The sequence below is a fragment of the Chiloscyllium plagiosum genome, chromosome 1 (genome assembly GCF_004010195.1).
Source record: "Chiloscyllium plagiosum isolate BGI_BamShark_2017 chromosome 1, ASM401019v2, whole genome shotgun sequence".
NCBI classification, from domain to species: Eukaryota; Metazoa; Chordata; class Chondrichthyes; order Orectolobiformes; family Hemiscylliidae; genus Chiloscyllium; species Chiloscyllium plagiosum.
Window position 1 is genome coordinate 57183908 of NC_057710.1, and position 72089 is coordinate 57255996.

The 72089-nt window shown below is 40.8% G+C and overlaps 2 protein-coding genes across 3 annotated transcripts in view; both read left to right on the forward strand.

Moving 5' to 3' along the window:
- The window catches only part of LOC122555438 (cryptic protein-like), a 29935-nt gene extending 13107 nt beyond the window's left edge, over positions 1–16828 (forward strand). Inside the window, exons 4-7 of the mRNA XM_043701439.1 lie at positions 8591–8705; positions 10615–10721; positions 14420–14529; positions 16626–16828. Of these exons, the coding sequence (XP_043557374.1) occupies positions 8591–8705; positions 10615–10721; positions 14420–14529; positions 16626–16736 (443 nt within the window). The 3' untranslated portion in view covers positions 16737–16828. The remainder of the gene's footprint in view (positions 1–8590; positions 8706–10614; positions 10722–14419; positions 14530–16625) is intronic.
- Positions 16829–28909: 12081 nt separating this feature from the next.
- On the forward strand, positions 28910–57196 carry rgp1 (GP1 homolog, RAB6A GEF complex partner 1). Of its 2 annotated transcripts, XM_043687137.1 has the most exons (8): positions 28910–29160; positions 37959–38095; positions 39232–39315; positions 48380–48529; positions 49329–49475; positions 53425–53552; positions 54641–54818; positions 55347–57196. In XM_043687137.1, exons 1-8 carry the CDS (start codon positions 29045–29047, stop codon positions 55568–55570), a joined length of 1164 nt encoding a protein of 387 aa, XP_043543072.1. In that variant the 5' UTR covers positions 28910–29044; the 3' UTR covers positions 55571–57196. The 2 variants fall into 2 exon arrangements, with proteins under 2 accessions (XP_043543072.1, XP_043543080.1); XM_043687145.1 differs by lacking the exon at positions 48380–48529 and having other exon boundaries at positions 55347–56471.
- The last annotated feature ends 14893 nt before the right edge of the window (positions 57197–72089 follow it).

Genomic DNA, 72089 nt, shown 5'->3' on the forward strand with positions numbered 1-72089 from the left:
TTCAGCATCACAGACTGAGAGGATTCTGTGTCCCTTCATATTGTAACCTCTTTACCTGCTACTGCTGGCTTTTGTGAATAAACTTTACCTTTGCAGGTATATTTTTTAAGCAGCTCCGACATTTCCTCTTCAACCAACCTCCGATCAGCTTGTACATGCTGATGCAGCTTTCTAGCTTCCACTGTGCTTTCTTTCACTATTCCAACAAAACTCCCAGACTTGTCCTATTTTCCTATATCTGGCTTTTTCCTAGCGCACCAACACTGTGATTTCATGTGGCCTACTTTATTGTAATGAAAACACTGGAGCTTTTTACCTTCTCTATCCCTTTCAAGGGTTTCCTTTTTACCCTGTGGTAAGTTATCCTTCTGATCTTCACTGAGCTCTTCCTCTCCCTTTCCATGTGACAATTTCTCTTTGCCCCAATTTCAATCCCTCATGGACTGAAATTGATTCTGGAAGCCAAACCATGCTTTATGGACCAGCTCATAATCATCAGCCATTTCAGCTGCTAACCTCGCTGTTTCAACTCTCTGCTCTTCCTCACTAAGCTTTACTTCAGCTTTCATCTCCATCCTTTTAAGCTGACTTTCCTTTCTAAGTGTCATTTTCTGAAGTTCAAACTCTTTTTTTTCCCTTCTGCTAAAGCCCTTTGCTCATTTTCTTTCTCTTCCAATTTTAATTGTAACTCAAAGAATTTCATTTCTGATTCTAACTGAAGCTTCTTCATTTGCAATTGAAGTTTAGCTATTTCCACAGATCCTGATGGGGTTTCCAGCAAATTTAAATGCTGAGCTACTGCTGCAATAAACACATCTTTCTTCACATTAGGAGGTAACTTCAACTCCAGCTTGTCTACTAATTCCCACAGGAGAAAGTGAGGACTGCAGATGCTGGAGATCAGAGCTGAAAATGTGTTGCTGGAAAAGCGCTTTAGCTGAAAATGTGTTGCTGGAAAAGCGCTTTTAGCGCATTCCTGAAGAAGGGCTTATGCCCAAAACGTCGATTCTCCTTGGATGCTGCCTGACCTGCTGCGCTTTTCCAGCAACACATTTTCAGCTACTAATTCCCACAGCTTGGTCTTATCCTTTTGTAAAACCCACAAGGTCACTTCTTCCACCTCCAGAACCGCCTTGTTGACTAAAAGAGCCATTGGTAACCAAGTGCTGTTTAAACCAACCAAACCAACACCCGAAATAAAAGACTCTAATATCTACCACTCGCTGTTTAAATCCCACAAAGAGCCCCCAATCTGTTATGGACCAAGCCCAACCTCTCAAAACATTTGTAAGCAGGTAACCCAGACCGTAACTTTACTATTGTTTTAGGTAAGTGTATAGTGGATATTCCCGGAGTGAATTAGCTGGTTTGACTGCCAAGTTTTAAACAACCAATTTATTTACAAAATTATGGAATGAAACACAAGGAACAGAAAATGGAATACCGGATAACTTATCCTATCCAAAGCCCTGACAGACTATCCCAACTTAATTATGCTGTTCCAAAAATACTTGCAACAGTCCCAGTAAACACATCCCTTAGCGCAAAGAGCAAAAATGAAACAAACTAGGGCTTACAGGCTTGAAGTTCGAGAGAGAGAGAGAGTACCCGGCTGGACTTGCCCTAGCTGCTTTTCTTCTCACGCACTGCTACTGAACTCTCATCTAAACAAAGGCGAGCTCCACAGCTAGATGGCCACTATCCTTTGATTATACCAGTTTTTTTAAGACATACAAGCTTCAGGCCGGATGCATTGTCTGTTGGGGTAAACAAAAAGGGCCCCAACAAACCTTTCAAACTCAACCGAGTTGGAGCCTGGCCAATTACCCCCTCTCTGGGGGAAAAGAACTCAAAGGCATGATAACCTTGACACGTACCCTTCCAAGTGCTGCTTCACAGTGATGCTGATTGTGAGAACACTCTTCCCAGATATTTTTATTTCAAAAATATACCTTTATATATAAATATGGATATTTTTTATGAATATATAGTCACAAACGCAGTTCAGTTCTGTACAGCGCATATCAAGGAAACAAATAAACATTGGAGTTTGACTCTCTCCAGACAAACCAAAGGGATCTCTTTCACATACAAGGCTGCATTTCCATCCTCCCTCTGTCATCCAGACAGCCCTCCTCCACATGACCTCCATTCCCCGTTCCACTGCTCTAAAACCTCCCTGCAACACAATAATGACAGAGTTCCCCTTGTCCTCACTTACCATCCCATCAGTCTCCGCATCCAACGCATCATCCTTAAACACTTCCGCCAACTCCAACTAGACCCCAGCACCAAGAACCTCTTCCCTTCCCCACCACTCTGCCTTCTACAAGGACCACTGTCTTCGACAATCCTTGGTTTGTGCCACACTCCCCATCAAACATGCCCTCCCATCCAAAACCCCCAGGTACCCTCCCCTGCAAAAGATGCAAAACCTGCCAGCATGCCACTCCCCTCAACTCCAACCAGGGCCCCAAACAGTCCTTCCAGATGAGACAGGGGTTCACTTGCCTCTCTTCCAAAGTAGTTTACTGCATCAGGTGCTCCCAATGTGGTTTTCTCTACATCAGGTACACTGAATGCAAGCTTATGGAACAGTTCACTGAGCATCGCAGCTGGGCCTGCAGTGGCCGACCGGACCTCCCAGTCAACGCACATTTCAATTTCCCTAACCACTCCCTTTCCAACATGACCATCCTTGGCCTCCTCCATTGCCACTACAAACCACACCAGAAATTGGAGGAACAATGCCTTATCTTCTGTCTGGGCAGTCTACAGCCTGGAGGGCTCCACACTGAGTTCTCCAATTTCCCTTCCCATCCCCCAACTCCATTCCCAGCCCTTCCCCATTCCTTCTGCTGCTCCCTGCTACCAACCAGATGCATTCCTCCCATTGACCAACCAAGTCATACTCTCTACTTGTTGTCACAAAGCTGGTCCTTTTTATTAGATTAGGTTAGATTAGATTCCTTACAGTATGCAAACAGGCTCTTCAGCCCAACAAGTCCACATCGGTCCTCCGAAGAGTAACCCACTCAGACCCATTCTCCTGCCTAATATTTACCCCTGAATAATACACCTAACACTATGGGCAATTTAGAATGGCCAATTCACCTGATCTGCACATCTTTGGATTGTGGGAGGAAACCGGAGCACCTGGAGGAAACCCATGCAGACACGGGGAGAATGTGCAAACTCCACATAGACAGTTGCCGAGGTCGGAATCGAACTCGGGTCCCTCGCACTGTGAGGCAGCAGTGCTAACGACTGAGCCACTGTGCCGCCCAAAAATCAAAGATTCTGTGTCCTTGATTTTTTCAGAGGGGTTGTAAAACAGTCTGGACTCCGAATCAGCTGGGTTGGTACAGAGATGAAAAGGGTATTGGGAGACCTTTATGGTTATACATAAACTTTAAGTCACAGCTTTCATGTAGATGTAACCTATATAATGAAAGGGGAATGGTCAGTCCTGGAAGCTGAATTCTTGTTGTTAGTTAGTTCAGTGCAGCAGTGGACTGTGTGGAAACAGGCCACTAGACTCCTTCTCTTTCTAACTTCAACCTGTAAATCTCTATTTCAGTTTTACTCTGTGTTTAAGGGGTTTCTTTATTAGGACTGTCGTGTATTTTCAGAACAGCATAATGAAGTCTAGTTTGAATAGACTGAGTTCTCAGGGTATCCTATATTCTGTTCTTTGTGTTTCATTCAATAATTTTGTGAATAAATTTTTGTCTGTTTTAAAACCTGGTAGTCAACCTAGCTAACTTACTCTGGGTAATTTTCACTGTACATTTATCAAAACAAATAGCAAAGTTACATTCTGGGCTGCCTGCTTATGAATGTTTTGAGTGATTTGGCCTAGTCCGTAACACTGTCTTCACCTATCCCCACTTCATCCCCCTGGCCCTGCCACCCCCTTTATCTGCAGCTTCCTGCACACCTGCTTCCGGTTCTAAAGAAGGGTTACACCGGAAACGACGACTTCTCCACCTCCTGATGTTGCCTGGCTTGCTGTGTTCTTCCAGCATCCTACTTTACATGGATTTGAGGCACCGGGAGGTTGCAATAACTGAACGGACCCCCATTTAAGTTCAGAAGAAGACTTCAGTCAGTGGTCTTTCCCTGCTGTGTGTGCCTTTGCATCAGCTGCCCAAGCTTTCGTGCATTCTTCAGGACCTTGGGAATGTGCCAGTCTGCAACAATGGTTAAGGTCAACTCCTTGTTCTGGAAGACCAATAAGTTTTGGGCAGACCAAAGAGCATTTTTCATTCCTACACCCACTTATGTAGAGTTTTGTACATGGAGTCCCTGCAAACATGGTCCATCTTAGGCCTCCAGACAAACTGGAAGATGACTCAGGTGACTGTGACAGCGCAATTCGCAGGGAATGGGCCAGACATGTGCAACAACAGAGTGCCTCACACCTGATGACCAGGTTTTTATCCACAATGGAGAGGGAGTGCTGTTCCCAAAAGACCAGTTCCTGCTTCACCTTGGCAATGTGCTCCTCCAAAATTTTGCACATGTTCCTGACCCCTGTGAATCAAATGCTCATCACAGATAATCTGTCCTGATGGTGAAGGGGATAAAAGATCGATCGGCCCAGTTCCTATAGAACATGGCCTCGCTCTTGCCTTGATTTACCTTGGCTCCCGGGACCAGTTCAACCTGGTAATAGATATTCATGAGTCTGTGCACTGACATCAGATCTGAGCAGAAAACGATGACATTGTTCATGTACAGGGAGGCTCCAACCTGCAGGTCTCCACTGCCTTGAATAACCATCCCTCTTGGACTCGTATCCTTCCATTGGACTCAGCAAAAGGCTCTATACAACTCACACCCACTGCAAGGACACCCATCCCAGACTGCTTCACAGTGACACTGACTGCAAGGAATCCAGATATATGTGAAGGGCTGCTTTTTGGAAAGGCAAATCAGGGCATGAATTATACACTTAATGGTAAGGTCTTGGGAGTGTTGCCAAATAAAGAGACCTTGGGATGCAGGTTCACAGTTCATTGAAAGTGGAGTCGCAGGTAGACAGGGTAGTGAAGAAGGCATTTGATTTGCTTGCCTTTGTTGGTCAATGCATTGAATACAGGAGTTGGGAGGTCATGTCGCAGCGGTAAAGGACATTGATGAGGCCACTTTTGGAATACTGCGTTCATTTCTGGTCCCCTTGCTATAGGCAAGATGTTGTTAAGCTTGTAAGGGTTCAGAAAAAATTTACAAGTGTGTTGCCAGTTTTGAAGGGCTTTAGCTATAGGGGGAGGCTGAATATGCTGGGGCTATTTTCCCTAGAGTCTCAGAGAATGAGGGGTGACCTTTTAGAAGTTTATAAAATCATGAGGGGCATGGATAGGGTGAATAGTCGAGGTCTTTTCCCAGGGTAGTGGAGTCCAAAACTAGAGGGCATAGGTTTAAGATGAGAGGAGAAAGATTTAAAAATGACTTAAGGGGCAACTTTTTCAAGCAGAGAGTAGTGAGTGTATTGAATGAATTACCAGTGGAAGTGGTGGAGGCTGGTATAATTACAATGTTGAAAACGCATCTGAATGAGTGTATGAGTAGGAAGGGTTTGGATGGATATGGACCAAATGCTTGCAATAGGACTAGATTAATTTAGGATATCTGGCATGGACGAGTTGGACTGAAGTGTCTTTTTCTGTGCTGCACACCTTTATGACTCTGATACTCTTCCCAGACTGCTTCACAATGACACTGACTGCATGGACATTCTCCCCAATCTGCTTCAATTTCATCTACTTTTTGAAAATTTGCTGCATCTGGTGTATCCATGCTTTTAGTTTGCATGCCTCACCTGGCTGTAGAACTTTGTTGACCACTTATAAAGATTAATTTTAACATTCATATCTCAGGATGAATCCAGTTGCAGACCTGATTCAGAAATTTTTCACCAATGGTGGAAGAAACATTTTTCATTTGTGTGGCACCATTCATGGACGAAAGACATTCCAAAACATTGTCCAGCCAATGAAGTAGGTCTGAAGTGTAATGATTGTTGTAATGTAGGGGAATGCAGGCCATTTTAGCATATAGCAAGCTGCAACAAACATGAATGGTCAGATTGTGGCCTGGAGCTTTGTCTTCATTTGCATCTAAAATATATGTGTAATCTAGATATAACTGAATTATTGCCTGAATAGACCATTTTGATAGTTTTAGCTGTAAGTGAGTTATACTTAACTACAGTACTCCTGATGACATCTTAACCATCAAACTATTAGTTCAAAGGAATCACTGACCAAATTGATCATGATTCCAATTTTTCAATCCAACTGTAGTAAAATCAGAAAGTGCTGAACCATCTCTTTATCCTGTGTGCAGACAGAAATGTGTTAATGTTCAGATTAATGATGTGTTATAAACTCTTAAGATAAAGAGAAGAAATGTATTTGTGTGGGTTGGCATTTTACTATGCTATGATTGTTTATAAAGATTAATGATAATTTTAAGGTCAGGTATATATTAACAAGATTGCAAGATGATTCCTTGGTTGAACTTGACATTGAACCCAAAAAGCTCTGTCTATTTTACCAATGTCCAAGGGGGGACTCCAAAATACTTCGTGATGTTGTTCAAGAATGGATTTCAACCAGTGTAGCAGGAGAATTTTCTTGCTTTTCTTCAAATAATGCCTTTGGGGTCTTTTATATCCACCAGAAAGTGTGGATAGAACTTCAACTTAACATTTCACATGAAAGGTGACATTTTTTGTCATCTCCTTCAGTAGTGCACTGAGGTATTTGGATTAAGCTTTCAGGCATCTGCTTGGGCCTTAGTTCCACAACAGTTTAACTGAGAGGCAAGTGTGCTACCACTGACCCAGGGATAGCACAAAAACGTTTTTATAAAATTTTCAGGCCCACAATATTAGAACAGCAACTAAGAAGAAATTAGTATATATAGGACTAAGTTACTTATGCTTTGTGGAGTAAATCACTAGGGCTGTAGACTGCATGTTCCTTAGGCCACAGTTTGGATTTGCTTGAACTAAATTGTTGTCTAGTTCATCAACAGTAAATATTCAAAACACACTTACTTTAATTTTAAAAAGATATTCATTTACCCAATTTCAATTTTACATTTTGGTCCACATGCCAGGAGTCCAGGACCAGAGGGCATACTCTCAGAGTAACATAGAAATGAAGGAATTTCTCTCTCAGAAGGTGGATTCTGTGGATTTGTGGATTTCTTTACCGCAGTGGGCTGTCAATGCTGTTATTCAAGAATATTCAAGGCTGAGATAGATGGTATATACATCAGTGGTGAAGGGACTGATGTAAAAGATATTGGAAAGGATGTCAATCAAGAGAGCTGTTTTGTTCTGAGTGTTGTCAACCTTCTTGCATGTTGTTGGAACTGTACTCGTCGCGGTATGGTTGACAAACACTCAGGAGACAGGAGGTAAGTTACCTGTCACAGAATTCCCAGCCTCTGTCCTATTTGTGTAGCCATAGTATTTATATGGCTGTTCGGGTCAGTTTCTAGTCAATAGAAATCCTTACGATTTATATAATGGGGGCTTCGGTGATGGTAATGCCATTGAATGTCAAGAGATGATGATTAGGTTCTCTCCTGTTAAAGATAATCATTTCCTGGAATTTACGGGGCATAAACATTCCTTGTCACATCTCAGCCCAGGCTTAGATGTTGTACAGGTTTAGCTGTATATGGACACAGTCTGCTTCAGTTTTGAGGATTTGTGAATGGTACTGAACATTGTACAATTTCAGCAAACATTCTTACTTCTGATTCTATGATGGAATGAAAGTCATTGATGAAGCAGCTGAAAATGGTTGCATCTAGGACATTATCCTGAGGAACTTCTGCAGAGATGTTCTGAAGCTGACACAACTTTCTCCCAACAACCACAACCATCTTCTTTTATGTCAGGCATGTTTCCAGCTAGTGGAGACCTTTCACCTGATTACCATTGACACCAGTTTAATGGGCTCCTTGATGCTGCATTTAATCAAATGCTGCCCTGCCAAGGGCAGTCACCCCCCACCTCATCTCTTTTTGCCATCTCCCTAATCCAAATTGTAGCCATGTCAGGTAAGGTCAATTGTTGGGGTTTATAACAGCAGACATGTAGACTCATATTTTCAAGAGGCTTGACCGTAGATAGCTTCGGTTTGCCTAAAATAAATTGTCTAATTCACCAATACTAATCATGGCACAGTTTTTATGCTGATTTATTTTGCTTCTAAAAGTAGTCACTTGACTGAACTGAAAGCACTGACAGTCCGATGGATTCATGATAACATCCTGTCATCTGAAGAAAGCAAATGGTCAATGTGATAACATCTATAACCTGTATGACCCAGTTCTATATTGCATGTAGCAATACAGCCATTGGGTTCAAACTTAGCTCTATAAGTGTTTGCAGAAATATGTATAGATTAGAATGCACATAAATACACAACTGTCACTAAAATTTCTAATAGAAATCTTATGTCTGTTGTGATTTTTATCAAACACTTAGTTATCAGTTTCAAATGTTGAGATATAGGACTCAACATTTCATAAAATTTTATTTTATGATTTATTTTTCTTTCCCCAGGTAGCAAATTGAGCAGGAATTGTTGTCAGAATGGAGGTACATGTGTACTGGGGAGTTTCTGCGTTTGCCCAAAACACTTCCTGGGGAGAAACTGTGAATATGATGAACGTATTAGGTAAGATTCAGATTTAAGAACCGCATTCATCCCAATTGCTCATAGATGAAGTTTGAGTGAATTACACGGACCAGGAACGTGGCAGATCCCAGACTGTACTGATTTAGACAATAGACAATAGGTGCAGGAGTAGGCCATTCTACCCTTCGAGCCTGCACCACCATTCAATATGATCATGGCTGATCATCCTTAGTCAGTATCCTGTTCCTGCCTTATCTCCATAACCCTTGATTCCACTATCCTTGAGAGCTCTATCCAACTCTTTCTTAAATGAATCCAGAGACTGGGCCTCCACTGCCATCTGGGGCAGAGCATTCCACACAGCCACCACTCTCTGGGTGAAGAGGTTTCTCCTCATCTCTGTCTTAAATGGTCTACCCCGTATTTTTAAGCTGTGTCCTCTGGTTCGGCACTCACCCATCAGCAGAAACATGTTTCCTGCCTCCAAAGTGTCCAATCCTTTAATAATCTTATATGTCTCAATTAGAACCTCTCTCAGTCTACTAAACTCAAGGGTATACAAGCCCAGTCGCTCCAGTCTTTCAGCGTAAGGTAGTCCTGTCTTTCCAGGAATTGACCTCGTGAACCTACGCTACACTCCCTCAATAGCCAGAATACGCTGCACTCCCTCAATAGCCAGACTTAGCTGATTTCTGCTGGTGTAATGATTAAGACGCATTACAATTGGTTGCAGAGCTCCAGTTTATGAAATAAAATATTTCAATAAATTTTAAAAAGTTAAATGATTGGCAAAAATATAGTTCTGATCCATGCTGCTTATTCAGTGACTACTCCCTTCCACCCCCTCAGGTTTGTATGATAAGTGAGTAACATTGGAATGTGTCTATTTGGATGACCCCGTAAGTTCAGGAGCAAAACACACACTGGTACCTCACACAGAGTATCAGACATAGTTAGAGTTTCTTCCACAATGGACCAACTTGTCAATATTTATTGTCAATGTAAAGTCTGAAGTTTGGTCAGTTCGGTAAATCTTAAATGATTAACAACCACATACGTTACATATTCCAGGAGAAAGCATTTCAAAATTATACTCAACCATTCAAATGTGAAGGATGCCTGGTTTTATACTAAGTTCTATTGAGTTAGGGACCCTTAGTCCTGGGATCCTCGCTATCTGATGTTATTCCATTTATTCTCCATGTAAATGCAACATAACATTTGCTATTATTAATATGTTTATTTTTTTGAAAAATCTCTTGTAAAACATATTGATTATACCATTAAAGGTTAATCTCAGTAAATTTAATGAGATCATATGTGATTCTATCAATAGCCTGGTTGGTTTTGGCCCAGTGAATAAAGGGAACAGACTTCAAAGTCCAGGTTTGAGCTGAATTATCTGATCAACATTTAATTTGCTACTATTTGTCTTTACCTAAGGAAAACCTTGGACTATATTTGTTGCCCATCTCTAATTGCTGATGAAATGCCCAAAACATTGACTTTTCTGCTCCTTGGATGCTGCCTGAGCTTTTCCAATGCCACACTTTTTGACTCTGATTTCCAGCATCTGCAGTCCTCACTTTCTCCGTCTCTAATTGCTGTTGAGAGATTGGTGGTGCGCTACCTTCATGAACCACTAAATCCTTGTGTGTACAAACACTTATAGTGCTGTTAGAATGGGAGTTCCAGGATTAGATTTTCTAGGATTTTTGCTGACTAGATTCATGTATTAATAATGCAATATGGGTGAGGACTATCCAAGTTCATACCAAGTGTGAATCACTTCACAGTTCAGGATGTATCAGGCTTCTGGGAGTTGGGGGTGGTGATGTGGTAGCAAGTTAAAGTCTTATTTCTTGAGAAGTAGCCTTTATCTTGTATCTAATAATTATGTGTATGTGGTTATAGTTTCCTGAATGGTTTCCATTTTTATCTCTGACAGGAATTGTGGCAGTATTCCTGAAGGAGCATGGGTACCCAAAAATTGTACTTGGTGTAGATGTAGCTTTGGAATCTTGCACTGCATTCAAGGATCACAAGATAACTGTGGTAAGAAATATGCAATGTCTTGTAACAGGGGCCTTGTAGAAATTGCAGTATAAAATCCTGTTGTAATGGCAATAATAAACAAGCATCATTTCCCTGATTTTTTTTTATTAGTCATTTATGAGATGTGGGCATTGCTTCGCAAACCAATATTTGTTACCCATCTTTAGTCGTTCTTGAGAAGATGGTGAGGTCAAAACATGCAGCGCTGGAAAAGCACAGCAGGTCAGGCAGCATCCGAGGAGTAGGAGAATCGATGTTTCGAGCATAGGCTCTTCAAAAGGAGAAGATGGTAGTGAACCATCTTCATATTGTCCTTGGGGTGTAGGAACACCTACAGTGCTATTAGAAAGGATCTTCCTGGATCAGCAATTTTGAGCCTTTTCTCATATGCATAAAAATAAATGCCATATATACTTGAGTAATAGTGAAATTTTTTGACTACTTTTTAAATTTATGGCATCCACTATTACATGAATACTACTTTTGAGGGGCTGAAATTCATGCCTGTCAAAATTCATATCATATCATTAGCAGAAGCCCAATTCTCTAAATGAATAAAGAGAAAAAAAGATGAATTTTGGTAATTTTGAAAACCCGGGGTGGAACAAAAACAGCTAGCAGACTAGAAGATTGGGAGCAGAGCACACCAACCGGCAGACTGGAAAGCTGGAGCGGAATGTGACAGCCTGCACACTGACTCATAAGCATTGATCTGTTATCTGTGAAGAACTGGGGTTGACCTTTACACGAGATATATGGAAAATTCCAGGTTATTTGGCCAAACATAGGGAGTCAACGTTTACATGAGATCGACTATTACTTGAGTATATATGGTGGTTAATGTAATTACAAAGTTGCTTGGCACTAGTGAACAAGTGAAAGAGCTGTTAATAATAGAAAGCGTAGCTTCCAGCTTGATTCTAGAGGAGTTATTACCTTTAAGCACCCTCCCAGTGGGAGAAATTATTGATCTTGGAGGAAGTTCATTGAATTTTCATCAGGGAGATGCCTTAGATGATGGAAATTTCCCATAACAAGTAATCATGTAAACAGGTTTTATGCACAAGAGTTGAAAGGAGGATTAAAATGTTAACTGATTGAACTGTATAACATAATGAAAGGGCTTCACATGATGGAGACCGAATGATTCTTCCACTAGTAAGGATTTAGAACCAAGAGCAAAGGCTGAAACTTTCAAATAAGTATCAATGGTGTGGAATCTCACCAAGTATCAGCTCAGAAAATCACTGCTGGAAAACATAAAGACATGGAATATTAAAGTAGATCTAAGGTGGAAAGATCGAATGCATCCAAAAGGTAGATAATACAGAATACACTGCTCACTGCTATCACTTACTTGATCAGACAAAAGTTAATGTCATTGCTGATATATAATCCTTGACTTACCTTATGGATCCTGTGTACCCGTGTCCCATAGAAGCACAGAATGTGCTGGAAACCAATTTCAAGCTGTGACCCCCATAATCTAAACCCAGTGCTGTTTTTGTGTTTGACAGCTGACATGAAATTTATTTTTGGGGTAGTAACATAAGGACAGGAGTAGACCTGTTCTCTCAGGTTCTCTCAGCTGTTCTTCAATTAGATCATGGCTGATATATGACCTAACCCCATATACTTATCCTTGCCTTTGATTGCTTAATAGTGGAGGAAGTGAAAAGTTATTGAGAGTGTGGAATAATCAGATCAGCATGATCTTACTGAATAGAGGAGGAGACTCGAGGGCCTGAGTGATCTACTCCTGCTCCTAATTCATACATTCATAATAACTTAGGATAATAAGAATCTGTTGAAGACAAATTTACAATTTATGACAATTTGTCGCCATTTGTTGCAGAGTGCTCCAAACTTCTACCACTGCTTGTATGTACGGTCATGTGTCTTCAGAATTCTTTTCCTCACAAAGTGGTCCTTGAATATTTTAAGTCAGAGGCATGTAGATTCTTGTTAAGTAAGGGGTGAAAGTTTATCAAGGCAGATGAGAATGTGTATTTGAGGTTACAATCAGGTCAGTCATGACCTTATTGATGACAGAAAGAGTTTGAGGCACTGAATGGCCTATTCCTGCTGCTTGTTCATATGAAATCTGCCATCCTTACCTGGTCTGACCTACATATGACTCCAGACCCACAACAATATGGTTGGGTCTTAACTGTCCTTTAAAGTACCTTAGCAAGCTACTCAGATCAAAGGCAATTAGAGAGGGGCAGCAAAGATTGGCTTTATTATTGATGCCTACATCTCAAAAGAATAAGGTGAAGTAAACAAGTGTTCTTGTTAGTTCTGTACCTGCAGAATAAGAAAGCAATTTCAAATTCTTATTAAAGACAAAGAATTTAATACTTCATTAATATGAATACTTCATCTTGAGGTTCTTTACATTTTCTATTTTTAACTTTAGATTTCTTACATCTTTTGTTAATATTTTAAGAACATAACTCAATCTGATTTTAAAAGCATGGCCTTTGTTGAAGAGGAAATTATACCTTTTGGTATATGCCACTTCCTGTATAAGTGAATGTTCTACATTGTTTTCAGCATCTCTGAAACTGAGGAGGAAAAATTTGACCAATGTTTTGTTTCTGTCAAGATTACAACTCAGTTAAATTACAATTCACAGTAAAGTTCATGGATGTTGGATAAAGACAGAATGGATCTGAGATAATTTGGAGTAATTGATGTTTGGACAATGGGCAAGTTGTCTAATGAGGACTGCTTGGACAGATTAGGCTTGTATTTATGGGAGCTCAAAAGAGTAAGGTGACTTCATTGAAACATATGAGCTCATGAGGGTTCTTAATAGGATAGGTGTGGAGGGAATATTTCCTTTTGTGGGAGAATTTAGAATCAGGGTCACTGTTTAAAAATAAGAAGTCACAGCAGGTTTTGAGAAGATTTGTAGCTCAGGTTGAGGTTCTGGATGTAGGTTTGCTCGCTGAGCTGGAAGGTTCATTTTCGGACGTTACATCACCATACTAGGTAACACCACAAAAGGTGACGCATTTAAGGCAGGGCACATTCTCTCAGGAGATCATGAGTCTTTGAAGCTCCCATCCTCAAAGTGGTGTAAGCAGAGTCCATCACTGTTTTTAAGGCAGAAGTAGGAAGATCCTTGATAAGCAAGGGGTGAGAGCTTATCAGTGAAAGGCAGGAATGTGGAATAATTAGATCAGCCATGATCTTATTAAAGGTAGAGCAGTCTTGAGAGGCCAGGTGGCCTACTTTTGTAAATGATTCATATGTTGGTCCGAGAAGGTGGTTTAGTTAACGTTCGTCATCTTTGCCTGGAAATTAGGATCAGAAGGTTTTTTTTAAAGAATAATAAGAACCCTAGAAAATCAGCGTACATTTTGTAGGTCGTGTAGGTGGCCTTACACTCCACTAATTACAAATTAATTAAAAATGTAATCCAGACCTTTGATCAAACAACCAAGTCTTTACCCTCTGTTGAACTCTCAGGTGAAGTGTTGACAGAAAGCAAACATAAATTGTCGAGAGTAATGCATAACATTTGCAGATTAGAACTCCTTTCACCTAAGGCTCCAATATGTAAGTGCAAAGGTGCACTGAAGTAAGACAAGCCAGAATGTTACACATCAGGATTTCTTCAATTTGATGTTCAGGCTTGAAGATTGAGTTCTGTGTGCTTAACATTTCATTTCCTTTCCTTTCTACATCAGATATTAGAAGAGACTTAAAGGAAGATCACAAATATTACCAATTACTCTCAGATGGCTCTCAGCTGCTACCATTGGGATACCTGCTGCTGCCAGTGATATTCTTCAACATGGTATTATTTGGACTGTTACCTAACAATGTATATTCATAAACTGGAAACACATGAATGTGTTTGGTACTGTCTTGGGAAATACAGGGATATTATTCTTGCCAATGACTGAGTTAATGTGCAGAATCTATTGTGGTTTATCTTCAGTGGAATGCTACCATTATTTCCAATACACTACAATTCTTTTATTATTAAATAGGAATATATGAGAGGGTAGTGGGTCTGCCTGTGGTAGGTTTTTTTTAGTGCACCTTTTTTGTGAGGCATATAAGTCCGATCATAGTAGGTGGGTTGATTGGTGTGAAATGGTTATCATGTTTTTATTTTATTGCATCAGCTAGAAGGCTGGGCAATAAGGGAGTGTTGCAATGGTATATTCATGCAGTATTGCACATGGGGAATTGTTCAGAGTAGCCATGGTCAACAAAACGGTGCTATGGTATCATTTCTTTCTTGTTTTACTGTTCAAGAAATTATTGTGTTGGAACCTATCTATCAATAATAGGTTTTTTAGGTGTTATTTAAAATGTAAATATTCCTGTTGTAAGTATGATGCTATTCTATAATATATTAATAAATTTATTTATGTCAGTTTATGATTGGTCTTGATGTTTTGTTGCTCTGAGTATAATGCTTCTATTGAGATGGACATTGGATTTTGTAGAAGCAGAAATCAACCACTCATTTCCCATATAAGTCAATGGAATCATTTGTCTAACTGTTATTATAAAAAGCTGGCATTGTTAACACCTATAATTATTTAGATAGTCATTGAGCACGGAAATGGACCCTTTTGTCCAACCAGCCATGCCAACCATAATCTTAAATTAAATTAGTATTACCTACCTGTGGTTTAGATTAGATTAGATTACATTACATTACTGTGTGGAAACAGGCCCTTCGGCCCAACAAGTCCACACCGACCCGCCGAAGCGTAACCCACCCATACCCCTACATTTACCCCTTACCTAACACTACGGGCAATTTAGCATGGCCAATTCACCTAACCTGCACATCTTTGGACTTATTCCACACATGAGCCATTCTCTCTGTAAAAAAAAAGTCCCCATGCCTTTTTATATCTTTCTCCTCTCATCTTAAAAGTATATCCCTTAATCTTGAAATCTTCCACCCTAGGAAAATGACACCTGCCATTCATCGCTATTGGAATACTGTGTTCAATTCTGGTCTCCCTCCTATAGGAAGGATGATGTGAAATTTGAAAGGGTTCAGAAAAGATTTACAAGGATGTTGCCAGAATTAGAGGATTTGAGCTGTAGGGAGAGGCTGAACAGGTTGTGGCTGTTTTCCCTGGAGCATTGGAGGCTGAGGGCTGACCTCAAAGAAGTTTATAAAATCATGAGTGGCATGGATAGAATAAATAGACAAGGTATTTTCCCTAGGATGGGGGAGCCTAGAACTAGAGGGCATAGGTTTAGGGTGAGAGGGGAAAGATATAAAAGAGACTTAAGGGGCAACTTTTTCACACAGAGGGTGGTACATGTATGGAATGAGCTGCCAGAGGACGTGGTGGAGGCTGGTACAATTGCAACATTTAAAAGGCATCTGGATGGATATATGAATAGGAAGGGTTTGGAGGGATATGGGTCGGGTGCTGGCAGGTAGGACTAGATTGGGTTGGGATATCTGGTCGGCATGGACAAGTTGGACCAAAGGGTGTGTTTCCATGCTGTACATCTCTATGACTGTATGAAATGTTAGCAAATGGGACTAGATTAGGTTAGGATATCTGGTTGGCATGGCCGAGTGTGACAGCTGTTTCTGAGCTGTACAGCTCTATGATGCTAATACTTGTAACTTTATAAACCTCTATAATATCACCCCTCAACCTCCTTTGCTCCAGTGAAAATGTCCCAGCATATCCAGCCTCTCCCCATAATTTAAACCCCTCCATTCCTGGCAACAGTCTGGTAAAAGCTGAAAATGTGTTGCTGGAAAAGCGCAGCAGGTCAGGCAGCATCCAAGGAGCAGGAGAATCAACGTTTTGGGCATGAGCCCTTCTTCAGGAAAGAAGAAGGGCTCATGGTAAATCTCTGGTAAATTTCATCTCCAGCTTAATAATATTCTTCCTATAATAGGGTGACCAGAACTGGACACAACACACCAGAAGAGGCCTCACCAATGTCCTGTACAGCTTCAACATAATTCTCCTTGATGAAAAGCAGACCGAATCACATGGAAAAATCTGAGAAAATCAAAGCAGTGAGGTTTACCATTACTTCATTACTCCAAAAGGACTACTCTGCCTTCCCCAGTCGACCAGTGACTATATGCACCTTCCGCACTCATTACCCAATTTCCTAGAATTGTCATGTAGAGATGCTATATGCTCTAGTGAGAGATAATAAAGTCTAACATTAGCAAATCTAGGCCTTGTGCCGTTTTCTCTCCATCCCAATATTTTCAAAATCTTAATCGTAAAACCCTCTGTGTTGGTGAAGACTTTGGTCATCATTTTATCCTTCCATTCTAGAGAATAAAATGATACTTCATTTTTATGTAGGTATGACACCACTCTTGGAATGCCCTCCCACATTTTTCATTGAACTAGGATTGACGCCCTGGCTTGATGATAATGGTAAAGTTGGGGATATGGTGAGCCATGAGGTTACAGATTGTGGTTAAATATTTTGCAGCTCGAGACCAAGACGATGGTAATTGGGAGTCCATCCAGCAGGGTGGATAGGTGCAGCAGTATAGAAATTTTCCAGGAATGTAGTACTTTCAAACTGGTTTCTAGTACCTCAGGTACTGTAGTCTAAATCAAATCCACAGCACTGTGGGAAAATGACAGGACTCCAGGAGCAGCAAAGTGGAAAGTTGCTAGATCTTTTTGAAATCTAATCTGTGCAGCATTGTAATAATAACATATTACATGATGGAGGGTATCCTCAATGTGAAAGAGGACTATGCAAATAACTCATCATCTGACTTCCCAAAGCCTGCTCATCCTCTGCAAGGCACAAGTCAGGGTGCAGCTCTAATAACACTCAAGAAGCTCGACACCAAAACAAAGCAGATGCTTGAAATTGACACCACATCCACAAAACCCCCATCACAACTGATACACAGGAGGAGCAGTGTGTACCATATACAAGGTACCAGGGAAATTCACCAGCATGTTCGAAACTCATGATCATTACCAGCTTGAAGGACATGGGCATCAGCACCTGGGAACCCTACTACTGGCAAGTTCCTGTCCAAGACAATCTTGACTTGAAAATATATCACTGTCCCTGAACTGTCGTCAGGTCAAAATCCTGGAACTCCCTCCCTAGTTGCATCATGAGTGTACCTAAACCAAATGGACTGCAGCAGTTCAAGAAGGCAGCTCACCACCATTTTCTCAAGGGCAACTAGGAATGGGCAATAATGCTGGCCCAGCCAGTGAAGACCACATCCCCTTAAAGAATAAAAAAAAAGCACTTTTCCACTTTGCTGCTTCTGTAGTTCTATCATTTGCCCACAGTACCATGGATTTGATCTGGACTACAGTACCTGTTGTGTTATTACTTGCACTGGAAACCAGCTTGAGAGTACTACATTCCCGGAAGATTCCTATACTGCTGCATTTTCCTATCCTAGTGGATGGACTCCCATATTCCAGCAATTACAAATATTGTTGTATTCTTTCAGGCAGCTTTTCACCTTCTTTTCTTCATCTGCAATTGCTGACATATAAGGGAGTTGATGGGCGGGTACAGTTCATAAATGTTATCAGTCCTCTGCTACCTAGTGCCCACTCTTCCATTGTGAACCAAGGCTTGTCCACACAGGCATCAAACCTAGCAAATATCTAATGTGAATACAGCAACAAGACAAATTACAGGAAAGAGATATACAGCTTAGTTGAATGGTGTAAAGATCATTCTCCCTCAATGTCAGCAAAACGAAAGGGCTGGTCATTGACTTCAGGAAGCAGGAAGAGTGGAGGACACACCCGTGTCTCTATCAATGGTGCTGAGGTGGAGGAGATCGAGAGCTTCACTTTCCTTGAAGTAAATATCACCAGCAATCTATCCTAGTCCATCCACATTGACACCACAGTCAAGAAAGCACACCAATGCCATTACTTCCTCAGAAGGCTAAAGAAATTTGGCATGTCAACAATAAGTTTTATCAATTTAGAAAGCATCCTATCCAGATGCATCACAGCTTAGTATGGCAACTACTGTGCCCAAGGCTGCAAGAAATTACAGCGAGTTGTGAACACAGCCCAGTCCATCATGAAAACCAGCCTTCATCACATTGATTCTGTCTACACTTCTTGCTGCTTTGGGAAAGCAGCCAATATAATCAAAGATATATCCCATCCCAGTTATACGCTCTTCCACCCTCTTCCATCTGGCAGCAGACTCAAAGGTTTGAAAATACTTACCAACAGATTTAAGAACAGCTTCTTCCCCACTGTTATGAACAGATCTCTCATATATTGGAGTTGATCTTTCTCTGCACCTTCTCTGTAGCTGTAACACTATATTCTGCACTTTGTACTATTACCCTGATGTACTCACGTAAGGTATGATTTGTCTGGTTAGTATGCAAAACAATGCTTTTTACTATATCTCAGTACATGATAATAATAAATCAAATCAAAATCAAATGAAATACTTTATTAACAGTTCTCTTCATCTGACCCATTACTTTTAATGGTCTGTGCACATATATACCCAGGTCTGTCAGTTGGCTAGATGGCTGTAGGGTCCCCCAAGTGGAAAATGAGCCGTTGCTCTTCCAGCTTGCACTGAGCTTCACTGGAGCACTGCAGCAAGCCTCAGACAGAGATTTTGGTCAGGGAACAAGCTGAAAGAACAACACCTCATTTTCCACTTGGGGAACTTGCAGTCCTCTGGATTCAATATCGAGTTCAATAATTTTAGGGCCTGAACTCCCCCATGACCTAATCCCCTACCACACACACCAGAACATAGTCTGCTATTACATGCTACCTATTGTTAGCCACTATCTACCTCATTACAACCAGATCATTATTGACTCCTTTGTTTGTCGACTGTTCTTCTCTTGTTTTAGGCTCTAACCCTACTTATCGTTTACTCCTTACCCCCCTCCCTCACCCTATCTTTGCATACACACTAACATTTTCCTAGCGACCATCAGTTCTGATGAAGGGTCACTGGACCCAAATACTAACTTTGATTTCTCTTCACAGATGCTACCAGGCCTGGTGAGCTATTTGGGAAACTTCTATTTTTGTGCCTGATTTACAGCAACTGCAGTTCTTTTAGTTTTTATTGAATGGCAAAAGCAGGTTGATTCATTATTTTTATAAAGGAATTAGATAGGTACTCGAGAAGTACACATTTCTGGGCAATGGGGAAATAGCAGTAAAGCAGTAAATAATCAATTAACTCTTTCAGAGAACTATCACAGACACAATGATTCAAGATTGACTTCCTCCTTTGTTATTTTATTTCAAGATTTTGGTGTATTTGTGAAGATCACAACTGTCCTTTCATTTGCTGAGTAAAGAGTTGGTTGTACACAACAAAATTTGAAATTGTTACTGACTATACGTGTTAATTTTAAATTCCAATCTGCCTTATTGTGGACAGTATCCAGAAATATGTGAAGATATTTTGGTTTGGTCCTCATTAAGCTATTTGCAAACATTTTTATAACAAATAGAAGCATTAAATAATTGAATCACCTAATTTTAACTGAGGTACTATTGCAGTTGGTTAATTTAAATTGCATAATGGATATGTGCCTATCCTACTTATAGTTTGTTACAAATAATTGACAATGCTTAATATCTGACTGTATCTGTTAACAGCAGGTGATAGTCTGTCTGACCTATAATCTACTCAAATGTATCTTCAAAATAAATAAAATGACCACCAGTGAACTGGTGTGTGTCACAGACCTTATTGTCCTTAAACAAATAAATGGTGAACATTATTACTACCATTTGTCTTTTGATGTTGAGCTGATGTTTGCAGATCCTATTCTCAATGGTTGGATAAAATGTCCTTGAGAACAGCAGATGACTGTCAAATGAAATTAGCACAGAATTAGCTAATTTAATCAACACGTTGAGATAATCCAGTAAATATTATGCATAAATTCTTGAAAACTGACGAATTATTTCTAAATTCCCTAGTGTTGAACAATTGATCCACTATTATATATCCACCAATGCAGCAGTTCATTGTAGGTCACTTTCAATTTAAACAGGGGGCATCATGAGCTTGCTACTGTTAAATTCATAAAACTTTCAGTAATAGATTTATTGATTAAATGTTAGCAAATTGACGGTGAAATTGATTACCTAGCAATAACCTCATAGAAGTTCAGATGGAATAAATCATGAAAGTACTTTATAATTCTATTTAGAGATTGAATCAATGCTTAGATATAATAGTCATGATTTGGAGATGCCGGTGTTGGACTGGGGTGTACAAAGTTAAAAATCACACAAAACCAGGTTATAGTCCAACAGGTTTAATTGGAAGCACACTAGCTTTCAGAGCGTCGCTCCTTCATCAGGTGGTAGTGGAGGGCTCAATCCTAACACACAGAATTTATAGCAAATTTATACTGTGATGTAACTAGATATAATAGTTAATTTGTATGATCATTTTCAGCTTTTATGCTCTCCCTGCTGCCAATTTGACCACTATCAGAGTTATATAGTGTTATTGACACTGAAGAATTAACAGAGATATCGTAATAATACCATTTTTCAAAGAATCTTATTAAAAGCATTGAGTTTACTGCCCACAAATCTTTTCACAATCTATTGGCGCTAATTATAACCTAATTATCACAAGTACAGTTGATTGAGATAAAGGTAAAATTGTCACAGACCCAATGTCTTGTTAGAGAGAGAGATAACAGGTAATGAAGTTAACCTGAGGTAGGGTATGAGGTTGAGAAGACAGAACTTCATGATAACCTCAGCCAGAGCAGGAATTAAACCTGTACTATTAACATCACAAGGCAGCCAACTAGGCTAACCGACACCACTATAATTGCATGTGATAATGCACAAATATTTGGTTCACTGTTGCTTTTGTATCAACTTGGTCTAGAATTTGCCAGTGTGGGGCATCTCTCGGCATGCCCCTTTACTAGAGTTTTCTTTTTCTTCAACTATCCACTCGAGATTTTATAACACAAATTGATGTAACACTAACAACAAGTTGGTAACTGTTTGGCAAAGTCAATGGGGAATCTGGGACAGTGATGAATGATACGAGCAAAAGTCTATTGAGTTAACTAATTAGATTTAAGATTGAAAGAAAGAAAGAAACAGAAACAACTGGGAAGGAAACAGAGAATAAGTAAAATTAGGCAAAGAGGGAAAACAAAACTCAGGGACGTTAAGAGAATGAAAGAAAGATTGAGTTGAGATGTAAAATATCCTATTGGACTTTACCAAAGGAGAGCAGGTAAGTTATCCTGGTCAATATTTATCCCTCAAAAATAGATTTGAGTCATTATCACATTGCTGTTTGTGAAACCTTACTGTGTGCAAGTTGATTGCCATCTTTCCAACATTATAATAGTGGCTACACATAGAAAGTTATCCTTTCCAAATATTTTACTCTGGAAAGATTTGAAGACTCAAATGTGGGTCTTACTTTCTTTTAATGGGCAGTTAAATTGAAAAGTTTTCACTGCATTTTAAACATTAGGCTGAGGTTCGTGAGAAGGATTCTGGGTAATGCAAGATGGAGGATGGGAAAAAAAATTGTGGCTATAAGAGCTGTTCCTTTTTTTGAGGTATTTAAGGAGTTGGAGGTAATTTCCTCAAATTCCAAGAGCGGCAATTACTGTTTTATATGCTGTTGCATTGTTTTGGAACTTTGGGGATAAAAGATCAAAACAACAGCACTTTTAAAAGCAGGAAAAAGGCAGCAACCACATGGTCAGTGAGGGAGAGAGAGAAAGAAACCTACACTGCTACCTGACACAGCAGTGAATCCGCACAAGGCAGTAGGAGTATACTTAAAAGGGAAATCAGGAGGGTAAAAATGGGACTTGAGATAGCTTTGGTAAATAGGTTAAGGAGAATCCAAAGGGATTTTATAATCACTTAAGGACTAAAGGGTAACAAGGGAGAGAGTAGGGTCCCTCAAAGATCAACAAGGCAGCCTATGAATGGAGCCACAGGAGATGGGGGAGATACTAATTGAGTATTATGCATCAGTGTTTACTGTGGAGAAGGACATGGAAGATATAGAATGTAGGGAAATAGATGGCGACATCTGGAAAAGTGTCCATATTACAGAGGAGGAGGTGCTGGATGTCTTGAAACGCAAAAAAGTGGATAAATCCCCAAGACTTGAACAGGTGTACCCTGGAACTCTGTGGGAAGCTAGGGAAGTGATTGCTGGGCCCCTTGCTGAGATATTTGTATCATCGATAGTCACAGGTGAGGTGCCGGAGTTTGGCTAATGTGGTGCCAATATTTAAGAAAGGTGGTAAGGAAAAGCCAGGGAACTATAGACCGGTGAGCCTGACTTCAGTGTTGGAGGGAATTGAGGGACTAAAATTATATGTATTTGGAAAGGCAAGGATAGTAAACGTGGCTTTGTGCACGGGAAATCATGTCTCATGAACTTAAATTTTTTGAAGAAGTAACAAAGAGGATTGATGGGGGCAGAGAAGTTGATATGGTCTGTATGGACTTCAGTAGGGCATTCAACAAAGTTCCTCATGGGACACTAGTTAGCAAGGTTAGATCTCATGGAATACAGGAAGAACTAGCCATTTGGATACAAAACTGGTTCGAAGGTAAAGATAGAGGGTAGTGGTGGAGGGTTGCTTTTCAGACTGGAGACCTGTGACCAGTGGTGTGCCACAAGAATCTGTGCAGGGTCCACTACTTTTCGTCATTTATATAAATGATTTGGATGTGAATACAGGAGGTATGGTTCATAAGTTTGCAGATATAGTAGACAGCAAAGAAGATTACCTCGGAGTACAATGGGATCTTGATCAGATAGGCCAATGGGCTGAGGAGTGGCAGATGGATTTTAATTTAGATAAATGTGAGCTGCTGCATTTTATAAAAGCAAATCAGAGCAGAAATTATATACTTAATGGTAAGATCCTGAGTTGCTAAAGAAAGAGACTTTGGACTGAAGGTTCATAATTCCTTGAAAGTAGATTGTGAAGGCAGTGTTTGGTATGCTTTCCATTATTGGTCAGGGCATTGAGTACAGGAGTTGAGAGGTTACGTTATGGCTGTACAGGACATTGGTTAGGCCACTTTTGGAATATTGCGTGCAATTCTGGTCTCTTTCCTATCGGAAGGATGTTGTAAAACTTGAAAGGATTCGGAAAAGGTTTCCAACGATGCTGCCAGGGTTGGAGGATATAAGCTATAGGGAGAGGCTAAATAGGCTGGGGCTGTTTTCCCTGGACCGCCGGAGGCTGAGGGGTGACCTTATAGAGGTTTATAAAATCATGAGGGCATGGCTTGGACAAGTTGGCAAGGTCTATTCCCTGGGGTGGGGGAATCCAGAACTAGAGGGCATAAGTTTAGGGTGAGAGGGGAAAGATATAAAAGGTACCTAACGAGCAACATTTTCACACAGAGGATGGTTGCATATGGAATGAGTTACCAGAGGAAGTATTGGAGGTACAATTACAGCACTTAAAAGGCATGTGGATCAGTATATAAATAAGTAGGGTTTGGAGGGATATGGGCCAAGTGCTGGCAAATAGGACTAGATTAAGTTTGGATATCTGGTTGGTATGAACAAGTTGGACTGAAGGGTCTATTTCTGTGCTGTGCATCTCTATGACTCTGTGACTATTGCCATGAAATAGTGCTCCAAGTGCCTGTTCCCATTGTGCAGAAGGCAGTAAGACATATTTGTTTGCATATGTATAAAGTATTTGAAACTAATAGATAGCTATTTGGATATACAATAAGTCAATTAAGCTAATAAATTTGATATGTGTTTAAAAGCACATGTCCTCTTGTATTTATTGTGATCAGATCTTCAAGAACTCATTAGGTGCTTTCAGCCTAACAATACACACTCAGAGTCTGTTGGAAATACATCTCCATTGACCATTGTAGCCCGACAGCCAACAGCTCCAAAGGATGCTAACTGATTGGAGACAGGATTCATCCCTTCCTCTCCCCTCCCTTCCCTTCGCCTCAGCTCCCCTCACTGAGGTGGATATTGCACCTCAGAGTCACCACCCATTTTGATTCCCCTTCCCACTCTCTTTCCAATATGACCATCCTTGGTCTCCTCCATTGCCACAACGAACTACACGGCAAATTGAAGGAACAACACCTCATCTGCCACTTTGGCAGCCGACAGCCCGGAAGACTCAACATTGAGTTCTCTAATTTTCAAGTAACCTCCCTTCCCAGCCCTTCCCCCTCCCTTCCACTCCTCCCTGCCACCAACCGAATTCATTCCTCCCGTTGACCAACCAGGTCAGAGCTTCTACTTGTCTTCATCTATCCCCACTTCACCATCCTGCCCCCGTCACCCCCTTTGTCTGCAGCTCCCCCTATACCCACCCCCAGTCCTGAAGAAAGGTTACACCCGAAATATCGACTTCTCCACCTCCTGCCTGTCTACTTCAGAGAGCTGAAGGACAACAGTTCCAGCATCACTAGTCACAAAGCCGGTCAGAATAACAGCCAGAAAATATCTTCAGGTTTTGTGTCCTAGGACAGAATTTAAGATTTAGAGAATTTAAAATTTAAGAGACACCTAATAGGGTGTTTGCATGGAGAGGAACCTGTCAAATGTATTCAGTATAGAACCCCAGGGTTGATTTGTCATTTAATGGTAATAGTAGATGTTATGAAGATGTGGGTGTACCTTTAAAAGAGTTAAAAGCAGCAGAACTACAGGACAAAGCACCAAGTGTTCTCAATAAGGCAACAATGTATGTAATACTGTTTCGAACAACTCAATTAGTTCATTGCCTGGAGACAAAAATTTGAAGTTGGCCAATTAATTTAAATTAGCCCCGAAAAAATACTAATTTCCAATCAAGTTTGAATTGATTATATTGACAATCTTAAAAGCCAATGACACAATCTGATGCTCTGGGGTATAAACCAGGGAAAATTGAACAGTTGAGATGAGAACTAAAAGGTAAAAACAATGACTGCAGATGCTGGAAACCTTCTTCTGGATCAGTGGTGCTGGAAGAGCACAGCAATTCAGGCAGCATCTGAGGACAGGCAAAATCGACGTTTCGGGCAAAAGCCCTTCATCAGGAATAAAGGCAGAGAGCCTGAAGCGTGGAGCTTCAGGGCTGATGAAATGACCTGGGAGTTGCAGTGAGAGAGAGACTCCCTGAGATTCTTGTAGAGAGAGGAGGAAAACTTCTTCAAGGCAGGCATCCTTGCAAGAGGATTCGCAGTAGGGTTAAAATCAACGAGATAACTGCCAAGTCCTAGCATATAACAGACTGCTTGGAAAAAATCTCTCTCTTAAAAGTACTTTTCGATCAGTAACCTGGGACGCAGAAATTCCTAACAAGGAGAACAGAAGACACAGGAAGATCTGAAGACAAGAACCTACAGCTGCCTGGTTTTGTAATGAGTGTTGTTTTGTAAATCTTAATTGTGAGTTTTATCAGACTAGTATTATAGAAGGGAAGATAAAAGGTAGGTTAGAGTAAGGACCTGTACATAGTTGTTAGCTAATTATTCTCTGTTATGCTTTAGGAAATAAAATTGTTAATTTTTACTTTAAATCATTCTTGGCCATCGAATTTTTACAGATTACTGCAAAGGATAAATCTTTTCTGTGCGGCTAATTTTAAATTAAGCAGGAGAGTTTACCCTGTGTCGTAACATCGAGCAGAAGATTTGCTATGCCATGAAGCTGTAGATTATGATAGCTCAAGGCACCTCATGGGCACCCAATTTTGAATTGGTGGATCTATTTGAAATCTGTCTCTTTAACACAGTACACCACACAAAATGCTGGAGGGTGTCTTGATATGAAGATGTGTGATGATTACTCTTTCTCATACGACCATGGATGGATGATTCTGTAACAGGCAGATTGGTGAGTATGAAATGACGTAGATTTTTCCCTCAAGTTTGTTCTCTCACTACTTGCCATATACCTGGTCTAGCAGTGTTGTCCCTTAGGATTCAACCTGCTCAGTCAGTAGTGGTACTGCTGAGATATTCTTTGTGTGATGGACATCAAGGTCCTCACCCAGAGTACATTGAACTGTCTTTTCATGGAAAAATACTGATGCCTCAGCTGGCTGGGGTGGGGTGGGGGGAATGCTGGGGTTGAACACCTCATGTGGAAGTGGGACCCTTGAGGGAAGCAAACAAATACCTTCTCTCAAACATTCCTGCCCTAAAAGGGTGACCGACTGATTTTTCCCTCAACCTTAAAGTCTACCTGCCTGACTTAAGCAGCCTCAGTTTGAGCAAGGGTTGGCAGGCTTTTACTAAACAGAGAGCAGTGTGTGGAATGAACTATCTGAGAATATGGTGGATGCAGTACAGTTACAATGTTTAAAAGACATTTGGAAAGGTTTGGAGGGATATAGACCAAGTGCACGCAAATGGGATTAGTTTAGTTTGGGAACATAGTCAGCGTTGACTGGTTGGACCGAAGGGTTTGATTCCATGCTGTATGACTTAATGGCTGCCCTTGTTTTCACGTGCCACCTCCAACTCCTCTGTTCTTCCAGTCTCCTTCTTGTCGACTTTGGATTCCAGCATCTGCTGGGTTTTGTTTGTCTCTCCCTGACACTCCACTCCTGATGTTACCCATTCCAGCTCCCTGGAATGCCACAGTAAACCAGGCAGCATCAGGAGGTACAGAAGCCAACATTTTGGGTGTAACTCTTCTTCAGGACTTGGGGTGAGTGTGGGGGGAGCTGCAGATAAAGGGGGAGGTGGGGCAGGGTGGTGAAGTAGAGATAGGTGAAGAAAGGTAGAGGGTACAACCTGTTTGGTCAATGGGAAGAATGAATACAGTTGGTGGCAGGAAGGAGGGGAAGTGTTGGGAAGGGAGTTGGGAGATGGGGAGGTTGGTTATTTGAAATTGGAGAACTCTACGTTGAGTCCTCCAGGCTGTAGGGTGCCCAGGTAGAAGTCAAGGTGTTGTTCCTCCAATAGGAACTGTGTTTTTTTGTGGCAATGGAGGAAGCCAAGGATGGTCATGTCAGAAAGGGACTGGTAAGGGGAATTGAAATCGGCAGTGACTGGGAAGTCAGGTCGTTCCCTTGTGGAGCCGGCTACAATGCGAACCATTCCCTAAGTTTATGTTTGGTCACCACATCTTCATCTATCCCCATTTCACCACCCATCCCCCACCTCCTTTATCTGCAGCACCCCGCCCCCAACCATTCCCAGTCCTGAAGAAGGGTTGAACTGAATTGAATTTATTGTCACGTGTACCGAGGGACAGTGAAAAGCTTTGTCTTGCGAGATTACAGGCAGAACACATAGTTAAGTAGCATAGATAGTAAATAATAGGTAAACAGCAGCAAAAACAAAAACCCAGGTACAGGCAAATGTTAAGAGTTTGTGAGTCCATTCAGTATTCTAACAACAGTAGGGTAGCAACTGTTTTGAAACCAGCTGGTGCGTGTGTTCAGGCTTCTGTACCTTCTCCCTGATGGTAGAGGTTGTAGAAAAACATTGCCAGAAAGAATAGATCTTTGAGAATGCTGGTGGCCTTTCCTTGACAGTGGGCCTGGTAGATGGATTCTATAGATGGGAAGTTGGCCTTTGTGATTGTCTGAGCCAAGTTCACCATTCTCTGTAACCGTCTCAGATCTTGAATGTTACAGTTGCCATACCAGGTAGTGATACATCCAGACAGAATGCTCTTGATAGCGCACCTATAAAAATTGGCAAGGGTATTCGCCGTCATGCCAAATTTTATCAGCTGCCTGAGGAAGAAGAGACGTTGTTGTGCCTTTGTAACCAGAGTGTCCACATGAAGGGTTATCCTTAAATGTCAACTTCTGCACCTCCTGATGTTGCCTAGATTGCTGTGTTCTTCCAGCCTCCTGCATGTTTACTTGGATTTCAGCATCTGTGTTTTTTTTGCCCCAAAACTCCACTCGAGGGATTACCCATTCCAGTCTCCCCGAAACACCACTCCAGGGTTTACCCATTCCAGCCTCCCCGAGACTCCACTCCAGGGATTACCCATTCCAGCCTCCCCAAAACTCCACTCCAGGGTTTACCCATTCCAGCCTCCCTGCAACTCCACTCCAGGGTTTACTCATTCCAGCCTCCCCGAAACTCCACTCCAGGGTTTGCCCATTCCAGCCTTCCCGAAACTCCACTCCAGGGTTTACCAATTCCAGCCTCCCCGAAACCCACCCCAGGTTTTACCAGTTGTCGCAACCCTACAGAATCCAGCCAATGCGCATGTGCAACGTCAATGACTTTACGTTGTCGCTTCTCCAGCGGATGTTTACAGAGTATGATTTATTTTAATGGAGGTTAAATGGATTGTGCTGCGGAAATTAATTTTAAAGAATTAATAGCGAAGATCTCAAGATGATTGAGGTGGTGGCAAAACTCCTGCGGGGCCCGGTGTTTCTGACCGGCGAAGTAATGGAGTGCGTTATAACTTTCATCAATCCCATCACCGCCCGCTCCACCTCTGCCAGCAGGTAAAGATCAGCGCGAGCGCCATTACCTCTGCCTGGCCGTCACCAGGCAACCAGCCCGTCACCCTGGTAACCAGGTGGCCCGGGCTGTTGGTCACCCGGGTCGCCAGGTAGTCCGGGCTGTTGGTCACCCTGGTAACCAGGTGGCCCGGGCTGTTGGTCACTCGGGTCGCCGGGTGGCCCGGGCTGTTGGCCATCCTGGTAACTAGATGTCCCCGGCTGCTGGTAACCAGGTGGCCCGGGCTGTTGGCCACCGTAGTACCAGTCGATAGTAATGCTGTAAGCATCACTAGAATTTCCTCCCTAAATGTTTCTGCCTCTCTATCTCCTTAAACACATACCTTGAAACCTTACTTTAAAGGAAAAATTCAGCATGTCTGGCAACTCATGCAGAGAGAGGTCACAGTTAACATTTTGTTCTGAAGAAGGGTCCTTGAACCCAAAACGTTAACTGATTTCTTCCCACAGACGTAGCAAGACTTGCTGAGTTTTTGTAGCAATTTCTGATTTTGTTTCTGATTTCGTTTGGTTCCCAACCCTTAAAATCTTTTCTTTTATCCAGGCATTTGCCTGATCACTTTGCATGGCTCAATTTCAAACCTTGCTCCATATTCCTTGAAATGCCTTGACAAGTTTTAACGTGTTCATGTCTCCTGAGGTTCCCGTCTCCCCAAAGGCCAGTTTTCAGCCAATTTCCTTCGCTCTTCAAAATATTGAGAAATAGCTGAAGTCTATGGACCGTATCACCATTTTGTCAATACTGCTGAAGGCATGTCTTCCAGAACTAGATGTATCCCAAGCCAAACTGTTCCAGTACAGCTACAATGCTGCCATCTATCCTACATGTGGAAAAAATGATTAGTTAGCCACAAAAAGGTAAAGTAAATCAAACCTAGCTAATTGCTGCCTCATTAACCTCCTCTCAATCATCAAAGTAATGGAAAGAGTCCACACTGATGTCAAGTGGCACTTGAACAACAATAACTGACACGGTTTGTGTTTCTCCAGGGCCACTTGGCTCCTGACTTTATTACAGTCTTGGTTCTAATATGGTCAAAAGAGCTGAACATGAGGGAGCGGGGAGTCACTGCTATTTACGTAAATACATTATTTGATTGAATGTGATACAAGCAGCCCCTAGCAAAATTTCCTGGCAAATAATCATTTCAGGAGAAAGCAGCCACTTTACTGGCACCCATCCACCAGCTTAAGCATTCATTTCCTCAATCCCCAGTGCTTTCTGGTAGCTGTATATATGATAGACACCATGCACTGCATGATCTCATAAGGCTCAATAGTGTTTTCCAAACCTATAACCTGTGCTACTTGGAAGGAGAAGGGCTGCAAATGCATGGTAGCATCATCACCTGCAAGTTCCCCTGCAAACCACATACCATTCTGGCTTGAGAACTATATTGACATTCCCATATGAGATGGAATGCATCCTTCAAAAAGGCAGGTTCTCGAGGATCAGTTAGGGATGAGTAACAAATGTCCATTGTCCTATGAAATAATTTTGAAAAAAAGTTTAAGGACAAGTTTGTCATGTTTTCTTGTCAGCTGGTGAAGCCTCTGGTCAAGGTTACTGATTTGTATGTGGTGCCAGATTAATCTGTAAAGTATATATGTGTAAGACATAACTAGAGAGAAAAAAAACAGACCAATGTTTTATGAAGATAAACTGAATTGTGAAACACCATGCATGCAGAAAATAATCTTTTATTTGGGTTTGGTAAGCTCAGTTGTCTGATGGCTGGTTTGTGATGCAGAGTGATGTCAACAGCATAGGTTCGGTTCTACACGGTGTGATTAGCTTGAACAATCTCCTTCTCAACTTTTCCCCTTGCTGGAGGTGACCCAAAAATTATGCCAACACTAAGTTGTGTCTGTCTTCTCTCACCAATCTCCATCTACTATTACTAAGCCAATTTAGGATCAATTATTCCATGTTACCCTGGATACCACGTGCTTTGTCTGTCTTTTATGTGGGACATTGAGAGGTTTTGCTGAAATTTACATAAGCTACACTACTCTTTTCTACACCCTTGGTCACATCTTCTGAAAAATTCAATCAACTTTGTTAGGCATTATCTCTGATTGTCACTGGTTATCCCTGATCAAGTTAAGATTAATTCTCACCTTCAGAATTTTCTCCAATAGTTCCCCTACCACTGTTATGAGATTCACTGGTCTGTAATTCCCTGTTTTATCCCTATTGCCTTCTTGAAAAGTGGAACCATATTAGCTCTCCTCTAGTGCTCTGGCACCTCCCCTGTGGCCAGTGAGGGATTAAAAGTTTGGGTCAGAACCTCCTAGTTTCCTCCTTCATTTCCCACAACATCCAGATCCAGGGATTTGACCACTTTTTAAAACACTCCAATACCTCTTCAATTCTTATGTAAATCTGCTCAAGAACCTGACGGTTCCTGCTCCAGAATTCTGTATCTATATTTGTCTCCTCTAAAATGTGTCTGCATTTTAAATTATATCTGCCTTATGCCTGTCCATGTTGCCCATCATTCTATGTTCATCTGGTGCCTGCTATTACTCTCCTCACTGTTTATCACCTTCCTATTCATATACCCATCCAGATGCCTTTTAAATGTTGTAATTATACCAGCTTCCACCACTTCCTCTGGCAGCTCATTCCATACATGCACCACCCTCGGCATGAAAATGTTGTCTCATAAGTCCCTTTTAATTTTTCCCCTAACCCTAAAACTATGCCCTCTAGTTCTGGACACCCCCCAGCCCAGGGCAAAAAACCTTGTCTATTTACCCTATCCATTCCCGTCATGATTTTATAAACCTCTATAAGGTCACCCCTCAGCCTCCAACTCTCCAGGGAAAACAGCCCCAATCTATTCAGCCTCTTCCTGCAGCTAAAATCCTCCAACCCTGGTAACATCCTTGTAAATCTTTTATGATCCCTTTCAAGTTTCATAACATCCTTCCGATAGGAGGGAGACCACACAATATTCCAAAAGAGACCTAACCAATGTTCTGTACAGCAGCAACATGACCTCACAACTTCTATACTCAATGCTCTGTCTGTTAAAGGAAAGCATACCAAACTCTTCCTTCACTATCCTATATATCTGTAACTTCATTTTCAAGAAGCTATGAACATGCACTCCAACATCTCTTTGTTCTGCAACACTCCCCAGGACCTTACCATTAAGTGTATGAGTCCTGCTGTAATTTGCCTTTCCAAAATGCAGCACTCACATTTATCTAAATTAAATGCCATCTGTCACTCCTCAGCCCATTGGCCCATCTGGTCAAGATCTGTTGTAGTCTGAGATAACCTTCTTTGCTGTCCAGTATACCTCCAATTTTGGTGTCATTTGCAAACTTACTAATTATAGCTCCTGTATTCACATCAAAATCATTTATATAAATGAAAAAAAACAATGGACCCAGCATTGATCCTTGTGGCACACCACTGGTCACAGGCCTCCAGTCTGAAAAGAAACCCTACACCACCATCCTTTGTCTTCTACCTTCAGGCGAGTTCTGTTTCCAAATGGCTAATTCTCCCTGTATTCCATGAGATCTAACCTTGCTAACCGGTCACCCATTCGGAACCTTGTCGAACGCCTTACTGAAGTCCATATAGATCACATCCACTGCTCTGCCCTCATCAATCTTCTTTGTTACTTCTTCAGAAAAACTTTATCAAGTTTGTGAGACTTGATTTCCCATGCACAAAGCCATGTTGACTATCCCTAATCAGTCCTGTCTTTCCAAATGCATGTAAATCCTACCTCAGGATTCCCCCCAACAACTTGCCCACCACTGATGTCAGGCTCACTGGTCTATAATTCCATGGCTTTTCCTTACCTCCTTTCTTAAATAGTGGCACAACATTAGCCAACCTCCAGTCTTCTAGCACCTCACCTGTGACTATCGATGATACAAATATTTCAGCAAGGGGCCCAGCAATCATTTCCCTAGCTTCCCACAGAGTTCTATGGTACACCGGAACAGGTCCTGGGGATTTTTATGCATTTTAAGACAACCAGCACCACCTCCTCTGTAATATGGACATTTTTCAAGATGTCACCATCTATATCTTCCATGTCCTTCTGCACAGTAAACACTAATGCAAAATACTCGTTTAGTATCTCCCCTATCTCTTGTGGTTCCACACATAAGCTGTCTTGCTGATCTTTGAGGGGCCCTATTCTCTCCCTAGTTACCCTTTTGTCCTTAATGTCTTTGTAAAAATCCTTTGGATTCTCCTTAACCCTATTTACCAAAGCTATTTCATGGCCCCGTTTTGCCCTCCTGATTTCCCTCATACTCCTTTATGCTTTTCTAAGGATTGACTCAATTTCTGCTGTCTATACCTGACATATGCTTACTGCTACTTCTTAAGCATAACCTCAATTTCTCGAGTCATCCAGCATTCCCTCTGCCTACCAGCCTTGCCTTTCACCCTAACAGGAAGATACTATCTCTGGACTCTCATTATCTCATTTTTGAAGGCTCCCCATTTTCCAGCCGTCCCGTTACCTGTGTTACGAAGTTATAGGTGTGTACTGTACCTTTAAGAGAGACTGGCAGCTGGCACGGCCTTAAAGAGGCACAGAGTGTGCTGCAAGGATTTAAAATGTAACATTTGACTGTGAAACCAATAGTGCAACTGAGTTGCCATGGTACACAACAAATTGGAATTTGGCCAATCAGTTTAAATTATGCCATAAGATACCAAAATCCAATTGAATTTGAATTTACTGTTTTGATGACATCAAACCAATGAAATGATCTGATGTTTTTGGGTATAAAACCTGATATTTTGAACAGTTAGAAGGAGAACTGCCAAGGCACCAACAAACAGACTGCTACCAGAACAGTTCTCTGAAAGATAGCTGTCTACAAGAAATTTGTGCAGCAGGACACCAACGTCGATCTAGGGGAAATCTACAGAGAAAGTTCAACATCCGAAGATTATACCTGGGTTTGAAATCGATTTTTGCTGTAAATTTGAGGGAATTTATCAAACCAGTATTGTAGAGTGGGAAGTAAAAGATAGGTTTCAGAGAAAGGAGTTGTAAATAGTTGTTTAATGTTCTCTTTTGGACTTAACGAATAAAATTGTTAATTTTTACTTTAAATAGTAACCTCTGGCGATAGTCCTTTGCCTGTCAAAATTTAACAGATTATGGCGCGAGGTGAGCTTCTGTGTCGGGTTTAAAAATTAGCAGAGGGTCTTACCCCGTGTTCTAACACCTGTGAAAATCTGACCCCAATACAATCCCAATAAGGTGATCATCCCTTTTCTATTTCTCAATTCCACCCAAGTAATTTCCCTGGATGTATTCCCAGGAATATCCTCCCTAAGTACAGCCTTATCAGAGACACTACTCACCCTCCTCTCTCGCCCCTCTTTCTATCCTTCCTGTAGCATATGTATATTCTGGAACATTAAGCTGGCAGTCCTGTCCATTCCTGAGCCACATTTCTGTAATTGCAAAGATATTCCAATCCCATGTTCCTAACCATGCCCTGAGTTCCTCTGCCTTCCCTGTTAGGCCTCTTGCATTGAAATAAATGTGGTTTAATCTATCAGTCCTACCTTGTTCTGCTTTGTTCCTGCCTGTCCTGACTGTTTGACTCACTCCTTTTCCCAACTGTACCAGTCTCAGGTTGATCTCTTTCCTCACTATTTCCGTAGGTCTTACTCTCCCACCTTACTAGTTTAAAGTCTCCCTACCAGTATACTAGTCCCCTTCCAATTCAGGTGCAATCCATCCTCTTTGTAGAATAGAGTAGCTTTTATTTGTCATTTCTACCATATGCAACTGATATAGTTTTTACGAGACAGCGTTCCTGCAGTACCGAGGGTGCTATGTGACAGCACAAACTACACAATCGTATACAGCACAAACTACGCAATCGTATCGTGCAGAAGAAGTGCAAAATGCTTAAGTTACAGTTTAACAGAAGATTGATGAATAATAGACATTTTTCTAGCAGCAATACAAAAAAAAATTCAGAAGGGAAAGAGTCCAATTATACTGTGTTAAGGAGCCTGATGGCTTGGAGAAGAAAATGTTGCACAGTCTAGCCGTGAGAGACCAAATGCTCCTGTATCCTCTGCCAAATGGCAGGAAGGAGAAGAGTTTGAGTGAGGGGTATGGAGGGAAGAGAGACCCCGATGATCTCCACTGTCCTCAGTATCCATTGTAAGGTCTTGTGATCCGAGATGGTAAAATTCCTGAACCAGGCAGTGATGCAGCAACTCAGTGTACTCTCAGTGAGCTCTCTGTAGAATGTGGTGAGGATGGGGGCATGGGAGGTGGGCTTTCCTTAGCCTGAGCAGAAAGTAGAGAAACTGCTGGGCTTTTTGGCTATGGAGTTAGTGTTGAGGGTCCAGGTGATATTCTCTGCCAGGTGTATGCCAAGAAATTTGGTGCTCTTCATTATCTCCACGGGGGAGCCATCTATGTCTAGTGGAGAGTATTCGCTCCGTGCTATCCTAAAGTCAACAACCATCTCTTTTGTCTTGTCCATGTTCAGAGACAAGTTGTTGGCTCTGTACCAGTCCGTTAGTCGCTGCACCTCCTCTGTATGCTGACTAGTCATTCCTGCCGATGAGACCCACTACAGTCGTATCATCAGCAAACTTGATGATGTGATTCAGCCCACGCATGGCTGCACAGTTTTGTGTCAGCAGGATGAACAGAGTGGACTGAGCACACAGCGCTGGGGAACCCCTGTGCTCAGCGTGATGGTGTTGGAGATGTTGTTCCAAATTAGGACTGACTGAGGTCTCTCAGTCTGAAAGTCCCAGATCCAGTTACATAGGCATTTAAGCCCAGCAGATTTAACTTTCCAATCAAGTCACTTCTACCCCAGAAGAGATCTCCAAAAATGTGAACCCTCCTCCCCCTGCATTAGCTCCTCAACCATGCATTATCTTGCTCTATCCTCTTATCTGCATTATCTGCTCTACCCTCACTAGCTCATAGCACCGGGAGTAATTCAGGTATTACTACCCTTGAGCACCTCCTTTTTAAATTCCTGCCTAACTTTCTATATTCTACCCAAAGAATCCTATCCTTTTCCCTTCCTGTATCGTGAGTTCCAATGTTTACAACGAACATTTGCAGTTCCCCTCCCTTTTGAGAGCATTCTGCTCCCACTCCAAGATATCCTTGATCCTGGCATCAGGGAGGCAACACATCAATCTGATTTTTTGCTGCCGGCCACTGAAACGTCTGTCTGTGTCTCTGACTAGACAGTCCCCTAGCATAATTGATTGTTTGGAAGCCAATGTACCCTTCATTACATTAGAGCCATTCTCGGTGCTAGAAACTGTTTGTGCTACATTCCCCTGAGAGTCCATCGCACTCTACATTTTCCAAAACAGCATACTTGCTTGAGATGTGGATAGCTACAGGAGACTCCGGCACTATCGGCTTACCTCTCCTACCTTTCCTGGAGTTAATCCAGCTACATGACCGTATCTGTGGCTTTTCTCCCTTCCTATAACTGCCATCCATCACACCCCTTGCTCCTGTAAATTCCTTATTGTCTCTAATACCGCTCCACCTGATCCATGCGATATGATAGGATTCGCAACCAAAGACACTTCCTGCAGACATAATCATCAGTAACATGGAAACTCTCCCTAAACTCCCACATCTGACAGGAAGAGCACATCACTCTACTAAAGGCCAGCTTCGCTCGTTCACAATCTACAGACCCAGAAAATAGCAAAGTCTTGTTGCTCTAAAAGGACACTGCTCCAGGCTAACTTAATACTTATGATTTTATATTTTTAAAATTTAATCAAAGAGGGCCGAAGGGTCTGTAATGCGCTGTAATGATCTATGCTCTATGCTTTAAAAGACCGATCTCGCTCTACCATATACCTTCTGAAAATGTAGAGAAGTTGGTGGGGATCATTTGAGTTTATAATTTTTGTCAACATAATTTCCATTGGGCATGAACCTGTGTTACCTAACTACCCATTATTGGAACTAGTTGAACATGTAACTTTCTTTTGGTTAGCCTGTAATTGTGAAGTTGCTGTGATACATTCTTATCATTATTGTTTCAAAGATGCAGCTTGGAATACCTGCTGCTGTTATATTTTTAAAATTTAATCAAAGAGGGCCGAAGGGTCTGTAATGCGCTGTAATTGTGAAGTTGCTGTGATACATTCTTATCATTATTGTTTCAAAGATGCAGCTTGGAATACCTGCTGCTGTTTGTAACATAAAGCAGAAATCACACAGCATTTCTTAGATAGATTTCGTCTCATCAGTTGAGTGTATTTATTGGCTATTACAGTATCACTTCGAAATCATGTTATACTTAAACACAGGAGTACCTAATACTAATTGTGAAATCTGTATAAGATCTATATATACTCAGCCTAGACAAAGGAAAGTCTGATTTATACTGGGATTGAATCATGTACAAAGTTCAGTGATTCTTGCTCGTGATTCATGTCTTTTTTTTCATGGTTTCAGGAATGGTATGACCTTGATCCCTAGGTTATGGAATGTAATATTAGCTGTCTTTATTCTTCAAACTCCGAAGTATTAGAGCTAATTTTGGAAACTTATAACTATTTGCCTGCTGAACTAATATTAAACTGACCAGGATTTGGAAAGCAGTTTGTAAAATATACCAAAGTAGTGCTAAAGCATTATTTTCTAAGCAGTGAGTGCATTTTGATTCTTCTGATTATCCTTAAAGTTTAATTGAACTTTACAACTTGTTAACTAGACTCCCTAAAGTATTTTACAACTTGAGCCTCAGGTTTTTTTTCTTTTCTTTATCAGTGAGATGTTGGCATGGGCAAGTGCTCAGATACATTGCCAGTTTCATACCAGTGAAAGTCGTGTTGCATTGCCTCCCTCTGAAGATACAAAGCATGATGTGCAGGCAGAGAATGAAACAGTGTTTGTTCCAAACAGAGGTAGGATTATTTTTGAGCTTCCTTATGTTCTTGATACAAGAAGATCTGAGTTTTTTTTCTGTTTTTCAGATTTCAAATATTTTAAAATGTGGCAATGTATTATGACATGTTTACCATCTTGCAATTTTCCATATTTGAAAGTTTATGTTGAAGAGCTCACCATTAGAGTCATGGCGTCATACAACATGGAAATAGACCCTTCGATCCAAATAGCCCATGCTGACCAAATTCCTCAAACTAAGATTGAGCTGCTTTTGTCATATCAATCCCTTTTCCCCATGCAAAGCTATTTCTAAGATTCTGATTGAGGACGTGGCTGAAGAGCTTCAGCGCAGAGGAGATGGCCTGAGGGGTGCAGTGAGAGAGGGACTCACTGAGATCCTTGTAGAGTGAGGAAGAGAGCTTCTTCAAGGAAGGCATCCTTGCAAGAGGATTCGCAGTAGGTTAAAATCAACTAGGAGAAAGTGAGGACTGCAGATGCTGGAGATCAGAGCTGATTTGGCTGTGGTAGCGAGTCTGTTTGAGGACGTGGCTGAAAAACCGACTCACTACCGCAGCCAAATCAGCTTTGATCTCCAGCATCTGCAGTCCTCACTTTCTCCTATTTCTAAGATTCTCCCTACTATGAACTTTACTGTATCTACTGGTAGTTTCTAGCCTATTCTCTCCTTAAAAGTTATTCCTTTCTGAGCTCCTGTTATCTATGATTTCTTCCCCAGCCTCCAACACTGGAGGAAGAACACCTCATCTTCCGTCTTAGGACTCTCCAGCCACATGGAATCAATGTTGATTTCTCCAGTTTCCTCATTCACCCCCCCCACCCCACCCCGTTTCCTCATTCACCCCCCCCCCGCCCCCCTTCATCGACCTATTGCATTCCGAGCTACCTTCCCTCACATGCCCCTCCCCCTCCCATTTATCTCTCAGACTCCTTGGGGCCCGCCCACATCCCTGATGAAGAGCTTATGCACAAAATGTCGACTCTGCTGCTCCCCGGAAGCTGTCTGATCAGCTGTGCTTTTTCAGTGCCACATTTTAAAGAATTGTAGTCTCGTCAGCAAAGAATTTGCTTTCTTCCGTTTTAGTAATCAATTAAATATTTAGCACAATTATTCCAACTATTCATTTGTTTTCAGGTGAGCGAGGGAAATGTATTCTAGCTACTCCACCCAAGATACTCTTCTGTGACTTGCAACTTGATCCTGGTGAATCAAAGTCCTGTAAGTGCTTGTATATTGGTAATATGATCTAGATAAACTCTTAAATAAATAATTAACATTTCAGAAAAATATCCAATCCTTTGAACAGTTTGTTTGCATACTGTTAACTAGTTGACAAAATTTCAATGTATTGCATCATTTTATATCAAAGAGAATGTGTTCCTTTTCAGCGGAGTTGTGATCATTAGACAGATAACTTTATTTTCTGCCAGCATACCTCCTGGGATGTACTTGTGGTAAATACTGAATGAGTATGGAGAAGCCAAAGAGTGAGGAATCGGGAAGATGTATTGGTACTGAGTTTACTTTACCTGGAAGACATGGAAACAAAGCTGAGTTCAGGATTGTATTGGGTTAAAAGGCCTATAAAATTGTCAGAAATAGCAGTAATTCTGAGGATTGGGAACTTTATAGAATACAACAAAGGAGGCTAAGAAACTGGTAAGGAGACAATATAATATGAATATATTCTAGTAAAAAACATAAAAATGGACTGCAAATACTGTTTTTACCGTATGTAAAAAAAAACTTTTGGTTAAAACAAATGAGTCCACTACAGGTAGAGTCAGGAGAATTTATGATGGGAAATAGAGGAATGGCAGAGAAGCTAAATAATTACTTTGTGTCTGTTTTTGCTGCGAAAGATACCAAAAATCTCCCAAAACTAGCGAGCCAAATGGCTAAGAAGAGTGAGGAGTTGCAGGAAATTAACGTCAGTAAGAAGACTATACTGGAAATATTAATAGGGCTGAAAGTTGATAAATGCCTAGAATCAGATGGTTTGAGAGTATTGAAGGTGGTAGATATCAATACAGTCGACTCATTGGTGATTTTATTCCAAAATTCTACAGTTCTGGAATTGTTCCTGCAGATTGAAACATATAGATGTCATTCCACTATTTAAGAAGGGAGTGAGAGAGAAAATAGGGAACTACAGACCTTTTAGCCTTATATTGGTAATAGGAAAAATGTTGGAATCTGTTATAAAGAAGGGGTAAATAGGTCGATAATGATTTTTCTGCTGTATCTAGTCAGCATGGACTTGCAAATGGGAAATCCTCTGACAAGCTTGAGAGGTTTTTGAAAGTGATACTAACAATTCAAAAAGGAGTGCAGATGGACATAATTTTCTTGGAATTTGAGAATGTCTTCAAATTGTGCCCCACAGGAGGCTGGTGAGGAAAAAAACAATAAATGCATGGTGTCACAATGCAGGTTCTGTTAAAAAAAAATTTACTCTGCCCTTGTTATTTACCCCTAAACATAAGAACTCGGAGCAGGAGTAGGCCAACCGGCCCTTTGAACCTGCTCTGCCAGTCAGTAAGATCATGACTAGTCTTTACACTGGACTCAGCTCCACTTATCCTTTTTCACCATATCCCTTAATTCCTTTATTTTTCAAAAAAGGTATCTACCTTAGCTTTAAAAGTGATTACTGAAGTAGCGTCAATTACTTCCCTGGGCAAGGAATTCCATAGATTAACAACCCTCTGGGTAAAAAAGTTCCTGCTTAGTTCAGTTCTAAACCAGATTCCTCTAATCTTGAGGTCATGCCCTCTTGACCTAGTTTCACCTACTAGTGGAAACATCATATCTACTTCTATTGTATTGATTCCCTTCATAACTTTGTTTCTATAACCTCCCCCTCATTCTTCTGAAGTTCAAACTGATGACACCTCAGACCAAAGGCTTTCGTGTTTTCGAAATAGCTTGTATACTGAAAGGGGAGTGGCCAGTCCTGGCAGCTGAGGCTTTTGGGGCAGCTTAGCAGTTGTGTGTGTGTGTGAAGAAAGGCTGCTGGAATCAGTCACAGTTGAGACTGCAACTTCTCTCTTTCCTTCGGCCCTTCTAACTTTGACCTGTAAGCCTCTGTTTCACTTTTACTGTTTTTAAGGGTTTTGTTTATTGGGACTGTTGCATGTATTTTACGGAACAGTATAATTAAGCCGGGTTTGGGTAGGATAAGTTAGGCGGTATTCTGTTTTCAGTTCTTTGTTTACTTACAGTGTGGAAACAGGCCCTTCGGCCCAACAAGTCCACACCGACCTTTGGACTGTGGGAGGAAACCGGAGCACCCGGAGGAAACCCACGCAGACACGGGGAGAACGTGCAAACTCCACACAGTCAGTCGCCTGAGGCGGGAATTGAACCCGGGTCTCAGGCGCTGAGAGGCAGCAGTGCTAACCACTGTGCCACCGTGCCGCCCACTGTGTTTCATTTAACAATTTTGTAAATTAATCTTGTTTGATTAAAACCTGGCAGATGACCCAACTAATTTACACCGGGAATATCTACTATACACCTAGCTAAAGAAACAGCAAAGTTACGGTCTGGGCTACCTGCTTAAAAAAATGTTTTGAGGGGTCTGGCCTAGTCCATATCATATTGGAGGCTCTTTGTGGAATTTAATCAGCAAGTGGTGGGTGTTAGTGTCTTTTATTTCGGGTGTTGATCTGGTTGGTTTAAACAATAGCTCAAATAGCAATGGCTGTTTCGGTCATCAGGGAGTTTCTGGAGATGGAATTTGTGACTTTGAGGGTTTTACAAAAAGTGAATAAGACCAAGCTATGGGAATTAATAGACAAGTTGAGGTTGATTTTACCTCCTAATGTGAGAAAAAATGTGATGATTTCAGCAGTGGCTCAGCATTTAAATTTGCTGGAAACACCATCGGGATCTGTAGAGATGGCAAGAATTCATTTGCAAATGAAGCAGCTTAAGTTAGAGGTGAGAGAGAAGGAAAGGGCGGCAGAAATGAAACCATTTGAGTTACAATTAAAAGCAGAAGAGAAAGAAAAATAGAGACAGTTTGAACTTCAGACATGGACACTTAAAAATGGAAGTCAGCATAAAATGTTGGAGATGCAGGCTGAAGGCAAGTTTAGTATGGAAAAACAGAGAATTAAAATGGCATGGTTAGCAGCTGAAGTGGATGATAATTATGAGTTGGTCCATAAACCACGGTTTGACCTCCAGAATCAATTTCAATCCATGAGGGATAGAAGTTGGGGAAAAGAAATCCTCACATAGAAAGGGTGTGGTAGATCTCAGTGAAGATCATAAGGAGAACTTACCACAGGGTAAAAAGGAAATCTTTGAGGGGGACAAAGAAGTTAAAAAGCTCTGATGTTTTCATTGCAATAAAGTAGTCCCCATGAAATCAGTGTTGTTGGGCTAGAAAAAGCACAGGAAAGCCAGACATGGGAAAGCAGGATCACCTTGGAAATTTTGTTAGCATGGTAACAGAGTGTACAAGCTGATCAGAGGTTGATTAAGGAGGAAGTGCCAGATCTGCTTAAATGTACCTGCAAAGGTAAACTTTATTCACGTAGGCCAGGAGTAGCAAGTGAAGTGGTTACAATATTAAGGGACACAGGGTCCTCTCAATCTGTGATGCTGAAGGATGAGGAGCTATGTACTCCTGAAGGACTATTGCCAGAAAAGGTATTGGTAGCAGGAATGCATGGTGACACAAAAAGTGCTCAATTATGTAAAGTGAGACTAAAGTATCCAGAAAAGAGTGGAGAATTTGTGATAGGAGTACTGGACAAATCTCAGCTCCAAGAATATAATTGTCCATGCGGATGATATAGCTGATTAACCAGTAGGCACGCTGCCTACTCCAGTTGAATAGTCATTGGAGAAGCAGGCAACTGAAGCAATGCAGGATGTTATTCCGGGAATCTTCCCTGATTGTGTATTAGGAGGTCACAGAGTCACAAGCTGAAGCAGGAGAGATCAAAGGGCACAGATAAGGAAGCTGAAGTATCATCCAGAATTGCAGGGAGTGCTGGAAACATGGCATCAAACACTAACGACCATGTTGAGGGCTTATAGTCAGGATTATCCAGATGATTGGGATAAGGGAGTTCTGTTTGTGCTTTTGCGATCAGAGACACCAAATTCAGTCCATTTGAATTAGTTTTTGGGCATGAAGTAAGAGGACCATTAAAATTGATTAAGGAGAAATGAGTAAGTCAGAATTCAGAGACCAAACATTTGAACTATGTGTCAAATTTGAGAGAACTATTAAATAGAGCTGAGGAATTGGTTGGCTCGACAGCATTTAAAAGTATCGCAGCATGTAATGAAATAGGAAGTGGATAAGAAATCAAAAGTTCGCAATTTTGCTATTGGGGGTAAGGGATTAGTGATACTTCCAGTAATAGGTGAACCTTCAAAAGCAAGGTTTAGTGGACCTTATTAAATCAAAAGGAAATTGAATGAGGTGAACTACTTGATAAGGACTCTAGATAGGAAGAAATCTCAAGTGTATCCTGTGAATATGCTCAAAAGATATTTTGACAGGGAAGGAAAGCAAGAAGAGATGATGTTAATGATTACAGCACAGAAGGAAGAACCAAATTCAGAGGATTCTGAATTGGACATTCCTCAAATTAAATTGTCAAAAATTGGGATAGATTATTGGGTTGCCTTTCTGAGAAAAATCAAAATGATCTGAAAGTTATTACTATCACATGGGGAGATATGCAGAAATAAACCAGGAAGTACTAACTGAATTGTGCATGGTATAGATATAGGAGATGCTGTTCTGATTAAGCGACATTCTTGTAGGCATAACCCTCTAAAATTGACACAGGTTCAGCAGGAGATAGATTGCATGCTCCAAGATGGTATCGTCAAAGTGAGTTACCGTGACTGGAGTTCATCCATAGTCATGGTGCCAAAGATGGTACCCAATGGTTATGTGTGGACCATCGCATAGTCAATGCAGTTACAAAGATTGATGCATTGGAAGACTTTTGAAAAGGTGGAACAAGCAACTTGCATTTCTAAGTTGGATTAATCAGAGGCTACTGGCAGGTACTTCTGTCAGAAAGAGCAAAGGCAATTTCAGCTTTCATAACGCCAAATGGTCTGTATCAGTTTAATGTCTTGCCATTTGGTATGAAAAATGCTCCAGTCACATTTCAGAGACTAACTAATAAGGTCATTGCCAGATTACCCAACTGTTTTGTGTACATTGATGACCTGGTGATTTTTAATCACTCATGGAAGGAACATTTAAAATATCTATCGGACTTGTTTGATTGACTACAGAAGGCAAGCTTGATGGTAAATGTGAATTTGCTAAAGCTCAAGTCACCTTTCTGTGCCTTGTTATTCGACCTGGACAGGTGACCCCACAGGATGCAAAACTGAAAGTAATTGGGGAATTTCCCACACCCTCGACAAAAAGAGCTGCACTATGGTTCCTGGGATTGAGTGTATTTTATCGAAAGTTTATGCTGAATTTTAGCAGTGTGGCAGCTCCACTCACTGTCTCACTAAAGAAAGGCAAGAAGTTTCAATGGACAGCAGACTGTCAGAGGGCGTTTGACAGCCTGAAGACTGTGTTAACCACTGCCCTGGTGTTAGACACACCTGATTACACAAAGCTCCAGTCACTGTAACTCACTTTCGAGGTGGCTATCAATGACAGCAATGTGGGTGTCAGTGCTGCGCCCCTGCAGGAAGATGACAAGAAGATAGAAAGACCTATCCGGCATTTCCCCAGGAAGTTGAATGTTCATCAGCAGAAATGTTCGACAGTTGAGAAAGAGACTTTGAGCTTGGTGTTGACACTACAATATTTCAGTGTTTATATTACCGGCAACGCATCTGAGGCAATTGTAAACACTGATCATAACCCATTGAAATTTGTGGAGAAATTCAAGGACAAAGATGCCAGACTGCTTAGGTGGAACTTGTTATTGCAGCCATTCAATTTGACAATTGCGCATGTGGCAGGACGAGAAAATGTGATTGCCGATGAATTTTCGAGACTCAAATGATACACGGGGGTGTTCAGTGGTGGGAGTACCATAGTCTGAATCCGCATATAGTTGGGCATGTTTGCATGTGTATAGTCAGTGTACTGTAAACGTGGGCTTCAGAGTACTAACTAAATTTTTTTCAGGGGTTTTAAAAATGAGGCCATCGTTGGATATTGATGGTTAATTTTTTTTAAAGGGGAGGTCTCACAATTCTGGTTCTATTACAAGGTTACTATGCCCTTGATTTTTTTTCAGAGGGATTGTAAAACAATCCAGGCTCCGAAAAAGCTGAGTTGATGCAGAGATGAATGGCTTATTTTGGCCCTTGTTGTTTACCCCATAGGAGATGACACCTCAGGCCAAAGGCTTTCATGTTTTAGAAATAGCTTGTATATTGAAAGGGGAGTCAGTCAAAGTCGAGACTGGAACTTCACTTTCCCCTTCTGCCCTTCCAACTTTGACGTGTAAGCCTCTGTTTTATTTTTACTCTGTGTTTAAGGGGTTTGTTAATTGGGACTATTGTACATATTTAAAGAACAGCATAATTAAGCCAGGTTTGGCTAGGATAAGTTAGGTGGTACTCTGTTTTCAGTTCTTTGTGTTTCATTCTGTAATTTTGTAAATAAATCTTATTTGTTTAAAACCTGGCAGATGACCCAACTAATTTACACTGGGAATATCCACTATACACCTAGCTAAAGAAATAGCAAAGTTACGGTCTGGGCTACCTGCCCAAGAAATGTTTTGAGAGGTCTGGCCTAGTCATCCATAACAATGGGATAGGAGGTAATGTACTGGCATGGATTAATTATTAGCTAATTGACAGAATATGGAATAGAAATAAATGGGTCATTCTGACTTCGGCTAGTGTAAACTGCAAAGATCAAGACCAAAGATGATAATTCCAAATTTGTGGATGATGCAAAGCTAAGTAGGAAGTGTAATAAACACAGAATGCTCGAGAAACTCAGCAGGTCTGACAGCATCTGTGGAGAGAGAAAAACAGAGTTACATTCAGCCAACTGAGTGGAATTCAAGTGGGAATATTTGTTGTGAGGAAGATGACATGCAGCTTCAAGAGGATTCAGGAAGACTTAGTGAATAACTAAAAACATGACAGCTGAAATATAGGTGATAAATGTGAGGTTATGCAATTTGGTAGGACAATAGATGTGCAGCATATTTCTTAAACAATAAGCTGGAAAGTATATGTATACAAAGAGCCTTAGGTGTCCCTGTTGATAAATCACCAAAGGCTAACATGCACACACAGCAGACTAATGGAATGTTAGCCTTTGTTCCATGATAATTTGAGCTCCGAAGTAGTGAAATCCTGCTACAATTATTTAGGAGCTTGTTTATTCTACACCTGGAGTACTGTGTGAGCTTTTGTTCTCCTTATCTTATGAAAAATATTATTGTCGTAGAGTAAGCACAATGAAGATTCACTAGACTTGTTCCCAGGATGGCAGAACTGTCCCATGATGAGAGATTGGGCAAAGTAGGCATGTATTCTCTAGAATTTTGTAGAATGAACAATGATTTAATTGAAACTTACAAAATACTTAAAAGGAGATTAGGGTAGATACAACCTAGGTTAGGTTGTGGAGTCTAGACTGGGGGACACATTTTTAAACTAAGGGGTGATGTCATTTAGTTCTGAGATGAGGAGAGATTTTGGGAACCTTTTAAAGTCTCTGCCACAAAAGGCTGTGGAAGCTCAGTCTTTGCATACATTTAAGGTAGAGATTTCGGATTAACAGTGGCAGATAGGTTTATGGTGATAAGATGGATACAAGGCACTGACGCATTTGATCAGCCACAATTATATTGAATGGCAGGACAGGTTTAAAGTACTGAATGGCTTACTCCTGTGCCTATATCCTTTATGTTCGTATATTACTTGGAGGCCATGAAGTGCTGATTGTATAATTGCCGTTATAAGGTGCCATTAGCAATTGGTATAATGTGACATAGGAATTACATGGGACAATGGGGATCGGTAATTGTGCTTAATTGAAATTGGGGATATTAAGGGCTTTGGAGACTGTGTACACGGGCAGTTGACACTGTGGGTCATGGGGTGGGTTAAGGGCATAGGTTGGCATGGGACTATGAGTGGCCCAGAGAGCATTGTAGTAGCATTGGTTGGCATGGAGATTGCAGGGAACGTGACGAATAAAGGACATTAAATAGCATGTGTTGGCATGGGTATGGTATGGACAGTCATGGAGTAAAAACAGGAGGGATATTTTAATGTTTTAATCAACCAGAATCCACCTCAATTGCTCCTGGTTATCTGCTCATCTCCCAAACTAATCCATTGCTGGAGATGACCATTTTTAAAGATCGGGGCCTTGCTCTTGCAGGTGTGTAGTCTCATTCCTTAAGTATTAATTACTGGAGATCTCTTTAAAAATAGTAAATTTTCTTCAGTCTCTTGCAAATCAATTCTATTTTTTCATTACTTCTGTTTTAGTTTCTGTAAATCCATTTTAAATTGAATTAAATATTCTAATTTAGGCTTCCTGGTTTAGATTCTGCATGGCCCAGTGACGACTCTTCAACAAAAGTGTAGCTATATCCACTGTTCATGTAGGTATTGATTCCTTGTTAGAGCGAGGGCATCATACTACTTTTGGCTGTTTGACAACTGCAAATCACAGTGTAAAGGCCCTCAGAAACACAGGAGACATGTGAAAGCATAACGGACAGCAAATTCCACAACTGCAAAATCAGGGTTAAAATGGATGTCTGTAGCATCTGATTAAAAAGAATTTCACATAATATGTCATTTTTAATAATTCCTTCATGAGATAAGGACTAGACCAGCATTTATTGTTCAATTCTAATTCCTCAAAGAATTGTTAATGGTCAGTTACATAACTGTGAGTCTAATGTCAGTGACGCTAGACCAGAGGAGAACAGCAGTTTTCTTTCCTGTAAAAGCATTAGTGAACCAGATTGATTTTTATGACAGTTGATAGTGGTTGCGTGATTACCATTAGGCTAGACTTTTATTCTAGTTTTTTTTAAAATTCAAGTTTCACCATCTGCCATGGTGGGGATTGGAACCAGAACATGAGCCTGAGGTTCTGGATTGCTAGTCCAGTGACACTACCACTTCCTCTCCCAAACTCTGTTTGTTGGCTAATCAAAATTTAGATACAAAAATTCATAGAAGTGCTTGAAATATAGCAATAGTTAATATTATCAGTGTTTATATTCCATTTTACAATGTGATTTTCTGAACTGATATATGATTTCATTTTGCTGGAAACTTTCAGATTCTTACTGTGAACCTGTACCACTTGATGGTCCACCTTCATTCCGTGGTCAGTCAGTGAAGTATGTTTATAAATTGACAATAGGCTGTCAAAGGGTCAATTCTGCAATCAAACTCTTGCGGGTTCCTTTTCGTGTTTTTGTTGTTTATGGTAAGTCTGTGGTAGCTTAACTTTCAGGAACTGCATATATAATGATGTTTAACTCCACAGTCAGTGCAATATCTGTAATTGAAAGTTAAAATGCTGTATTTGGGACAAGAGACTTTTTAATTATTTTCCTTTAAATTGGTGTTAAGTTACTCGATGGCATTGTTGATGATCTAGTCCTAGCTTCTATAAGAATAGGCATCTGATGACACAAGATTTTCCCCACTTTTTTTTCGTCATGGTGTTTCATGTTGAACCAGTTAGAGCGATTAAAAATGACCATCCATAATCTGAACATAATTAGAGATAATTTACATTTTGGATAAGAAATTATGAGCTTACATATTAGCTTGTTAATAGAAATTAGAGAAAAATTAACTTTACAGCAAAGAAGTAAAATTTTTCTTGAAGTGGAAATCGGTGTTGAAGATTGAACTTTGAGGAAAATTGAGTTCCAGTATTTGGTGTACTCAAGCTTCATTAGGATCTAGTCATTTTAAGCATGGAGGAATTGTAGAATCTAGCTACCAATCTAAAAGAAGCTATATTTCTAAAAAAAAACTCTGTATTAATTTCCGAAATTGAGCAGAAATTGGCTGGTATTGGACCATTATAGATGTTCCCTGATTTTTAATCCTATTGACATTGTGCAAATCAGATGACTGATTTGATTGGTGCTGTCCAGTTTCCACAAGGAAGTGGTAGTGAAAATTTAGCAGCAATATGGATGTGAGCGTTTGAAAAAAACTAGTTTCTATTCATGAATTTATTTCGTAATGAATTGTAATTTTTACTGAATCAGGGTTGGAAGATTACCAGTTTCCTCCAGATGAAGCTGTTGCTCCCACAAATCCATTTTTGGATGAAGATGAAAACATTAAAAAAGACACTCGATTAGTAGACCTGGCAACAGAAATGCTGATGACCAGCACATCTCGCCGTAGTCTGCGTGAGTATCGGCGTTGGAGCTTCTGTTTCTTCCGGGTATAATACCATTCAAATGTAGACCTTCTCCAACCTATTAATGAAATTATTGAATTTCTCTCCACTGGATGAATGGTGTCACTAAGGTAAGGAAGGAGAAGATGATTGCAATAGTTTAAAATAATAGGTATTTTTGTGTTAAGAAAGCAACGTATTCAGGTAATTTTGTTCTGCTAAACTTCTCAAATTAAAGTTTGTCCTGAACAATTCCACTTTAAATGGATTCTTTCTTGAGCAATACTTTCCCTATTATTTTGTGACTGCATAATGTGGATGCAGCATCAAAGGATTTTTAAAAAATTATTCAGAAGAAATGGGCATTACTGGCTGGGTCAGCACTTTTGACCCATCCCTCGTAGCTCTTGAAAAATTGGTGGTGAGCTGGCTTCTCGAAATGCTACAGTTCATTTGCTGTAGGTAGACCACATTGCCATTAGGCAGGAAATTCTAGGATTTGACCCAATGACACTGAAGGAATGACTATATATATTTCTAGGTTAGAATGGTGTGTGACTTGGAGGGAAACTTGCAGTTGGTGGTGTTTGGATTATCCTGTTGCCCTTGTCCTTCTAGATGAAAGTGCTTGTGGGTTTGGAAGGTATTGTCGAAGGAACTTTGGTGAATTCCTGTAATGCATCTTGTAGATGATGCACACTTTTGCTACTGAGAGTCAATGGGGGAGGGAGTGAATGTTTGTGGATGTGATACCAATCAAGTGGGATGTTTTGTCATGAATGGTATAAACTTTCTTGAGTGTTGTTGGAGTTGTACTCTGCAGGCAAGCAGGTAGTATTCTGTTATACTGCTGAGCTGTGCATGTAGATGGTGGGCAAGCTTTGAGGAGTCAGGAAGTGAGGTACATGCTGCAGTATTCTTAGACCAGCTCTTGTAACCACAGTACATCTATGACAAGTTCTGTTCAGTCTTTGGTCAGCGGTATCCCTCAGGATGTTGCTAGTGAGGGTTTGGTGATGGTGCTACCGTTGAATGTCGAGGCATAATGGTTAGACTTTCTTTTGTTGGAGATGGCCATTGCTTGGTGGTTGTATGGCATGAATGTCATTTGTCAGCCCAAGCCTGGATATTATCCTTGTCTGGCCATGGGCTGTTTCTCTATCTGAGTATTCCAGATGGTGCTAAATGTTCTGCAGTTGTCAGCAAACATCCCACGGTGGCTCAGTAGTTAACATTGCTGCCTCACAGCACCAGGGTCCCAGGTTCAATTCCAGCCTTGGACGACTGTGTCTGTGTGGAGTTTGTACATTCTCCCCATGTCTGTGTGCATTTCCTCTGGGTGCTCTGGTTTCCTCCCACAGTCCAAAGGTGTGCAGGTCAGGTAAATTGGCCAAGCAAAATTGCCCATAGTGCTATGTGCATTAGTCAGAGGGAAATGGGTCTGGGTGGGTTACTCGTCGGAGGGTTGTTGTGGACTGGTTGGGCCAAAGGGCCTGTTTCCACACTGTAGGGAATCTAATCTAATGTAATCTAAATCCCCATGTTGGAGGAAAGATAATTTATTGAAGCAGCTGAAGGTGGTTAAACAAAGTGCACTCCCCTGAGGAACTCCAGCAGAGATTCCTAGAGCTGAGGAAACTGACCTCAACCACCACAAGCATCTTCCTTTTTACCAGGGATGATGCCAACCAGTGGAGAAATTCCCTCAGTTTGCATTGACTCCAGTTTTGTTAGGGCTGCTTGAAGCCTCACACTATCAAATGTGGCTTTGATGTCAAGGGCAGTAACTCTCATCGTGCTTCTAGAATTTACTTCTTTTCTCCAAGTCTGTAATGAGATCAGGAACTAAGTGACCCTAGCAAAATGTAAATTGAGTGTCACTGAACATTATTGCTAAGGCAGTGCTGCTTGATAGCATTATTGATCACTTTAGTGATACTCGAGAAGACACTAATGGGGCAGTAATCGGCTGGTTGGATTTGTCCTTTTTAATGCTGCGCAATTTTCAACATCGTCGGTTAGATGATAGTGTTGTAACTGTACTGGAACAGCTTGGCTGTTGAGCACAAGATCTGGAGCACAAGCCATTGGTACTATTGCCAGAATGTTGTGAAGGTCCATAGCCTTTGCAGTATCCAGTGCCTCCAACTATTTCTTGATATCACATCTTGATATCAAGATATCTTGAATCGAATTGGCTGAAGACTGATATGTGATGCTGGAGACCTCTGAAAGAGGCCCAGAAAGATTATCATCCTTCCGCAGTGAATTGTTTAATTGTTTAACACCATTCATGACTAGATGTGGGAGAACTGCAGAGCTTAGTTCTGATATGTTGATTGTGGAATCCCTTGACTCTAGCTATCACTAGCTGCTTTTGTTGTTTGGTAAGTAAGTAGTTCTGTTTTGTGGCTTCACAAGGCTGACACCTCATTTTTATGCTTGGTGCTGCTCCTGCTGTGACCTTCTGCACTCGTCTTTGAACTGGTGTTGGTCTCTTAGCATATCGCCTAATCAGTATGGACAAGCTGAATCATGAGGTTGCAGATTGTGTTGGGGTACAATTCGGTTGCTGCTGATGACCCACGGCACATCGTGAAAGCCTAGACTAGAGTTGCTAGATCTGATGGAAATCTATCCCATTTAGCATGGTGCCACGAGGGTATTCTTTATAGTGAAGACAGGACTTTGTTGACGGTCATTTTTACTAATACTGTCATAGACAGGGTAAGACATATTGGTGAGGATGAAGTCAAGTATGTTTAATTTGCTTGTAGTTCTGATCCTGCTTCAGTGAAATAACATATAATGCCAGAGCATAGGGTTACTCGCTTAAACTGCTTTAGCACTTTAACCATATCTTTTCGTTTTCTTCCGTAGCCAATATCTCCCTCACAGTAAACAACTGCACCATATAACAACAAAAGTGATTTTGCTAGATTGATGGAGAAACAAGTGAACAATCAGTAATAACCAATAACAAAGAATCAATAAATCATTGTTAAGAAAGACAATCTCAATTTGAAACATAAACTCTGCTCTCTACACAGATGATACCTGACCCGTTGAGTATTTCCAGCATTTATACTTGTGTTTCAGAAACTTTGATTAAGTTGATTATAGTTGTAAAGGCAAAAAGGATCTTTTAAAAACCAGGATTGTGGAAAGGATTACTGCACTTGCTATAAGTGCTGTTTATACTGCTGTTTGTTGAAGAATAGTGGGGAAAGTCTAATTGCAGACAAGCTAAAGCCAAGGGGCATGTGTGAATGGGGATTTGGCCAGCATCAAGGAGTTGGTGGATTTGTGAAATGGTGACCTGTTGTTGATGGAAAAAGCCTTCTGCCTGTCAACAACTATGTGATTGGCTCCCAAGTAGCTCAACAGTTTGTGGTTGTGAATATTTAGTGTGAGCCATTGGACCTCTGAAAAGGAAGTAGCTAAAATTTATTCTGCCATAATGAAACACCTTAAGCCTGACGAAAGCCAGTTTACTTTTCCCCATTAATTACTGTAAGCTGTGATTCTTAACCAATAAGTCTGAGATCTGTATAAATGTGAACCTATCTCTCTGTGCCTCCTGCAAGCAAGGAGAAGGAAAATTTGAGGAGTAGCAAGTCAAAAACTAACACATCCTGTTGACAGGAACCATTTGATCTGCCCACCCAAAATTTTCTTCTGCCCATAACACTCCTATTTTTAATCTGTTTTTCTCTGTGTGTGGGGTTAGAATTTTAACTGATTAAATTATAGATAGACATTTTTTTAAATTATAGGTATTTTTAAAAATACTCTAAATATTTATTGCATTCTAAGAATTTTAAAAAAGAAGGTAATGAGTCTTTGCTTTTTTCCTGTTAAATGATCAAACTTCAGAGTTTAAATTTATTATTATCATGGTAATATTGTGCTTCTACTTAAATTTTTTTTATTAATATTGCTTTGTGTATTCTATTCAGATTTGTATAACATTACTAATATGCGAGGGAAGGTAGGGAAGTTTTGCATCTTCAAAACCATCTATAAAATTGGAGAAGATGTAGTGGGCACATTTGATTTCTCTGAAGGAGATATTCCATGTTTGCAGGTCAGTGTATTTTATTCTTGCTAATCTTGGTATTTTAACCACTGTAAATTTGTGGTCCATTGTTTTAAAAGTATTTTGATATTGTCTTAAGTGTGAAATTAAAACAGCTAATGCAAATTCAATTATATGTATATATAATATATACGAGCTAGTTGCTGGCAAACTGGGGGAAAACAAATTAAGTCCTGGGATGAGTTAAATTATCTGATGCAGTCGGTGCAAGAGTTAGTGATTAAAATGAGCTTTAGCACCCCTGAGATAAACAATGTGGAGAGAAGAGAAAATGATTTGGATTGGCTATTCCACATGGCTTTTCAACACAGTCCAAAGTTTCTTTTTGCAACATATCCATAATGTTAGCCAAAGCTGAGATCCATTGACAAGTCTCCGTAACTTTCCTGATGAAGGACTCCTGCCCAAAACATCGATTTTCTTGTAATTCGGATGCTGCTTGACCTGCTGTGCATTTCCAGCGCCATTCTAATCTTGACTCTTAATCTCCAGCATCTGCAGTCCCCACTTTCGCCTATGCCTCCATAACTGAACCTAGTCAGCAATTGTTCAGTCACTTGAGCAAGGTACTGATGGATTATCAATATCCCTGACACAGTACCTCATGAAACATTTGTACCTTCAGGATAAATTTTTATAATTCTCTAATTGGAGTGATACTGCTGGATCAGTGCATAAATCTGATGCTTCTTATGAATATGGACAGAAGTTAATCCAAATGTATTTATCATCCTCCACAGATGAACTATTTTGCATGGGAAAAAACTGAAACTATCAGATCAAAGAGAGCAATCAAGGCACAGACATGTCTTTCAGTAATTTTTCATGATGCTTCTACAGGATGATGTTTTTTTTACGCTTTATTCATCCCTTCTTTTACCTTTCAATATTAAATAGTAACAACTTGCAGATAGATGTGACTACAGGGTTTAGAATCCACCAGTGCAAAAGCATGAGATGCCAGTTAGGAGGTTTCAGTGTAGAACATTTACTATTTATGGGAATTAAAATTTATAAAGTTATCTGTATTTATTTTGTACTCAGTCATTTGACTCTGCATCTGTCCTTATTTGCAGTTTTCAGTATCTTTACAAACTGAAGAACATGTACAGGAAGAATACCAGAGAAAACCAGGGCAGCCTGCTTCCCTTAGCACACATGCTCGACACCAGGAGTCATGTTTGCATACTGCTAAGACTCACTTCAGTTTACCTATTCCACTCAGTGCCACACCCAGCTTTATCACCACTGTAGGTAAGCATTTCTTTGTTTTTGTGGTTGTGGCACTCATTTGGACTGGTAATGCCATGAGATAACCTGTCTTGTGTATTTATGGAAACCAGAACAGCACTGTGGGTGCACCTAAATTTTATGGGGACTACTACAACTCAAGAAGGCACCTTACCACTACCACCTCAAAGGCACTTATGTGGGCAACAAATGCTTGTCTAGCCAGCAATACTCGCATTGTGTGAGATTTTTTTCAAACGTCCACATTTCTGTTCTGGAAATAAATCAAATGGTAATGTTCATCAGGAGCATTGCAAGTAAGCCCTAATCAGAGTACTTACTCATATTGCCTGTTTTCTCCCTTCATACAGTGATTAGATGATCTAATAAATTTGGTTCCCACTACCTTGAAATGCAAATTGCTGGGCATTATTCAAATCTATACGCCACAACAAGTAATCTTAATATTTAAGTTTTTTTATACAATGATTTTAAGATTGTAAACAATGTTTTTTTTTAATATAGTGATTAATGCATACGTTTTAATTTCAGTATCCTTAAAGTGGCGCTTGCATTTTGAGTTTGTCACAGCTCGTGACCCAGTGGAACCACCTACCGTACTTGAGAACCAATCAGAAATAATTACTTGGACTGGGGCAGGGAAGATAGATGTGGATACATTCAGCTGGGATCTGCCCATTAAAGTGCTTCCAACCAATCCTGTACTTGCATCCTATGTCTCACAGTTTGCATCTTCTAACTCCATCACTATTTGAACCAAGTTAATTTCACTTCAGTTGTGGAATGTTCTTTGAAAAATGTTCAACCACTGAATTTAAGTTTAAATTTTAATAGCAGTAATGATACAACAATAACAAATGGAAAAATCAAGAAATAATATTGTCATTGCTACTGGTAACATCAATTTTTGTACTGCTAATGAGGGGTTACTGGAATATATCACAAAGTGAGACATCAGAACATTGTTCAGAAGCGAGCAGTATTATTTTATGGAACTAGTATTTCAAGAGCAGGATTTCCAGTGACTAAAATTTGTTCTATTAACTACATTGAAAGACGTCAGTGGAGAAAAACAAGTGCACTTTCATATTTTCTTCTACTTTTTAAAAAACTGACAATTTCAAAGTTCTTGAATTGAAAACTGCTTGATCTGAAGATTCTTTCTCAAGTATTTTGTATGTACAGAGTGATTTTATGGTTTTTGAACTACAATGGGTAAACTCTAAGGGCCAGCAAGAAAAATCATTGTTGTGGATTTTCTGATTAGTTGTGGACTTTAATGTCATTTGTTTGAAACCCATGAAGCAAGGGTTCTGGGACTTCACAATTTATTTTAGTTTACAGCTGTATAACTTTCAACTCACACTCAAGATTGATAGCATGCTGTTCTTGAGAATTGTACATTTTATGTTCAAAGTACACTTATATTTACTGAATTATAACACACCAGTAAAGAAATTGTTGTTAATTAATATGCCCATTACCCAGCTAGTATCCACAATGCTTCCATTACATTTATGTACTATTGCTTAAATACTCAGCATAAGCTATTGTTCAATCTGGCGTTGGCACCGGGCGAAATGTTGGACACTGGCAGTTAAAACTCTTGCCGCTGCTGACAAGCCTCTTGTTACTAGATCTTGATCATTTTTCTTTTATTTTTTAAAGAAAATGTCAAATTATATATTTCTCAGCTTCTTTCACAAATAATTTCCAGGAGAAGCAAACTGATAAATTCTGAGAAACTTGGCAGAAAATATTTGCTTTAATGTGTCTTGTTTTATATGAATGAAACAAATTCACTTTTTAAAACCTATGTGTGTTTGGAATATAATGTAGCCTTCATCTTAATTAGGATTAGAAAATTCCCATTCATTTTGGAATGCATTGTTAATCTTTAGATCCTGATATCTCCTGAAGGCTAACAAGTTTTTGTTTTAAATATAAGGTTTTAAATCTTGCTGCCTGTATTTAACCAACTACTTTTAATAGTTATCAGATTTGTATCTTGACATTTGTTAAGGTCATTATTTACTCTTTCTTGTACATGGCTCTATAGCTGAATCATTCAGGCATCTGGCCTTATTTAAAAGTTATTTACTTTTTGTCCTACCCTGGGCCATGTGCTCTTTAGCAACATGCAGAAGTAGAAGCTTAGTTAGAAAATCTCAGCATGGACAACATACTAGACACTGGGCTTTCCATGTGGGATGTAGTCTGTTTATTTCATTAAAACTACTGTGGCAACTGAGGCAGTTTGTCGCAGATGATTATTTGGATTGTATTTTAAAATGGAAAAAGTGCATTAATCACTTGTGAAAGCTACAATATTTGCTGTATTCCAGATGTTACCTAATAAAGAAATACCACATTTAGGTAAATCAAATGCTTTGACATCTTTCAAAATTTAAGACATACTCATTTTGAGAATGTTTAATTGTACATTTAAAAACCATATAGCATTTGCTAATCTTTTACTTTTTGAAAGAATATTCTGTTTTACTATTCTTTTGATGGTTAATGGATAGTTTCCCATTTCCCCATGTTAACTCATTTGACACCATCCTGCACATTCATTGAAACTGTATATATTCTTTCACAGTATCTTTTTTTTTAAACCTAGTTTTGGGAATCCAATCCCTCATTTAAATCATTGATATGGTTTTTAAATGGAAATTTCTAGCATTTTAAAAAAAGCCATTCAGTCCATCAAGTTTATGCTAGCTCTGTGGAGAGCAATCCAGTCATTTCCAACAAGTGCTCATCCAATTTCATTTGCAGTCATTGCTTCTGCTTCCACCATCAATATTCCATTGAATTTCATATCATTACCATTCAGTATACAAAAAATGGTGGTTCCTCATATTGACCCACATTTCTTGCCTCAGACCTTAAATCTGTGTCCCTTTTTCTGCTACTTGCAGCTAATGTGAATAGTTTTTCATTGTCTACCTTTATCAAAGCCTATTCTGAGCTTGTCTATCAAATTGTCCCTCCTCTTCTCCAAGGAGAATAGTTTGCAGCATTTTAAACCTAGTCTTGTAACCAAAACCATTCTCATAAATCACTTCTCTATTCTCTCAGGAGCCCTTACATTTTGTAGGACTTGAACAAAAAGAAAATATAGTTTGATTTCTATACAGCTCTGATAGTGTAACAATCCTTCAGAATAGGTTTACAGAGATCCAGTCTATTCAGATGAATGCAAAATATTGCATAGCACTTTTCAAAGATGAGATGGGAGTTTCATATTATGTTTTTGGATTTTTCAGGGGATAAAGGGACTAGGTGTAAAAGCAGAATTGAGGCATGAGATCTGCCATGATCAAGTTAAGTAGCAGAGCAGGGTAATTGAGTCATGGAGTCTCCACAGCATGAAAAAGGTCCTCTGGCCCATTGTGTGCATTCTGGTCATCACACATCTTATCTATCAATTCTCAGTGCATTTTCCAGCACTTGGCCTGTAGCCTTCTGTGCTATGGTATTTCAAATGCTCATTTAAATTCTTCTTAAATATTCCTACTTCTACCACTCTTTTAGGCAGAGAGTTCCAGATTCCCACACCCTTGATATTTTCCTCAAATCCCCTCTAAGCTTCCTGCTCCTTACATTAAAATTGTGCCTTTGCTTATCAATCCCTCTGCTAAGCGCAAGTTTGCATTACAGTCAGATTCTCCCACCCACTCCCCATCCCCACCCTCACCCCCACTCCAGTCTTTCCTGCTCAAAGCAAAACAATCCCAATCTGTGTAATCTCTCTTTATAGCCAAATTGCTCCAGCTCAGGCCATGCCCTAGTGAATCCCCTATTAGTGCACCCTCTTTCGTGCATTCACATCCTATAGATCAGTTCTGCAGTCATGGGCTATATGATCTACAAGTATTTATAACATTCTGCTGTGCTTAGCACTAAGATAATAACAAAGCTATTTACCTTATTTACTATTGATAAGGCTTTGCAGAGTGTGAACTGATCCTGTATTGGACTGTACAGCTAACGGAAATTAAAAATAGCCTATCAGCAGTGAAGGATTTTAGGATACATTGTATACATGAAAAATGCTTATATAAACACAAGTTCTTCATTCAAAGCAGTTCTTCTCAAACACTGACTATCTTGAATCAATTGAAAACATATACTCCAATTCTTATTAATCTTTTTTGGCCTCATTGGTCAACGTCACAAGCTTTCAACAGACGTAAAATAACAGGATGAACAAAGATAAAACGCTTTTGAAATGCGTGCTTGGTTATATTGTGACATGAACACTCTCTTTGTGAGTGAACATTATTTGAAACACAATTTGTTCCTAAACATTTTTTTAAAAGTCACAAGGTTGAAGCTTTTCACCTTGCAACCATCAAGACTAACATACAAGAAATCAAACTTTGAAAGGAATAATGTTTATAGAGCAGGAGGAGGGTGTTATCTGCTGATCCATGGTTAACTGTCAATTTTGGTTGATAAAACTTAAATCAGACAGGTGGATTGATTTGGCAGGGTGTTGCTATAAGGAAAAGCTGATTCTTACTTGAAATGACCTTGTACATTATATTTTTTTAATATAATTTTATTTTACAATTTGGAATACTTGCGTTTGCTTATTTAACTCCTGACAATTTCTAGGCTTTTTAGACAATAAGACTATATTTCAATATATAGAGCATAGAAGATTTCATTTTGCTAATGGAGATTGCCCATTTGTAAATTCACCAATTCTCCTTGGAGTGCCCCTTCTAACCCATGACCACTACCATCCGGAAGCACAGCAGATACATGGGAACACTACCTAAAAGCTCCCTTTGAAACTACTCACCATCCTGACATGGAAATATATTGCAGTTCCTTCAGTGTCACTCGGTCAAAATCATGGAACTCCCTCCCTAACATCATTGTTTGTTTACCTGCACCAAATGGTATGCAGCAGTTCAAAAAGGCAGCTTTCTACCATCTTATTAAGGAAGATTGGGCAACAAATCTGGCCCAGCAAGCAATGCCCATATCCCATGAATAAGTTCAAGAAATGTTTCTCATGAAATATTTTCCGCTCCTAAAATATGGTAAAACTTGCATCCTGTAAAAATAACTGCGGTCTGAGCCCCCTGATAAATGTAGCACTCCATTAATTACAGCCTCTTAATCTGAAATTGACTTCTTGATCCTCAATCTGTTAGCTTGGATTGAGGTTTGAAGCTATCTCCTAGAATCTCACATTTTCTTCCAAATAGGATTTTAATAGTTTAGGAGGCCAGTGATGGAAAAGCCAAGTCTACTGAATATTGGTATAAACATGACCGAGGTTTTTACTCTGAAGTTTAGCTGTTACCTATTTTCCATCTACTGCCTATTTTCCATCTACTTCCTACTTCCCATTTATTTCCAGGGTTTTATTAATTTTACTTTTTAAACAGAATATGCTCTATAGCTTGAGCTTTTCCTCTACATTTGGCTGTCCAATTTTTTAATGTTGTATGGATGCCATCTTCGGTATGAAGATTCAACGTCGGCCATTATCTACCTCAAATCAGGCAGCTTCTGAATAGCAAGGTTCATCAGGGTTCATCTTCAACACATGCTTTCTGGCGATCAGAATCTTCACTGAACAAATGCATGGGATCCATTGCACCAGAAAAAAAATGGGATGGAAGATATCCACTTTTCAAGTGGCAAACTTGAATGTCAAGGGCACGTGCCCTTGACAAACATAAGATTGACAAACATACGGTATATCATATGACATAGGAGCAGAATTTATCCCATCGAGTCTGCTGCACCATTTGATTATTGATGATGTATTATTCAAACCTGTTCTCCTGCTTTCTCCCTGCAACCCTTGACCCCCTTACTAGTCAAAAAACTATCTATCTCTATCTTAAATGCACTCAAAGACTCAGATTTTCAGCTGATCAATAATGTGAGCAGGATGATTATAATTGACGTGCTACTTGTTAGGCTGAACATTGACAAAATGTCCTCACAAAACACCAAATGCACCTAGAATGGATCACAGAAAGAAAATCATTATAAGTTTATAGAACATAGAAAAATACAGCGCAGTACAGGCCCTTTGGCCCTCAATGTTGCGTCGATCCAAGCCCACCTAACCTACACTAGCCCATTATCCTCCATATGCCTATCCAATGCCCGTTTAAATGCCCATAAAGAGGGAGAGTCCACCACTGCTACTGGCAAGGCATTCCGTGAACTCACAACTCGCTGAGTAAAGGAAAGTCAGGGTAAGTAGTTGAGAGAAGATATGTGAGGAAGATGTAGGCTTAGTTGATAGAACCCCTCAGAAATATGTTCTTTCCATCTTCTTGTCAACTCAAACAGGACCAGTTAACCTCTTGAGTATCTGTATTCCAGAGCTGTGCTTCACTACTGATGACAAAGATCAGTTGTGTGAAAAGCTTGATACTGCTAGCAAAACCCTTCCAAGTAAGACCCAGTTGGGGGTTTTAGAGTTGATGCAGATTGTGAGGTGTGACCCTATTACCTCAAACATTACACTGGAATGATTAAATAAGAATGGACAGAGATGCCTCAAGCTTTGCTGCTTTCATGAGCTTTGTGAAACCGTTTTAAAAAAATCTGCCAGTGTGTGTTGGAGACATCTAAGATCTGGGCATTGACACCAAAGGGATCTAGTAATCACCAGGTGTGACTCTCTAAACAGTATTCTCAACAAATACATTTAGCACAGGGCTGACTATAATACAAATCACTCCCTGGTGTGAACCAGGTTAGGGTTAGAATTCCTGATGAAAGGCTTATGCCCGAAATGTCGATTCTCCTGCTCCTCGGATGTTGCCTGACTGGCTGTGCTTTTCCGGCATCTCACACACTCCAGCATATGCAGTCCTTACTTTCTCCTTGGGTGCAATACTCGAATTATTCACATTCAAAGCATAAAAACCTGGCATATTGCCTACCAAGATAGAAATCAACAATTACCCAACTCGATTGAACAAGACACTCTCAAGCATTCTGAGACAGAGTGGAGAAACAAAATTGAACATATTTTGAGACGCTATCCACAAATTTGCACTCAACACTTGGGGAGCAAGAGTGGAAAAATTCAGACTGACTGGAGGCTAATATCATTGTGATAGCTTTCCAGCATTCATAGTCTGTTTTTGTTATTGTCATACAACTTATCATTGAAGTTGAACAGTACACTCCCATTAATAACAAAACAATTCCAATGAGATGGCTATAAATAGAACAAGAGCTTCATGTAAAATTCAGGTGGCTAAGCTTATTATCAGATTGTCCAGATACTCTTCTCAGCTTTCTTCAAAGTCCCCAGCTTCACAGAAGCCAGTATTCAGTTATTTCCCTGGAATTCCCTCCCTAACAGCATTGTGGGTCTACCTACAGCATATGGACTGCAAGAATTCAAAAAGGCAGCTCACCACTAGTTTCGTAAGGCCAACTAGAGATGAGCAATAAATGCTGTTCAGCCAGTGATGCCCACATACAATGAGTGAATAAAAATTCAATTCACTCACCTTTAGGGAATTGGAACTGGAGCTGGAACTGGATGAACTTCAAATCATTCGTGAGGCAGAGGAGATTATTGAGAGGAATTATAGGGAGGTAGTCACTCCTCAGATTCAAGAAAAAGGCAGATGGGTTACAATCAGGGGACGGAAAGGGAATCAGCAGAGAGCGCAGTGATCCCCTGTGGCCACTGCCCTCAATAACAAGTAAATTGTTTTGGATACTGTTGTGGGGTATGACTTACTAGGAGTAAACCATGGGGTACAGATCTCTGGCACAGAGTCTGCCCCTGTTGCTCAGAAAGGAAGGCGGAAGAGGAGCAGAGCAGTAATCATTGGGAACGATAGAGGCTCATAGTTGATGTGTTGCCTCCCAGGTGCCAGGTTCGTGATCCATGAGGGGGAGCAGCCCCAAATCATGGTCCACATAGACACTAATGACATAGGTAGGAAAAGGGATGGGGATTTCAGACAGAAATGCAGGGAGCTAGGGTGGAAGCTTGGAGCTAGAACAAACACAATTGTTATCTTTGGTTTGTTGCCCATGCCACAAGCTAGCAAGGCAAGTAATAGGGAAAGAGAGGCATTGAACATATGGCTACAGGGATGGTGCAGGAGGGAGGGTTTCAGATACCTGGATAATTGGGGCTCATTCTGGAGTAGATGACACCGCACCTGAACCAGAGGGGTACCAATATCCTGGGGATGGGGGTTTGTTATTGTTCTTCAGGAGAGTTTAAACTAATTCAGCAGGGGGATGGGAACCTAAACTGTACTTCCAGTGTCCAGGAGGTTGAGTGTAGTGAGATCAGAAATAAGGTTTCAAGGTTGCAAGAAGTGTCCCTACTTCAACACCAGGTGCATCCGGAATAAGGTGGGTGAACTTGCAGCATGGATTGTTCCTAGGACTTTGATGTTGTGGCCATTTCAGTGACATGGATAGAGCAGGGACATGAATGGTTGTTGCAGGTTCCACAATTTAGATGTTTCAGTAAGAACAGAGAAGATGGTAAAAGAGGGAGAGATGTGGCATTGTTAGTCAAGGATAGTATTACGGTGGTAGAAAGGATATTTGAGGACTCATCTACTGAGGCAGTATGGGCTGAGGTTAGAAACAGGAAAAGAGAGGTCACTCTGTTGGGAATTTTCTCGAGGCCTCTGAATAGTTCCAAAGATGTAGAGGAAAGGACAGCAAAGATAATTCTGGACAGGAGTGAGAGTAACAGGGTAGTTGTTATGGGGTCTTTAACTTTCCAAATATTGGCTGGAAATACTATAATTCGAGTACTTTAGATGGGTCAGTTTTTGTCCAATGTGTGCAGGATGGGTTCTTGACATAGTATGAAGAAGGCCAACAAGGGGCAAGGCCACATTGGATTCGATACTGAGTAACGAACTCGGCCAGGTGTTAGATTTGGAGGTAGGTGAGCACTTTGGCGATAGTGACCACAATTTGGTTATGTTTACTTCAGCGATGGAAAGGGATGGGTATATACCGCAGGGCAAGAATTATAACTAGGGGTAAGGCAATTATGATGCGATTAGGCCAGACTTAGGATGCATAGAACGGGGAAGGGAATTGCAGGGGATGGGCACAATTGAAATGTGGAGTTTATTCAAGGAACAGCTACTGTGTGTCCTTGATACGTATGTACCTGTCAGGCATGGGGGAAGTGTTCGAGAGAGGGAGCTGTGGTTTACTAAGGAAGTTGAATCTCTTGGCAAGGGAAAGAAGGAGCCTTATGTTAGTATGAGATGTATGAAGGCTCAGGGCACTTGAGAGTTAGAAGCTAGCTAGATAAGACCTAAAGAGGGAACTAAGAAGAGCCAAGAGGGGTCGTGAGAAGTCATTGACAGATAGGATCAAGGAAAACCCTAAAGCTTTCTATAAGTATATCAGGACTAAAAGAATGACAAGAGTAAGGTTAGGGCCAAACAAGGACAGTAGTGGGGAGTTTTGTGTGGAGTCAGAGGAGTTAGGAGAAGCGCTAAATGAATATTTTTCATCAGTGATCATACTGGCAAAAGACAATGTTGTCAAGAAGAATACTGAGATACAGACTACTAGACTAGACGGGATTAAGGTTCACAAGGAGGCGGTGTTAGCAATTCTGGGAAGTGTGAAAATAGATAAGTCCCCTGGGCAGGATGGGATTTATTCTAGGATTCTCTGGGAAGCCAGGGGGGAGATTGCAGAGTCTTTGGCTTTGATCTTTCTGTTGTCATTGTCTACAGGAATACTGCCAGAAGACCGGAGGATAGCAAATGTCCCCTTGTTCAAGAAGGGGAGTAGAGTTAACTCTGGTAATTATAGACCAGTGAGCCTTACTTCAATGGTGGGTAAAGTGTTGGAAAAGATTCTAAGAGATAGGATTTATAATCATCTAGAAAGGAATATATTGATTAGGGATAGTCAGCATGGTTTTGTGAAGGGTAGGTCATGCCTCACAACCTTATTGAGTTCTTTGAGAAGGTGACCAAACAGGTGGATGAGGGTAAAGCAGTGATGTGGTGTATATGGATTTCAGTAAAGCATTTGATAAGGTTCTCCACAGTACACTATTGCAGAAAATACGGAGGCATGGGATTGAGGGTGATTTTGTGGTTTGAATCAGAAATTTGCTAGCTGAAAGAAGTCAGCGGGTGGTGGTTGATGGGAAATGTTCATCCTGGAGTTCAATTACTGATGGTGTATTGCAAAGATCTGTTTTGGGTCCACTGCTGTTTGTCATTTTTATAAATGACCTGGATAAGGATGGGTTAGTAAATTTGCGGACGACACTATGGTCGGTGGAGCTGTGGATAGTGCCGAAGGATGATGTAGGTTACAGAGGTGAAAATGTGTTGCTGGAAAAGCGTAGCAGGTCAGGCAGCATCCAGGGAACAGGAGAATCGACGTTTCGGGCATAAGCCCTTCTTCAGGAAGCCCTCCTGAAGAAGGGCTTATGCACGAAACGTCGATTCTCCTGTTCCCTGGATGCTGCCTGACCTGCTGCGCTTTTCCAGCAACACATTTTCAGCTCTGATCTCCAGCATCTGCAGTCCTCACTTTCTCCTCGTAGGTTACAGAGGGACATAGATAAGCTGCAGAGCTGGGTTGAGAGGTGACAAATGAAGTTTAATGTGGAAAAGTGTGAGGTGATTCAATTTGGAAGGAGCAACAGGAATAAAGAATACTGGACTAATGGTAAGATTCTTGGCAGTGTAGATGAGCAGAGAGATCTAGGTGTCCATGTACATAGACCCCTGAACATTGAAAGGATCGTTAAGAAGGTATACGGTATCTTAACTTTTGTTGGTAGAGGCATTAAGTTTCGGAACCACAAAGTCATGTTGCAGCTGTACAAAACTCTGGTGCGACCGCACTTGGAGGATTGCTTATAGTTGTCACCGCATTATAAGAAGGATGTGGAAGCTTTGGAAAGGGTGCAGAGGAGATTTACTAGGATGTTGCCTGGTATGGAGGGAAGGTCTTACGAGGAAAGGCTGAGGGACTTGAGGCTGTTTTCGTTAAAGAGAAGAAGGTTGAAAGGTGGCTTATTTGAGACGTATAAGATAATCAGAGGGTTTGATAGGGTGGACAGTGTGAGCCTTTTTCCTCGGATGGTGGTGACTAGTATAAGGGGACATAGTTTTAAACTGAGGAGTGATAGATATAGGACAGATGTCAAAGGTAGTTTCTTTACTCAGAGAAGAGTAGGGGTGTGCAATGCACTGCCTGCAACAGTAGTAGACTCGCCAATGTTAAAGGCATTTAAGTGGTCATTGGGTAAACATATGGATGAAAATAGAGGAGTGTAGGATTGATAGGCTTCAGAGTGGTTCCACAGGTCAGTGCAACATTGAGGGCCAAAGGTCCTGTACTGCGCTGTCATGTTCTTTGTTCTTTGTTCTATGTATTATCAAGAAACAGTTTGAGGCACTGGGTACAGCAAAGCTGATGGGTCCTGATAATGTTCCAGCAATATTACTGAAGACTTGTTCTTCAGAACTTGCTGCATCCATTGCAAAACTGTTTCAGTACAGCAACAACATTGTCCAGGTATGTCCTGCACATAAAAACAGGACAAATCCAACCCAGGAAATTATCGTCCCATTAGTCTACTTTCAATCATCAGTAAGGTGATGGAAGGTGTCATCAACAGTGCTATCAAACAGCAGCTTGGCTTCCACCAGGACGTCATTACAGCCTTGGTTCAAATTTGGAAATCCAGGGCTGAGATGAGAATGGCTACCCTGACATCAAGGCTACATTAAACTGAAAGTCGTATCAAGGAGCCCTAGCAAAATAGAGTCAATAGGAATTGGAGTAGAAAACTCTCCGCTGGTTGGAGTCATACCTGGTACATAGGAAGATGGCTGTAGCTATTAGAGGTCAGTCATCTCAGCTCCAGAACATCCCTGCAGGAGTTCCTCAGTGTAATGCCCTAGGCCCAACATCTTCAGCTGCTTCTTCGATGGCCTTCCCTTTATCAAAGATTAGAAGTGGGAAAGTTTGCCAATGTTTGCACAATGTTCACCACAAATCCCGACACGTCAAATACTGAAGTAATCCATGTTGAAATGTAAGAAGATTTAAACAATATCCAGGCTTGGGCTGAAAAATGGCAAATAATAAATACCAGGCTATGGCCATCATCAATAAGAGATAGTCTAACCACCACCTCTTCCACCTCTTGACACATAATAGTCTTACCACCACTAAATACCCCAGTATAAGCATCCTTAGGGTTACTAATGACTAGAAATTGAACTGGACTAGCCATATAAACACAACAGCTACAAGAGTGGCTCAGAGTCTCGGAATGCTACAATGAGTAACTCGCTTGCTGTCTCCTTAAAGCTGGTCCAGCATTTACAAAGCACAAATCAGGAATGTGATGGAATAGTCCACACTTTCCTGCAGTTCCAACATCATTCAAGAAGCTAGATATTATCCAGAATAAAGGAGACCCACTTGATTAGCAACATATCCTGAAACATTCACTCTCTCCTTTGCAGTAGCATTAGGAACTATCTGCAAGATTCACTGCAGAAATTCACCAAGGCTTCTCAGACAGCATCTTCCAACCCACAACCATCGACAAGGACAAGAATAGCAGGTACATTGGAACACTGCCACTTGCAATTTCCCCACCAAGCCACTCACCATCCTGACTTGGAAATATATTGCTGTTCCTTCACTGTCACGGGGTCAAAATCCTGGTAGCCCCTCACTAAGGACATTGTGGGTCCCCTACAGTGCATGGACTGTAGCATTCAAGAGGCAGTTCAAAACCACTTTCTCAAGGGCAACTAGGGATGGGGCAATAAATGCTGGCCAGCCAACAATGTCCATATCCCACAATGGAATTTAAAAAAAAATTCCATCGAAGGAATGTGAGGTGCATTTATGCAGGTATCAAAAAGACAACAAGTCTGTCAGCATTGACTTCAGGAAGAAAGGAAGAGCCACACTCTTATCTACATCAACAGTGCTGAGGTGGAGAGGGATGAGAGTGTCAAGTTCTTACGAGTGAGGATAACCAACAATCTGTACTGGACTTCACATGTCAAGAAGGCATAACAATGCCTCTTCTTCCTCAGGCAGCATAAGAAATTCAATATATCCAAAAGGATCCTCACCATCTCTTACAGATACATCAGATAAAACATATTAACCAGGTGTATAATGGCCTGGTATGGCAACTGCTCTGCCCAAGAAACTACAGAAAGTTTGTGCATAGCCCAGGCCATCTCAGAAGCCAACCTCCCATCCATCGACTCCATTTACACTTCTCATTGCCATGGAAAGGCTGCCTACATCATCAAAGGCCCCTCCAACCCTGGTAATGCTTTCCCACAGCCTTTTCCGTCAGGCAGAATATACAGAAACTTGAACACACGTACCAATGGGTTCAAGAACAGCTTCTTCCCTGTCGTTATTAGGCTGATGAATGGACTCAAATAATATTGATCTTGCTAATGATGATCTAGATTTGTGCATCTCCTGTGCAGCTGTAACTTTATATTCCTCTCTTTGTTTCGGGTGCTATGATCTGTAAGACCTTGTTTGCTATGATCTGCCTGTACTGCTGGCAAAACAAAGCTTTTCACTGTACTTTGGTACATGTGATCACAATAAATCAAATCAAATCCCCCTTCTTGGCCTTATAATCTCTTCAGATAGTTCCTGTTGTTTAAATGTGCCATTATCACCTCTCTCCTCTATAATCCAATCTTGACCCTACTGTTTTTGCAAATTACCAGCACATCCCTAACCTCCCTTTCCTCTCCACTGTCATTGGCCATCTTGTTGCCTGCAAAATCTCTGTCCATCTTTCCCATAATTCCATGTTCAAACTGTTCAATCAGTGTTCTGTTCCCCAAGGGTGTATTCATGGCCCCGTCCTGTTTTTATGGACATGCTGCTTCTCAGTGGCATCATCTGAAAGCACATGCACCATGACAACAATTCTATTTCATCACCAACATTTTCAACTCCTTCACTATTTATAATTTATCAGAATACTTACCCATTATCCAATACGGTAGGTGAAGAAGGTTCCTCCAATTAAATAAAACATAGAACTGTAGATACTGGAGATCTGAAACAAATGAAAACAGAAATTGCTGGAGAAACTCAGCAGGTCTAGTTGCATTCGGAACTGAAGTTCTGAAGAAGGATCTCTGGACTTGAAATGTTAATACTGCTTTCGCTTTAGAGATGCTACGAGATCTAATGACTTTCTCCTCCAAATGAATATTGGTAAGACTAGTGTCACAGTGCTTGGACTGGTGACCAAACATTGTCATAAATTTGATTCTGAGGTCAGGTTCACACCTCACAGTATGGTTATGGAAATTAGGAAGAAAAAACAAAAAGCATTACAGGGAGAAAGTGAGGACTGCAGATGCTGGAGATCAGAGTCGAGAGTGTGTTGCTGGAGCAGCATCCAAGGAGCAGGAGAATTGACATTTTGGGCATAAGCCCTTCATCAGGAACCCTTTCTGATGAAGGGCTTATGTCTGAAATGTCAATTTTCCTGCTCTTCGGACGCTGCCTGCCCTGCTGTGCTTTCCCAGCAACACACGCTTGACAAAGAGCATTACAGCACAGGATCAGGTTCTTAGGCCCACCAAGGCTGCACCAACACATGATGCCTTTCTGAAGTAAAATCCTTTTACCTCTACGTAGTCTGTGTCCCTCTATTCCCCATTCCTGTCAAATTGCCTCTTAAACGTTGCTATTGCATCTGCCTCCACCACCTCCTCTGGCACTGCATGTCATCACCCATCTTGTAAAAAAACTCCCTCTCACATCTCTTTTAAACTTGCCCCCTTTTACCTGAAGCCTACACCTCCTAGTAATTGATATTTCTACTTTGGGAAAAAGACTCCAACTATACATTCTATCTGTGCCTCTCATCATTTTGTAAACTTCTATCAGGTTATCCCTCATCCTTCGATGTTCACATGAAAACAAACCAAGTTTGTCCAATCTCTCCTCTTAGCTAACACCCTCCAAACCAGGCAACATCGTGGCAAATGGCTTGTGCGCCTTTTCCAAAACATCCGCATTCTTCTGGTAGTATACATAATATTCCAAATATGGCCTAACTAAAGTTCAATATAGCTACAACATGCTAATTTTTATACTCCATGAAGCAATAAAGCCAAACACGCTTTATCACTTTTTGATCACCTTATCCACTTGTATTGCTATTTTCAGGGAAGTGTGGACCCATATGTTTATATCTCTCTGCATGTTTATGCTATTAAGGGTTCTGCCATATGCTCCCTCCTGCAGTAGACCTTCCAAAATTCATCACCTCGTATTTTTCCTGGTTAAACTCCATCTGCCATTTCTCCACCCAAGTCTCCAGCCTATCTATAACTTGTATTCTCTAGCAAACTTTCTCACTATCCACAGGTCACCCAATCTTTGGTTGTCCACAAACATACCAATCAATCCATCTACATTCTCCTCCAAATCACTTATATATACTACAAACAACAGGGGTCCCAGCACTGATCCCCTGGAACACCACATGTGACAGATCTCCAGTCAGAAAAGTACCGTTCTATCGCTACTTTCAGTTTTTTATGACTAAAACAATTTTGCATCCATTTTACCAGCTCACCATGGATCTCAAGACTTCACCTTCTGTATCAGCCATGAGGGACCTTGTCAAAGGCCTTGCTAAAGTGCAAATAGACAATATCAGTCTTGCCTTCATCAATCATCTTTGTCACTTCCGCAAAAACTGTAATCAAATTTGGAAGACAGAAACTCTCCTGCACACCATGCTGACTATCACTAATAAGTCTATATTTTTAAAAACATGAGTAAATCCTATCCCTAAGAATCTTCTCTAAGAATTTCCCTGTCACTGACATAAGACTCACTGGCCTGTAATTTCCCAGGTTATCCCTGTTGCTCTTCTTAACCAAAGGAATAACATTGGCTATTCTCCAGTTCTCTGGGATCTTTCTGTGACTAAAGAGGAGACAAAGATTTCATGCACGGCCCCAGCAATTTCCTCCCCCATGTCCCTCAGCATTCTGGGATAGATTGCATCAGGTCCTAGGGACTTGACTACCTTAATGCTTTTCAAAACACTCAATACTTCCTCCTTTTTTACATTGCCATGTCCCAGAATATCAACAGATCCGTCCTGAAACTCTCCATCCACCATGTCCTTCTCCTTTGTGAATACCGATGCAAAGTATTCATTAGCAACCTCACTGACTTCCTCTGGCTCCACGTATAAATTCCCTCCTTTGTCCATGAGTGACCTGCCTTCCCTAGCTATCCTCTTGTTCCTTATAAATGGCTTGAGATTTTCCTTAATCCTGTTTGCCAAAGTCATTTCGTGGTCCCCTTTAGCCCTTAATTCGTTGTTTTGAGTCCTTTCCTGCTAATTTTGTATTCTTTGAGGGCTCTGTCTGTCTTCCATTTCTTAAACCTTACATATGCCTCCTTTTTCTGTTTCTTTAGATTAGATTACTTACAGTGTGGAAACAGGCCCTTCGGCCCAACAAGTCCACACTGACCCGCCGAAGCGCAACCCACCCATACCCCTACATTTGCACCTTACCTAACACTAGGGGCAATTTAGCATGGCCAATTCACCTGACCTGCACATCTTTGGACTGTGGGCGGAAACCGGAGCACCCGGAGGAAACCCATGCAGACACGGGGAGAACGTGCAAACTCCACACAGTCAGTCGCCTGAGGCTGACACTCAGATGACAAGCAGCATAAGTTCGACTGGGACAACACTACTATTATAGGACAAGCCAAACAGAGAACAGCCAGGGAATTCCTAGAGGCATGGCACTCATCCACAGATTCAATCAATAAGCACATTGACCTGGACCCAATATACCAGCCACTGCAGCAGACAGCTGGAACTGACAACCGGAAGCGGCAGATACAAATCACTATAAATGCCAGAGGCAACATCACAAACGCGCTTCACAGGAGGCTCCCAAGCATTGAGGATGTCACCTAGACAGGGGACGAAACGTCAACAACACAAATTCCCAGCTTGGCGAACAAAACCACAACAACGAGCACCCGAGCTACAAATCTTCTCCCAAACTTTGATCAATTGTATGTGTTCCAATGATGGGGTGTCTCTGACACATTCTCCTTTTTCCTCAACCCAGTATCCCAGCCCACCCCACTAACCATCCACCTTGGTTGACAGGGTTGTCAGCTACATCCAATTCATTTCCTACACATTTGTTTTCACCCCTTCCCCTCACTCCCAGTACAACATTGGGG

Bases quoted from the DNA above. Each gene is read 5' to 3' on its own strand.
- rgp1 (XM_043687137.1), top strand. From the start codon at position 29,045: ATGATTGAGGTGGTGGCAAAACTCCTGCGGGGCCCGGTGTTTCTGACC. The intron at 38,096-39,231 runs GTAGGATTATTT...ATTTGTTTTCAG, and splicing joins AGTGTTTGTTCCAAACAGAG to GTGAGCGAGGGAAATGTATT. The intron at 39,316-48,379 runs GTAAGTGCTTGT...GGAAACTTTCAG, and splicing joins TCCTGGTGAATCAAAGTCCT to ATTCTTACTGTGAACCTGTA.